Consider the following 72089-nt stretch of genomic DNA (forward strand, 5'->3'; position numbering starts at 1 on the left):
GGCTACTATGAATTCATTGAAAGTTACAAGGTGTAAAGTCCTGTGCCTGTGAGGTCTCACTTCTATTTCACAATGCCCCTTTAGCAAAGACATTCAAATTTTTTTCCAGATGAGGAAACTTGAGGCTCAAAGCTGAGTAGGCATTTTCCCAACTGTCTTCAGTAATGCTGCTGTGGGGACTCAGGTCTGCCCCACTGTAAAGATTATCCTGATTCATGAGCACTTCCCAGAGTGCGGCCCCCAGAGCCCTAGACCTGGAAGACAGGGATGTGCACTCCAATGCGGGGATGTGCACTCCAATGCGAACAAAGCCGAGACTCCAAACACGCTGGGGAGCTGCTGTCAGCCCCCTCCCTCCTGGACAGTCGTTTACAATGAGTAATAGCACAGAGAAGTATTTCAGGTAAAAAATGTGATTACTTTTTTTTCTTTTTGGTGGGACTAGAGTTTAAACTCAGGGCTGTGCACATGTAAAGCAGGTGCTCTACCATGCCACACCTCCAATCCATTTTCCTGCATTTATTTTGAAGATGGTGTTTCTCAACTATTTGCCTAGGCTAGCCTTGAACTGCAATTCTTCTGGTCTCAGACTCCCAGGTAGCTAAGATTACAGGCATTAGTCACCAGTGCTCTGCTGGAAATCTGATTACTTTCATAGTCTCTTCTCACCCTAGCCTCTTCATACACAGAAATCCTTTCCCTAGAACTTATTTCCCTTCCTCTGCCTCTTGTCCTTTTTCCTCTCTGCCACACACTCTTTACTATCTGTTCATGTTTGCACAACTTTTTGATAGCGAAGTCTTTAAAATGGCAACCTACTGAAGTGGAACAAGGCTTGAAACCCAATTCCACCTCTAGCTTGCTGTGTGACTTTGGGAAAAGTCTCAAACTCTCTGTGCTTCACTCCCTCCACTTATAAAATGGTCAGGACAGCAATATCCCCTGTAAAGGGCATGGATTAAACAAATCACTGTGTGTAAAGCACCTCACACCTTCTCCTCTAGGAAGCCCTGGATAAGAATGAGGACACAGGTTCAGTGTCAGATGATCCAGCATGGCAGTAGCAAGGACCTGGTGTCAGGGAAGTCCATGGTGGCACCTAGCCAAGGTGAGGAAAGAACAGGTTGCACTATATTGAATTTCTCCCATGGGATCAGAGGAATGTGGGGACAGGTTGGGTACTCTAGCTTTGACTTTTAGACCCAGATAAAGCATTGTTTTTGTCTCACCCTGGTACATGTGGAGTAACTCAGCTACTCCCCTCCCTAGATCAGGATCTTTGGTGGTGGCACATGGCTTGTTTAGCCTTTCAAGCAAGACATTGGTTTCCCATTGTAACAAAAGAGAAAGAAAGAGGCAGGTATACATAAAAATACATATCCACATATTGACCAATATGGCCCATCCCTTGCAAGATCAGGTAGCATGCAGGCTCAGAGTGATAATGGAGAGACCCTAGCCTGGTGGACTTCAATACCCTGGGCTCATCTCTGTGCTTCCAGATCTCAGAGGCTAGAGAAAGATCAGAGATACAAAAAAAAGATGGAGGAAGGAGGAAAAAGGGAGAAAAACACAGAAGGGAGGGAAGGAAAGAGAGAGAGAGAAACACAAATGGAGGGGGTCACAAGTGGCAGAAAACAGGCACCATACAGTGAGATACAGAATGAAAGAGAGAGAAGTTTCCAGCTTAGTAAGGAGTCCAAAGAGATGGACCTCTCATTGGCTACGTCCTGATGTCCCCATATCATAGTCTCACTGCCTCTCTCTTTCCACTTGTTCTATCTCTTGATTCACCAATTATGTTTTACTCCTTCTCTCTTTCTCTGCTTTTCTCATTTGTGTGTCTGTGGTTGGTATAGGAAATGAGAGGTGAAGGAGGAAAGACACTAACTACACAGACACACAGATGCAGACAGACAGACAGACACACACACAGAAGTACAAATGGCACAAGCACATGCAGACTCACACACAGGAGCACACAGTACAAACACTTGACATCTTATGACTCAAGTGAAGTTACAGTGACCAGAACTTCTTTCTCATAGAAACAACTACAAAACAAAATGCCCACAGCATCAAAACAATCTACAGATTCAATATAATTTCTATCAAAAGTCCAATGACATTACTCAGAGAAACAGAAAATATATTTCTAAAATTCATACAGAAGCACAAAAGAACTCGAGTAGCCAAAGAAATTCTGAGCAAAATACCAAGACTCTTCAAATTATATTACAAAACCACAATAACAAAAACAGCATGGTAGTGGCACAAAAATAGACATGTAGATCAATGGAATAAGGACAGAAGATACAGAAATAAAACCACACAGCTACAGCCATCTGATTCTGAACAAAGATGCTAAAAACATACATTGCAAAAAAGCTTCTTTAAAACATGGTGCTGGGCAAACTGTATATCTACATGTAGAAGATTGCATAAAAATTAAGTCAACATGGATCAAAGATCTTAATGTAAGATCCCCAAATTTGAAACCATTAGGGGAAAATACTTCAAGATCTAGGCATAAGCAAAGACTTTCTGAATAGGACTCCAATAGCTCAGGAAGAGCAAGAATTGACAAATGGATTGCATCAAACTAAAAAGCTTCTGCACAGCAAAGGAAACAATTACCAGAGACAGCCTACAGAATAGGAGAAAATCTTTGCCAGCTATTCATTGGATAAAGGATTAATATACAGACTATATAAAGAAATAAAAAATTTAAACAGCCAAAGAGCAAAAAATAATCCAACATTAATGGGCAAAAGAATCAATCAGTTAATTTCAAGTAAGTAGAAAAAAAACACCACTGGCCAAATAAATACATGAAAAAATGTTCAACATCTTTAGCCATCAGGGAAATGCAAATCATAACTATATTGAGGGCTTGGTGAGTGACTCAAGTAGCATCTGCCTAACAAGAACAAGGCCCTGAGTTCAAACCCAAGTATCACCTCCCCACCAAAAAGAAAAACTATTTTGAGATTTTACCTCATCCCAGTCAGAATGGCTATTATCAGGAAAACAAACAAAAAGTGTTGGTGATTATACAAGGAGGGAGAATGGGAGAAAGAAATCCTTATATGTTGTTGGAAGGAATGTAAATTAGAGCAGCTACTATGGAAGTCAGTATGGAGGTTCCTCAAAAAATTAAAAACAAGCTGGGCGCAGTTACTTGGGAGGCTGAGATGGGAAAGATCATGGTTTAAGGTCAGCCAGGGCAAATACTTTGCAAGACACCTTATCCAAACTAGCCAGAGCAAAATGAACCCGAGGTGTGACTTGCTTTGCAAACATGAAGCCCCGAATTTGAACCCCAACCCTCCCGAAGGGAAAAAAATTAAAAACAGAACTACCATGTCATCCTGTTATATCACTTCTGGGCTTATAGCCAAAAGAATCAAAGTCAACACACAGTAGAGGCACTTGCACACCCCTGTTTACTCAGGCACAATTCACAACAGCCAGGTTATGAAGCCAGCCTAGATGCCCATTCACTGACTAATAGACAAGGAAGAATGAAATCATGTCATTTGCAGGACACTGGCTGGCTGAAACTGGAGATCATCATGTCAGGTGAAATTAGCCAGACTCAGAATGACAAATATCACACATTTCTCTCCCATGTTGAATCTAAGGAGAGAAAAAAGTACATGAAAATAAAAGAGGGGCTATTAGGAATGTAGAAGGGGAAAAGGAGGATGAGAGGATAACGTGTGTGTGTGTGTCTGTTTGTGTGTGGGGGTGTGAACATGATCAAAGTACATTATATGCATGTATGGAGATGTCATAATGAAACCTTACCCTTCATATGATAAAAGAAGAATTAAAACATGAAACAACCACAAAATGCAGGACACATATACGAAATGGATTTTAATACACAAGACAGCTGACAATCAAGGAAGGTGATCCCTACCAGATGGGAACAAAAGAGTGGATCCCACAACTGCCTCCAATTATGGCTTTAAGAGGATTTCCAGGCTGCAGTACAGGAAGAAGGACCCAGATGGAGTCCAGTGGACTCCCTGACTTGAGAGGAAAACTGGAGAGTCTGAAGAGACAAGGGCAGCCAGCATTTACAGGACAGAGTTCAGGTTAGGGGCAACATGGAGAGGTAACTGGTGGGAGCTTCAAAGGGTTTCCTGAGAGTGTATAGCTGGACACTGCTCAGTGCATGCACATGAGGAAGTTAACGGAGGCCAGGGAAAGAACCACCTGAAGACATTAGAAGAAAGAGTGCTTGCTGTCCACACACAGCCAGGAATAATGCTTGTTCTCATCAGTCAGAAGGAAAAATGTTCAAATTCACTGGTAAGTTCTTGCCTACAGGTGGAGATAATTACTGCTGAAGTAAACCCTTCTCCAAACTCATTAACTCCACCTTGAAAACAAGACCTGAAAGGAAAAATGTTTCCCAAGTAACTTACCTGTGTACCAAAATAAAGCTCAAGAGTATTTGTATGAATACAGATATTCAGTACCTAATAAGACAAATTTCATGGTGTCTGTAATTCAGTGAAAATTATTAGGAATGTGAAAAGCAGAAAAACATGACCTAGAAAAGAGAAAGAAAAAAATTAACCAAAAAAGATACAAAAGTGAGAATTAACAAATATTAAAGCAGCCATGATAACTGTACTCTGTATGTTCAAAGAGTGAAATAGATACATGGAAGACCAAAGCAAACTTATCCAAAGATGAATTAGACATTGTGGAAGAAAAGTTAAGTGAAATTGAAATCATAGCAACAGAAAATATTTGAGATGAAACGGAAAAGAAAATTAAAAAAAAATGAACAGGGCACCAGTAACAACATCAAATGACCTCACATATATATAATTAGAATCCTGCAAAGAAAGGAAAAGGATGGCAGAGTGGCTCAAGTGGTTGAGTGTCTGCCTAGCAAGCTTAAAGCTGTATGTTTAAAGCCCAGTGCTGCCAAAAGATGAGAGAAGTTGGGAGAGAAAGATATTTACAGAAATGAAGACTGAAAATGTCCAAATTTGGTAAAAATTATTAACTGATGGATATAAGAATAACAAAGAACCCCCAAAACATCTTTACTGTACCCTGCATTTGCCTGCATTCTTCCAGATGCTGTTTGAATTTCTCTCTTTTGAATTCCTTTTTTTTTTTTGGTAGGACTAGAGTTTGAACTCAGGGCTTTCCACTTGCAAAGCAGGCGTTCTACAACTTGACCCACACCTCTAGTCCATTTTGCTCTGGTTATTTTGGAGATGAGGTCTTTGAACTATTTGTCTGGGCTGACCTTGAATCTCAATCCTCCTGATTTCGGTCTCCTGAGTAGCTGGGATTACAGGTGTGAGTCTCCCGCACCCGGCATCCCATTTCTTAGTGACCCATTCACTGCATTCTACAGTGAATGTATGTTTATATGCCAGTTGAATGAAGCAGGTTGTGCTTGCTAACTTCTCTTTTAGAAGAAACTTGTTCTCATTAGGCTCATCACTGTTTCTCTGCTCACCATGGATGAAATTTCAGATGTGGGGAGGGAGAAGTTAATCTATTAAATAAACAACAGTGTTCATTGCGGAAAAGAGTCATCCATGGTTGAAAGAGTTTTACTTCCTGTTTCTGATCTGGATTCCTTCTGATCCTATTTCTGGCTTGGCCAGTCTTGGCATTCTCATCAAACTCCCCAGCAGTGACAAAGTCAACAGGTAAGGCAACCTTCACACCACTCCCACCAGCTTTGGACATTAGGTCTTTGTTGGCTCCCTCTTCATCAGAGAACTGCCAGTTCCAGTGTTACTGAGCAGGTTAAGGGAGGCAGAAGCCATTCTAGCACCAATAACTGTCACATTGACCTTATATAACATTACTTGATCTGCTAGATCTTGTAGTTACTTTGATTCTGTCCAAGAGGACCAGGAAAGTTCACTGTGGATTCTCAAAGACCTTGGCAAAATGGTTTAGCTCCTTCTTTATCAAAAATCACTGCTTTTGATGGCAGAGTGGCTCCTCTCATGGGTTTCTGGGTGCAGTGAGCAGTAGCAAAAGCATTATTGGCATAGACAACCCCTCGCTTGGAAAGTGAAGCTCAGAAAACTATTTTGTAGGCTCTGCTTGAACTTTGTTCCCAGAAGTAACTTGTCCCTGCCCTTCTTCCTCTCCATGAAAGTGGTGGTCTCCAGTAGTATAACATAGCCAGCATCTGGGTTGGTACACCCTTCAAGAACAGAACGTCCTTGCTCAAGCAACTGGCTCGAAGGAGTGCTTGTCAGGCCAGACTAGGTGGCTCCTAAGGACAAATGACATGGCTGTATTGGCAAAGTTGAATTTCATGAGCAGTATGGCAGCCTTGATCCTCTGGTTACTATCTTTTTTTTAAGCAGTACTGTGGTTTGAACTCAGGATGTCAAGCTTGCAAAGCAGGTAATCTACTGCTTAAGCCACACCTCCAATTCATTTTGCTCTTGTTATTTTGGAGATGGGGTCTTGAAAACTGTTTTCCCAGGCTAGTCTACAATTGCAATCCTTCTTATCTCAGTCTCAAGGTATCTAGGATTTCAGATGTAAGTCAACATTGTCCACCTTATTTCATTGTTCTTCATAAGAATGCTGAAGTCTACTCTCATAATGACCTGCTTCCCCCTCATGTCCACCTTGTTCAGAATCAAATTGTTAGAAAGGGGCATTTTGTCAACACGGTGGGGATAAGAAACTACGGACTCAGACAGCAGTGGAAGGAGTAGTGGTTCTGCATTCAGAATATGTGGAAAATTGTGATTTCAAAGCACACTGTCTACATGATTTCTTATGTAGAAAATCTAATAGAACCAATAAGGGAATTCACTGAGGTTGCAGGACACAAAAGCAATATAAAAAGTTGAGTGATTTTCTACACATAGTAATGGGCAATCAGAAATGGAAATTTAAAAATAATATTTATTTTACCATTAAATATATCAAATCCTGAAGAATGAATTTGACAAAGAACGGGAAAAGCTTGTATGTTGAAAACTACAACACTCCTTAGGGAGAAATTAAGGCAGGCTGTCTTATCTCCCTCCCTCTTTCCCTCCTTTCCTTTCTCCCTTCCTAGAAGGGTTTTACTATGTATTCTAGGCTGGCCTAGAACTTTCAATACCCCTGCCTCAGTCTCAAAAGTGGTGGGATTACAGGTGTCTTCCACCATGCTTGTCCCTATAGTGGTTTCTATTGCTGCCATAACAAATCATCACTAGGGATGGTGGAGTGACTCAAGTGGTAGAGCACCTACCTAGAAAGCATGAGGCTCTAGTTCAAACCCCATTATGGCAAAACAAACAAACAACCCCCCTCAATCACCACTAATTTAATGACATGAAACAATGCAAATTTTGTTACACTTCTATTGGTCAGAAATCTTAAGGACTAGACAAAGGTGTTCTAGTTTGACACTAAAAGCACAATAAAAAAATTCAATTTCATCAAAAACATAATGAAACACCTTTAGCTTCTTAAAAGACACTATTAAAACCTGAAAGGTTGAGATCATGAGGATTTCAGTTCAAGGCCATCCTCAGTAAATAGTGTGTGAGATACCATCTCTAAAATAACCAGACCAAAATGAACCAGAGGAGTGCCTCAAGCACTTCTTTGCCTGTGCAAAGCCCTGAGTTCAAACCCCAGTCACACTTAAAAAAAGGGCACCTTTTTTTTCCTTGTGCATTTATTTAGGACAAGAGAGTTCTAATTTCTAACCAAAATATTAGAAATGATTTTATAAGATAAATGTTTTGTGATGGTGTGCTCTACAAACACAATACAGAAATGAACAGCAAAATCCAATTTTGTATTAGGATTTTTTTTCAGTAAGTAGTTTAAAACATTAGGACCTTCACAGCTAAGTCAAGCTCTCTGAGAAACTTCCAAAATGCACAGAATAATAAATTACTATTGTGTGAGGTTTCTTATAAATGATTACTAAATATCAAAACTGCACAACAACAATACACAAAGAATTTGGGTAAGGAATAATAAATGGGAACGGAAACATCATTTTTAGGGTTAGAGATCTCTCACCATCCTTGACATCTTTTTCTTTTCTGACATGATAAAAAGACAGCAGAAACCAGTATGTAACTAGATGAAATTATGGCGACAATGGCTGAAACACTAACAAATGTGTTAGTTGCTTGCCTTGCTTGAGTGTTAAAGCTGGTGTCAGTCCCTGTGAGTCTGGCTTTACTTAGCCATCAATGCTCTGCTTCCCCACAGCGTCCACGGCCACCTTCCGGAAGATGCCCAGCAGCCACAGGGGCTGCCGGGAGGTCGGCCTTATGACCTGAACCGGAAGGAATCTCCCTGGTTGCAGTGGCTGATGGGAAGCTCCAGCAGCCTATCTTGAGCTGACTTCGGAGCTCCAGCGAGAGAGGGCTTGGTGGCCTCCTGTTGAGAAAATCTGGAGCCGTCAATTGGGCCGGGATGTCTGAATAAGTTGTGCTGCCACAGCTTTTGACTGTAGTCCTGGGCATTCCTTCCGTTCCTGTAAAGACGACTTTTTCAATGCAGAATAGAGGTCACTTCCTTAGCTTCAAACAACCAGGTATGAGCTGGCCTTTGAATTGTTAACTTATGGCAGATGGAAGATGGTTGCTTGGTGTCTTAAAACAAAAGCAACCTGGCTTCTGTCCAGTAGCTTTGCATAGACTTCACTGTGGGTGGGGTTCCCTTGTGGCCCTCATACTCCTTGGCCCACAGGCTCTGAGCACGTGCTGCCCTCTTCTGCCTGCACCTGTCCCGGAAGTGGGTTCTTCAGTACTTACAGACTTTGCAGAAATTCGTGAAGTATTAACTAATATCCAGCTCTCTTGGCAGGGCACCAGTACCCCATATTTCCAAATTATAACTTGTCCTTAATAAAGAAGTACAGTAAGTATTTTCTACTTGAATTATAAGAGAATATACCACTTATTTTTGTAATCAGGATGTGTCACATAAAGCATGAAAGATTGACAAGGCAGTTTTATATAAAGACACTCATTGCTATTGACCTTGAAGTCCATTAGTGTAGAAATCCTGTATGTCTGTAATTTCATTTGATCAAAAGTGTTGGTGGAGAGAGTTGCTTTAATTAAAACACGAAGCTGTTACATACAGTTTTTGTTTGTTTTTGTCACAAGTAGACGCAGGGCAGTAGTGATATGGTAAGAACATTTTTTTAAACGTTAATTTAAAGAATTTGTGAAAGGAATGAAGATTTTTGGATTTAGCAAGTTTTTGGGGTTTTTTTTGTTTGCTTTTTTAAATAGGCACTTTTAAAATATAAAGACAAGTAGCATACCAGGACAAAATATTTATAGATCACATATCTGACAAAGGACTTGAATTTAGAATCTACAAAGAGCTCTTTAAACTTATTTGAGCAAACAAATAACTCCATTTAAAAATTGATGAAATAAAAGATTTAACCAGAGTTTCCCCTAAAGATGACATACATGTGGCAAACAAACATATGAAAAGACACTCAGCATCATTAGTCACTATGACATGCAAATTCAAATTGCTTATTATTTTTGGTGGTACTGGGGCTTGATCTCAGAGCCTCACACTTGCTAGGCAGGCACTCTATCACTTGAGCTACTCTTCTAGCCCTCCAATTCAAATCACGATGAGATGTCACTACATACCTCTCTTCTGGCTAAAAGGACAAAAGACCTTGTGCCTGCAAAGACATGGATCAACCGAAATGCTCTTATACTGCTGTTGGGAATGCAAAATTTTACAATTACTTTGGAAACCAGGTTGGCAGTTGCATATATAGTTTTCAGACTGATAATATAACCCAGCCATCTACAAGGAGGTATTTACTCAGGAGAAATGAGAGTTATGTGTGTACAAAGACATGTCTGCAAATGTTCATAAGCAGCTTTAACTATAAGAGTCCCAAATTGGAACTCACTTAAATGTCCGCCAACTAAGGAAGGAGTAATCCAACTGTGGAGTCTCCATACAATGTCAAAAGCTCAATAATAAAAGGACACGAGTGCTGTTATCTGCAAGAACACGAATGAACCTTACACTAGTTGTAATACATCACCATAAACTGAATGGCTAAAGTCAGTGTGGTTTATTCTTTTGTAATTCTGGAGCTTGGAAGTCCCAAATGAATCTCACTGTGTTCCAGTCAAGGTGTTTGCAGGTCTGCCTTCCTCCTGGAAGTCTCCTTGTCTTTTCCAGCCTTTCTGAGCTGCCCTGGGCTGGTGGCCCTTTCTCTGCATCACTGCAGCTTCCTGCTTCCCAGCATATATCTGTTACTACACACTTTGATCTCCCCTCCATCATATAAGGAGCCATGTGATTATAACCTAGGTTTACTTGGATCATCTTTGTGTTCCTGAGCTTTTTGCTCTTATATGCCATATGAGAAAATCCCCAGATTTGGGGGATTAGGATTTGCACATATTTGGGAAGTCATTATTCCACCTGCCACAGACCTCAGAATAGTATAAAAAGGGGGGGCATAGAAAAGAGAGTACATACTGTATGATTCCTTTTTTATAAAATTCTAGAAATGCAATGTAGTGACCAATAACAGATCAAACTATGAGTGAGAACTTGGACTGGGTGACACAGGAGTCACAGAGGGGCAGGAGGAAACTTTTGAAGTAGTGGATGTGTTTTTTATCATAACTGCAATGAAGGTTTTATGAGTGTACAATATGTCAAACTTACCAAAGTGTACAATTTGAAAGCATGCAGGGTATTGCATCCCATTTTTTACTCTATAAAGCTGTTAAAAGCTAAAACAATAATATAAGCACACTTTCAGATATGAAAACAAGCACTTTCATAGATGCTAGCCCCACTTGTCACTTTTTTGGTCCTTTATTGTTGTGCTGGGTTGGGGGTGCATTCTGGCATTACACAGGTTCTTAAAATGTATCAAATATATTATACATAAATTTACTTCCTCTACTGTTCTTCTTTATACCCCTCCCCGATTCCTGGAGTCGTTTCAAGAAGTATCATTTTTGCATTTGTAAATGAGTACACATTTTTTACATCCTACTACCCCCTTTCCCCATCACCAACCCTCCCACTGGTGCCAGATCTCTTCTCTGTGAAGGACTTGTTCTGCCCTCCTATTATCCAAGTTTGTAGAAGAGAAAAGAGAAAATGAAAAACATGACATTTTAGCTTGTTTGAGATAAAGGTAGCTACACAGGGAGTTTCCTTGTGATATTTCTATGTATATACATATTTAATAATCCCAATTGGTTTATCTTCTCTAATTTTTTCATTCTTCTGCTTTAGCCCACTTTTCACTTTTTAAAGCCTTTATCAACACAAGACTTGGGGGTGTGTTTGCTAGACAAAGCCCTATGGGTTCCTCAGTTCCAAGGTTTCCATGAGTCCCTCAGCTGCAGGACAAGGTGACAGTTTCAGCCTCTAGGCCCATCTGTCCCTGTGCCTTTTATCTCTACCTCCCTCTTTTGCTCTTCTTGTCTCTCTGTTACTTTTGGGCCATGTCTTTCTGTCTGTCTCTACATTTCATACCCTTGTATATCTCTGAATTCCTCTCTGTCTCTGGGTTTCTCCTGTTTCTGCCTCTCATCATATTTTTCCATACCATGTCTGAGATCTGGTGTGTATTTCTGAAATTCTAGTCTATCTTAACTGGGACCCTAAATTTTCTTCAAATATCTTTAATTTGTATTTAGCGTTCATGAACTGTACCATGGAACAAGATGATTTATGTATCTCTGTTTTTTGAAACAGACTTAGAAGGTTCCCAATAGCAGGGTTGAGTATTGATTTTAAAGTTAAAGTTAAATTTTATTGATCACATTATATTTCTAATGTTAAATGGCCATGTCTATCACATGGCTACTACATTGGATGACAGTGTGGGTTTAGGACCTTGGATAAGACCCTGAACCTCTCCGTGATTCATTCCCTCCACCTATAAAATGGAAAAGGCAACAGTATTTCCTCCAAAGTTCGAGAACTCAGTGAATTAGTGTGTATAAAACGCTTCATGCTTTCCCATCACAAGTTCTGAGGGTGGAATGATAACTCACTTCCAGTGCCAGTTCAACAAGCACAGCAGAAGTGAGGTCCTGGGTTCAGGGAAGTCTATAGTGGCACCTTGCCAAGGTCAGAAAAGGACAGATTCCACTCTAAAAAAACAGCATGTCTTCCTGCCCCTCCTCTTGGGTCAAAGGAGTACACACCATTATACTCAACTGCAAGAGTCAGGGTCCTGGGTCCAGTGAGGGCTTTGCTTGGGTTTGAACTCAGGGCCTCATGCTTGTTAGGCAGGTGCTCTACTGCTTGAGCCACTCCATCAGTCCTCTCTTTCCCTTTAAAAGAGAGGGAGGTCTCTTCAAATGAGAGAAGTTGATAGCGAGGCCTACACCAATACAGGTGGACAGAAAACCTTCATTCTCATACTTGGCCACTGTGGACTGATCCTGCTAGAATCTGTGTAGATGAGGACACACTGCAAGGGTAGAGAAGACTGGAACATCAATAACCCTGAACCCCAGCAAGGCACCAATGGCTTGCACCTGTAATCCTAGCTACTTGAAAGTCTGAGATTGGGAGACTACCATCTCCAAAATAACTAGACAAAATAGACTGAAGGTGTAGTTCAAGTGGTAGAGCACCTGCTTTGCAAGCATGAAACCCTGAGTTCAACCCCAGTCCCTCCCCCAAATAAACCTAAACTCCATTTTCTGCACTTTGAATATACCCTCCAAAGCTCATCTTGAAATTTAACTGCCTTAAGATACTGCAACTAACAACCTATATGCACTAGTTCTTCCTCATGCGTGGGAGAAATGTTCCAAAACCCCAGTGTGTATCTGAAACTTTAGTACTGAACCATATACATTCTATGTTTTTTTCATGTTATATATATATGTATCCATATGATAAAGTTTTAATTCATAAGTTAAGCACATGAGTTTAACAAAAAAAAAACAATAAATGGAAAAAAAAGAAAAATGTCATTTTTTTCCAAAAACAGAACAGGAAGGCAAAACAGGTCCTGTCAGGGGTGTTGGTACCTATGGGGGAGATACAAGGAAAGAGAGCAGGAGGGTGAATATGATGGAAATATTATGTATACATGTAGGTAAATGGAAAAGGGGGGCTTATTGAAACTATTCCAGGAATGGGGGAAGGGACAATAAAGGAGAATGATGGAAGAGGGTGAATTCTGCTCTGATATATTGTAAGAACTTTTGCACATGCCACAATGTACCTCAAGTACAACAATAACAAAAATATTTTTAAAGGCTCTCAACAGATACTACACCATGCTCTCAGATACTCAGAACCACCTCAAGAAATTCTGTTCATTCTCAATTACTCAGTCTCTGGTATTCTGTTACAGCAGAAAACAGACTAAGTCATGGTCTCTCCATTCCTGGAGCTCGGGGTCTAAAAGGAAAAACAAACTTTGAGCCAGAGAGAGAGAACAAGAGAAAGGCAGAGAATTTCTTGCACTGTGAAGACAGTCACCTGACTGCCTCTAATTCTGGGTTTCAGCAGTTCTGTATCTCTTTTTATTTCTTTCCTCACTCCCACCTTTGGCTGTCACAGAGCAGAGTGAAAGGAAGACACTGGAGACATGGACACTGAACAGCTACATACCTTACAAAGACAGGGGCTAGGAAATGCACAAACACAACCAGCACAAAGATTCACACACAGGAACACACATAACCACCACCTTCACTACTCAGTGCAAACACACCTTCCCATAGAAACCAAAGACATACACAGAAGCTTCCACACTTGCAAGGATATGCAAATAAGCACACCCAGTTTCATCCACAGAAGCACACACTGAATACTCACATTTGCAAATGACACATCCCTTCACATATAAAAAACACACCAGCTCACACACACCGTTGCAAGATGGCTTGGATAGATGAATGCACACCAGTATAAACAAACAGATGAAACTAAGTAGGCAAGCTCATGAGCACCCACAGCCACAAAATAGACATGTGCACCCATATGCACACACACACAAACTCATACACTCATTTGTACTTTAGTGTCTGTTTCTTAGATCTCTGCTAACATCTAGGGAGGAGGTAATGAGCTAGGGTATGAGCAGGTCACATGATGACCAAGCAAGAAGTATGGGATCCCAGCACCTCTCATCTGGGTTCGCACTCATAGACAATGTTCAGAGGGGAGGCGGGGAATAGATGAAGTTACATAACTGGGTGTGGAAACAGGCTCAGGCTAAAAGGTCCAGCTCCAGGCTTCAGCAAGGTGGACAGCAGTCAGACTGGGACCATGGAGTTCAGTGTCCTCCTCTTCTTTGCTTTCCTCACGGGCCTCCTGCTTCTTCTGGTCAGGGGCCACCCAAAGGATCGTGGCCGCCTCCCTCCAGGCCCTTATCCTCTGCCCTTTGTGGGGAACATTCTGCAGATGGACAGAAGAGGCCTCATCAAATCCTTCATGAAGGTGAGACACAGGTGGATGGGGCCTCAGGGTTGGCTGTTCCCTGCTTTGGTAGGACACTGGAGATATGGACACTGAACATCTACAGACCTTACAAAGACAGGGCTAGGAAATGCACAAACACAACCAGCACACAGACTCACACACGGAAGACCAAGGACTCCTTCCAGGGTCAGGGCTGGTGTGGTAAGGTTGGTGGATACAAGGTGATATGCTGGAGTGTGATGGATGGTGGGTCAGATTGCAAGGGTAGACCTTGCTTTAATTGGACAGTGTTGGGCACTGTCCTTAGAAGAAGCAAGTGGGCATGCAGAGGTGTCAGGGTACATAATGTAACTGTCCTTTGCCACCTTCTGCCATGTCCTTGGGTGCCTCCCTATTCCAGGAAAGAGAAAGGGCAGAGGCATCAGTACAATAGGTTTTGTATCTGTCAACAACACAGAGCAAACAGTGGCCTGAGCCATTGCTGAATCTAAGGGGAAGAAAAGGGAGTGTGGCAAAAAAGGTGGGTAGAGAGTGTTTATCAATTAATGGATGGAATTGGAGAACATCATTCTGAGTGAGGTTAGCCTGGCCCAAAAGACCAAAAATCGTACGTTCTCCCTCATATGTGGACATTAGATCAAGGGCAAACACAACAATGGGATTGGACTTTGAGCACATGATAAAAGCGAGAGCACACAAGGGAGGGGTGAGGATAGGTAAGACACCTAAAAAACTAGCTATCATTTGTTGCCCTTAACGCAGAGAAACTAAAGCAGATACCTTAAAAGCAACTGAGGCCAATAGGAAAAGGGGACCAGGAACTACAGAAAAGGTTAGATTAAAAAGAATTAACCTAGAAGGTAACACACAAGCACAGAAAATTAATGTGAGTCAACTCCCTGTATAGCTATCCTTATCTCAACCAGCAAAAACCCTTGTTCCTTCTTATTATTGCTTATACTCTCTCTACAACAAAATTAGAGATAAAGGCAAAATAGTTTCTGCTGGGTATTGAGGGGGTGGGGGGGAGAGGGAGGGGGCGGAGTGGGTGGTAAGGGAGGGGGTGGGGGCAGGAGGGAGAAATGACCCAAGCCTTGTATGCACATATGAATAATAAAACAATAAAAAAAGCGTATGATGATTAAAAAATAATAATAATAATAATAAATCCAACGTCCCATAACAGCAAATGGCACCCATGCAGTGTTGAGGGGTTTCCTTATCACTGCTTTGCACACAGGATTTTGTGTTTCATTATCACATAGTTTTAAAATGTTAACCTATGTCCTTGACCCCAGACTCAATGGGAGAACTGGAACCCTGACTGTAGACATGACTTTTTTTGACCCCTCCCTCTGACTGTAGAGACCACACTTCTGAATCTTGGGTTTGTTATTCCTTGGCTTTTGATAGACTCTTTTTCCTGCCTGATCAATAGCCCATTGATTTATTTTATATTTTGGGGGATGGGATTTTGCTAAATTACCCAGGCTGGCCTTGAACTGGTGATCCTCTAGCCTCAGCCTCCCAAGTGCTGAAATTACAGGTGTACAGCACCATGCCTGGTCTCAATGGTTTATTTATTGATACTTATTTCTTTTCTTCCTTCCTTCTTTCCTTCCTTTCTTTTTCCTTCTTTCTTTCTTCTCCCTCCCTCCCTTGCTATCTGTGTGTCTCTCTGTCTCTGTCTCTTTCTTTCTCTCCCTCTCTCTTTCCCTTCCTTCCTTTCTTTTTTGGTGCTAGAGATTGAACCCAGGGCTTTGCCAATGCTAGGCAAATTCTCTACCACTAGCTATATCCCCAGTCCTTTTAAGTCCTTACACCATTGTTTTTTAACAAAGAAAATATTTCAGAGTACAAGGAGTATATGCCAATGCTGCTTTGAACTTAAAAATTATTTTCAGTTCAAATATATAAGTTCAAATGATTAGTGATTATAGAATATATTTATTATATACAGTCAAGTCAAGGCATGTGGTATTTGGTTACTTTTTATACATTGTCTACTTCAAGGTGAGTGGTCACAGACTCTCACATTATGGACCCCTTGGACTCTTCAGAGGAATTACAGAGAAGGGAGTAAAGATTACATGTTACATGATTACATAAGATGTTGTTAGAGTTGTGTCATGCCAAGATGGTGCTCACACCCATCTGCATGGGACTTGTGACAAGATTTAGGAAAGTGGAAATAAGCTAAGGGGTAAATTCTGGACAAAAATGTCATCTCCTATTCAATTCACTGAAACCTTTCTTTTTTTACAGTATTGGAGAGTGAACCCATGCATGCCATGCAAGCAGTCTACCATTTAAGCTGTGCCTCCCCACACTGAGCCCCTCTTTAAGGAAGTTTTTTTTCAAGTCCTGCACAGAGTAACTGGGCCCCAACTGTGCTTCCTCTCACACACTTTGATGCCCCCCTCCAACTCTTGCTGTCTCACTGTCTCCTTTCTCCCCTTTTATTCATTGTCTGTTTTTTTGGTTGAGACTGGGGTTTAAACTAAGGACTTTGCCCTTGCAAACCATGTGCTTTATACTTGAGCGTAAATGCTTGAAAAAATGTGCCAAGTATAGACTTTTTTCTTAGCATTCTCTAAACAATGACTATTTGCTTAGAATTTGTATTTTATTGGATATCTAAGTAATCTAGAGGTTTTAAATATACAGGAGGCTAAACATAGTTTACAGACAAACACTACACCACTTTATATAAGGGATTTGAGTATTGGAGGACTTTGTATCAAAAGGGGTCCTGGGATCTGTTCTCCAAGGACACCAAAGACTGACAGTTGTCCAGCAGTTTCTCAAATAACTATACTGATGATCTTTCATATTTCAGGATTGTGCTAAGGGACCATTATTTCCACTTCACGTCTACCCAGTGAGTGGGCCAGGGTCATTTTCTTTGAAAGTTGTCAGGAGACAGAAAGCAGGTGGAAGTTAGAACACAGAATAGAGGATTCGTTGGTTGAGATGTAAGGACTATCTGGACAGATTGAAGGGTACGGTCAAGGAAAATGCTACAAATATTTAACCATCAGTACTTCTTGGGCCCCAACCAATCACAGCAGATACTGTTTGGGTCATGGATGAACACTTCAGTTGTTGGATCCTTGGAGTAGTAGCCTAGGGTGGAGGGTCCTGGGGGAAAACACCTAATTACCAATCTGTATCTGAGTGTTTTTAATAGTTTACCAACAAACTGTGTAATGAATAATAGCAACCTTTGTTTCTTTATGCTTCACAGCTTCGAGAAAAATATGGAGATGTGTTCACAGTGTACCTGGGACGTAGGCCTGTGGTGATGCTGTTTGGTACAGACACCATACGGGAGGCCCTGGTGGACCAAGCCGAGGCGTTCTCTGGCCGAGGGACAATTGCCACTATTGAGCAAGTCTTCCAGGGATATGGTGAGGGTTGCAAAGGCACCAAGAGGGGGTGGAATGGAGGGTGGGATCCAGAGAAGTTAAGTATGAGAAAGAAGGACAAGGGATAGGGAGGAATCCAGTATCCTTTGAACTTCCTCTGTAACCCATGCCTACTTTGCCTCCAGGTGTGGTCTTTGCCAATGGGGAACGCTGGAAGGCCCTTCGGCGCTTCTCTCTGGCTACCATGAGGGATTTCGGGATGGGAAAGCGGAGTGTGGAGGAGCGGATTCAGGAGGAGGCTCAGTGCCTGGTGGAGGAGCTGCGGAAATCCAAGGGTAAGTCTCAGGGGATGGGAAGGAAAGAAAACAAAGATAGTGAAAAAGAGAGTGATGGGTACACAACCGTAGAAAGACAGAGGTGTACATGGACAGAGATATGAAGATAGAGATAGAGGTTCAGGAGAGAGAGACAGAGACAGAGAGAGAGAGATTGAGAGAGGAAGTTTATATTGTGCAAGAATAATTCAAGAAATGTTGAGTTAGTGTGTTGCTTAATTATGCTCAGAGAAACCAATTCATGGATTAATTTTGTGTGCCAAAGGTAAAACAGAGCTTCTGTAAAAGAAAGCAAAGAGAAAAGGAGGAATGACAGGCATTTAGAAATAAGAAAAGTATAATTTTCTTACCTTGGGGAAGTGCTGGTGAGTGGGCAAAGAACGAAGAGACAGGTGGGGGTGCTCTGCTTTTGGGCAGCCAGAGGAACATACTTTGTAACTTGTGGGTTCTCTGTAAGGGGGGCATATTGGTGACATGCCCCCCTTTTAGTGCCTCTTTCTCTCATTTTTCTTTTTAAACTAGCTTTGGAGGTACTGGGACTTGAACTTAGGCTCTTGTGCTTGTTAGGTAGGCACTCTACCACCCTGATGTAGCTCTGATGGAGCTACTCCATCAGCCCTTTTTGTGTTGGGTATTTTCAAGACAGATCCCCTCAAAAACTATTTGTCCGGGCTAGCTTTGTACCCCAATTCTTCTCATTTCTACCTCCCAGGTAGCTGGGTTTATAGGTATGAGTCACGGCACCCGGCCTCTCATTTTCTTTTTTTATGGATTATATATATGTATATACATTTATAAATAATATATATAATATGTATATGTATATATATGTTTATATTATATATATGTATATTATGTACTTGGATCATATTCACTTCCCATTAACTTCTATTCTCTCTCTTCATGCCAGTCCTCTTTCTCTTTCCAAACAGTTCCCCCTCTACTTCCATGTCATTTTAAACAGCATGGATTCTGCATATGAGAAAAACATGCAATATTTGTCTTTCTCAGTCTGACTTATTTGTTTCACATGATGATCTCTAGTTCCATACATTTTCCTGCAAACTACATATTCTTCATACCTGAATAATATTCCATTGTTTATATATGCCACATTTTCTTTGTCCATTCATCCATTGATGGGTGCCTGGGATGATTCCATACTTTGGCTGTTGTGATAGTGCTGATATAAACATGGGTGTGCAGTATCTTGATTGCATTCTGATTTAAATTCCAGTGCATGTATGTCCAGGAGTGGTATAGCAGGATAATATGGTAGTTCTATTTTTAGTTTTTGAGGAAACTCCATACTGATTTCCATACTGGCTGCACTGATTTGCATTCCCAACAACAGTGAATAAGAATTCCTTTCTCCCCTCATCTTTACCCCATGTTGTTTATTTTCTTGATTGTAGTCATTCTGACAGGTGTCCACCACCTTTTCTCACTAGCATTTCTCAGAAGACTCTGAGGTGTCAGTATAGAAGCTGGAAGGGAGCAATAGTGATAGACAGACTGAGAAGGAAGGAGGAAGCACTGTGACACAGAGAAACAAGGAAGGAGAGACAGACAGGAAGAGGTCAAAAGGAAAAGAAAGACATACAAGGACAGAGAGAGAGAGAGTAGAAGAGAGTCAGAAAGGCAGAGGGAAACTGAGACAGAGAATAAAGAAAGACAGACAAGATTCAGGGGAAGATCTGCAGAAGAGTGAGAGAAGACAAACAGGTGAGACCCAGAGAGAATCAGCCACACAAACCTAATGTTCTTAGGCTCTAGCTCCCCTCTCCCATCCACAACAGTAAGGACTGAGCCTGTCATACATGGGCATCACGTCACAATTGAAGAATGATTCCTGGAAGACCTGAGAGCCCTAGAAGTAGAAAGAGGAGAGAAAGGAAGAGTGATAGATAGGGATGGAGGTGTCAGGGCCTTTAAATTTGCACAAGCACTTGATTGAACACGACCCTGCCCACTCCAGACCCTGTCTCTGTCTCTCAGCTTCTGTGTCTGAATCCTGACCCCAGTAATGAGTAGCTGTGTTACTTTGGTCAAATCACTTAACCTCTGTGTTTATCCATTTACAGTGTGGGGAGTAATAATAGAATTGCATTGTTCTTATGATGTTGTGATGAGAATTAAAAATAAAACAATGTGTAAAGTGCTTAGATTCGGGAATGGCGCATAATACATGCTTGTGAGTGTTAGTTATTATTGATATTCTTATCTTTTATTACTGAACAATGGAGAGCAGTCACACAGAGATGGGGCAGCAGCCAAATGTTTTTCAGACTCTTGATTCTGTATCTCATGTCCTGACCCCTCCTTCTCCTAGGAGCTCTCCTGAACCCCACCTTCCTCTTCCAGTGTATCACCTCCAACATCATCTGCTCCATTGTCTTTGGAGAACGATTTGACTATAAGGACCATCAATTCCTGCGGCTGATGGATTTGTTCTATCAGACGTTTATGCTCATGAGTTCCTTCTATGGCCAGGTCAGGAGGAGGGAGTGGATGGGTGGGACTGAGGGGAACATCCAGGGCAGGGGGGAAAGTTTCCATTTGGGGACTCAAAAGTGGAAGTGTACTGGAAGAGGGGCAGGGATGACAGAGAGAAACAGAGAGGATGAGATCTAGAGGGAGGGGGAGATGGTGAACAGAGATGGAGAGATAGAAAGAAAGAGGAAAACAGAAATAGAGTCAGAGAGACATCAAGAAAATGAAGACTCAGGAGAGAAAGGAAAATTGAGAAGTGAGAGAGAGGGAGAAGTACAGAGAGAGTTTTCCCATGTGGTATGGGTGCCTAGGAGTGCTCCCTTTTTTGGTGGTACTGGGGATTGAATTTAGGGCTTCATGCTTGCTAAGCAGGTGCTCTGCTACTTGAGCCACTCTGGCAGCCTGAGTGCTGTCTATTCCCTGAGACATATAGCCATCCTCAGGTGTATCTCACAGCCCCTTCTTTCTTGCAGATGTTTGAACTCTTCTCTGACTTCCTAAAGTACTTTCCTGGCACACACAGGCAAATCCACAAAAATCTGCAGGAAATCATAACTTTCACTGGCCACAGTGTGGAGAAGCACCGTGCAACCCTGGACCCCAGCTCCCCAAGAGACTTCATTGACTCCTACCTGCTGCGCATGGAGAAAGTAGGATCTGCATGGAAGAGAGGAGAGCTGAGAAGGAGGAAGGGGAAGGGGTAGGAAAGGAGAATAGGGGGAGGCAAAGAGCAGAGAATGGGAGGAAAGAATAGGTAGAAGGAAGGGAGGAGATACAGAAGGGATGGAGTGAAAGAGAGGAGGAAGTAGAACGGGGAGGGAAAGAGAGAGAGAAGGTGGACTACTTGAGTAAGAATTACAAGGCAAGGTACAAAAAGTAGGAGAAAAGACCCACAAGGTAAAAAGAGACTGGGAGACAGAAAGTGAGAAACATACCAAGGGTTGGAGAAAGTGATATAGAAGTCAGAGTAGAGAGGCTGGAGAAACAGAGATAAAGATGAATGGTTGGATGCATTCAGGATAGAGAAACACAAAGTAGACCAGATAGTGTGAGACCCAGAAACAGAGGGAGGGTGTCCAAAGAGAGTGTACACCTTCCTGCAATGAGGCTCCAGTGTCCCCTGACCCTCCCTCTCCCTCTTGCCCCTCTGGAACCAGGAGAAGTCCAACGTGAACACTGAGTTCCACCACCAGAACCTCATACTTACCTTGCTCTCGCTCTTCTTTGCTGGCACCGAGACCAGCAGCACCACTCTCCGCTATGGCTTCCTGCTCATGCTCAAGTACCCTCATGTTGCAGGTAAGCCATGGACAGCCATTTGGGAAGTTCTGCTTCTCCCCTTTGGCTGCAGAGGTGGGTCTAGGGCTGAGAGAGGCAATATTGGTCTCTTATCTAGGAGCTCTGCAGGCTTTAGACTAGAGCAAACTGAGCCAGTCCTGTTAATGGATGGGTGATTGAAGAATCTTTCTGCTTGTTCTTACATTGTTTTCTACTATTACTTAAAGATTGGTCCATTGTATGCATGCATCTATCCATCCCTTCATTTATCCATGGGCTTCTTTCTCTTGGCAGCACTTGAATTTGAACTAAGGTCCTCACACTAGCTAGGCGTCCATTTATCCATACATCCATCTCTCCATGCATCTATCTATCCATTATCTATCCCTCTATCCACTCACCATTATCCCATACATCATCCATCTATTAATTGACTAATTCACCTGTATAATTGCTGATTGTTTCATCTACAGTGCATCCCAGGACATATACTTTCATTCACTGATTTTTATTCTTCAGTTCATGAATTGATCCCTGGAATAGTGATGAATGAACTATTTGTCATTGGTTATTTGGCTAACTCATTTATTTATGCTGTGCCCTAGGTTTCATTCCTTACTCCTCCCAACAACCTGTCTTTCAATTCATCATTCATTCATCCACCCATTCCTCTATTTATCCATTTAATAGCTATTTTATTTCATAACTTATCATTCAGTTCACCCACTCATTTATTCCTTTGTTTACTCCTTTACTTATTCCCTTATTTATCTTCACTAATTGATTCATTAAAAAGTTCCTTCAAAAATTTACCATTCATGTGATTATTTCTTAGTTGGGTTCATTGATTTGTCCACAAGCCATTTATTAATTGATCCATTAATTGAATCATCTATTGATTGATGAGTTGAATATATACATCCATTTATTGGTTTGTTGATTTCATTCATTCAGTGATCTTTCCATACTTAATTGATTTGTCCATTGATTGATTGACTGATATACTTACTAACTGTACCATTGTTCATGGACTAATCTATTGATTTGTTCCACTGTTATATTCCTGAACACCTAGTTGAGTACCTAACCTGTAACGCACATGTAATAAATATTAGTTAGTTTTCCATTTATCTTAGAAGGGGAGTTAGGATAGACTGGTAGCCTGGAGTTCTTAGTATAAAATTCCATGCAAAATTTTGTGTGTGTGTGTGTGTGTGTGTGTGTGTGTGTGTGTGTGTGTGTGTAGTTTTGCATGTGGGGAGATAATGCACAACACTCATTAGATTTCAAAGGGTGAATTCTTGTTTTCTCCCTCCTGCTCTCACCACACACTGACTAATCTGAGCTTCATCAATGATCTAATGTTTTTCTTAAGGTTTCTCATGAGTTATTGATCCATAGAAATCCACAGTATCATTGCTGTAATGCCTCTATGCAGGTGGGGTTCATTGTCCCCCTTTTCTGTGCAGAAAGAGTCCAAAAGGAGATCAAAGAAGTGATTGGCTCACATCGCCCACCAGCTCTCGATGACCGCAACAAAATGCCATACACTGATGCAGTTATCCATGAGATTCAGAGATTTTCAGATCTCCTCCCTTTCGGTGTGCCCCACATGGTCACCAAAGACACTGCATTCCGAGGGTACATCATCCCCAAGGTGAGACCAGCTAGCTCCCACTTCTCTGTGTGGGAATCCTCACCTCAGTTTTCCTTTCTTTTTTGGGGGGGCAATACTGGGATTTGAACTCAGGGCTTTGCACTTGCTAGACTAGAGCACTACTGTTTGAGTCACACCTCCAGCCCTCTTTACTCTGGTTATTTTTGAGATAAGATCTTGTTTTTCACCTGTGCTGGCATGGACCATGATCTTCCTATTCTATTTTTCTTGCCACAGCTGAGATGTTCACTCATGGTTGAGGTGGGTTATTGTGATTGTGAACTTTTTGATGTGGCCAGCCTGTAACTGTGACCCTCCTAATTTCAGCCACACATATAGTGAGGATAAAAGGCCTGAGTCATCATTCCTGGCTCTCAGTTTTCCCTTCTCTCTGTCTTCTTTCTTTTAGTTTCAACAGGTCTCAATTTTCCATTTTCATATATGGGTCTCAGTTTTCTTAAAATTCAACATCACCCCGCTGTTGGAAACTCAGTAAATCCCTTGCCTTTGTTTCATTTTATCTGTCATTTTTTGCACATGGAGGCCAGAAAATAGCAATATCTTTTGATCTTATGACTTTTCCCCAGAACACTGAAGTTTACTCCATCCTGACTTCTGCTCTCCACGACCCACAGTACTTTGAAAAACCAGATGACTTCAACCCTGAACACTTTCTGGATGCTAATGGTGCATTTAAGAAGAATGATGCTTTTATTCCTTTTTCCATAGGTAAGCTGGACCCTCGATCACTTTCCCAGACACCAGATGGCAGGTCCCCTCCTCTCCTTGAGACAGACAATAATAGGTCCTTGTTTATTGGGTACTTAATATATTCCAGTTGCTTTACCTGAGGTATCCCAACCTTCTTCACTAAAACTTTATGGGGCCTTGAGGCCTTGAGAAGTGAGATTACGTCTTGAAGACACATTTTGGTAAGAAGGACCTTGGGCAAATATTAAAAATCTCTAAACCTGAGGAAATTCATTTTCTTAAAAAATAACAAGTGAAACACACCTGGGTTTCAGCCTTTTTTCTTAGCCCCCCAGAAATATTCATAGAATTGTGAATAAGACCCATGCAGATGCAGATGGGGTCTGTGGTTCCCACCAGATTCTCAGAGGTATAAGGAACCCCTGCTAGTGTATAAACCACAAGAAGCCCATCTGTATTGGAGGCTAATGATAATGCATCAAACAAATCACACACACAAATCAGAGACACTGTTTCTGCCCTAGGAAACTCATAGTCCAGGAGTATAGGTGACATTCACAAAATTGTCACACAACAATAATCTAATTAAATGATTTAATGCATGCCCAGTGCTTAGGACTACCTGGCACAAAGCAATATGCTCTAGGAAGCCAAGTATCAGTGGCTCATACCTGTAATCCTAGATACTCAAGACACAGAGATCTGAAGGATAGAAGTTCAAAGCAAGCCCTAGGCAAATAGATCTTGGGACCCCATCTCAAAAAAATCCAATACAAAAAGGCTGGTAGTGTGGCTCAAGTGGTAGGGTGCCTGCCTTGCAAGTATAAAACTTTGAGTTCAAAACCAAAACTACCCAAAAAAAATCCTCAGGGGGCAATTATTTTTTTAATTGTGTAATAAAATATGAGGTAAACACTGACTAATTTTGACCAGTAAGAGAGAAAGAGTTAACATGGGAAACTGATTTCTCAGGTGAGGTCAAATTGGCAAGCATTGATCAGTCACTAGACAATGTTTTCCAGGCAGAGGAAACAGCCAGGGCAAAGCCCCGGAAGCTGTAGGATGCTCTGGGGTGAAGATAAGGTCAGGGGATGTGGTTGAATAGCTTAGCTGGGCAGGGCCTTGAAGGCTGAGGGAGGAGTTTGTATCCATCCTTGAACACTGGTGAGCTGAGGCGTGTCTTGACAGGCTTGTCCCTGTTTCCACTTGCCACTCTTTGACGTTTTAAAAGAAAAATAAAACTATACAAATTAAATTTCATAGAGGATTTTTCAGCAAAAGTTCCTGAATTGGACAATATCCTGAACCAGTAAAGATTCAGAGAGCTCCACCAGCAAAGTGCGCAGGTAGTGCTTATAGACAGAAGGAAGTGGGCACACAGAAACAGCAGGATTAGTTACAGTTCCCCTTTTGCCTTATTTGGATGGGTCTGAACGTCTGCAGGCTATGGTTGGCTAATGCTGACTATTATGATTAGCTGAGACTTGGTAACTTGTTAGAATCAGTTTGTTTACATATTAGCTTATAATTGCTATGTACAGAGGCACCATTATGCCTAATTTAACTTAAATAAAATCTTCAGTGCTAAATGAAATGAATTTTACCCATGTAAAAGCCCTATGTCCAGGTTTCTTTGTTTTGGGAAGAACAAAGGCCCAAGAATCAAGTTCCTATGCTTGAATTTCACCCAGTGACTTCAGTGAGTCAGGGCTCTGACCCTGCTCCTTCCTCTGTCTAGAGCAATGGGCCCCTCCCTCATTTCCTCTTCCCTGAGAGTAGGGAACTTATGGGTGGTGTGATGTGGGTCATTTCTACATTGAGTTGCCCTAACCTAAGTTTAAGTAGAGGCAGAGATGTAGATAAATAAAAAAAGAGACAGATAAGTTAGCAATGGAGAGATGATGAGAATGCAACAGAGAGGTGGATAAAGGGAGACAGAGACAGGAATATCATGACAGAAAGAGAAACTTATAGTAGATAGACACTGAACTTGAAGCAATAGAAGCAGAGAGAAAGGAATAAGGAGAGACAGGAGGAGGAAGAGCAAGAAGAGAGGAGGAGACAGAGTAGAAGGAGGAAGGAAAAGGAGGAGGAGGAAGAAGAGGGAGAGAGGAGAGACATAAATTGGGCATGAAGAGGAAGAATGAAAAAATGGAGAGGTATTTTTAGCAGAAAAGAAAATGGACAAAAAACAGTGCTTGACAGGTATAGACTAAGCAGAGGCAGACTGCCCAGGGCAGAAAGAAAGATAGACTGAACCAAAAGCCTGTTAGTGCCAAAGAGATATCAAAGGACATCTAAGCAGACATGACAAGAAGGAAAGGGTATGTTGAGAGAGAAACAGCAGGCATCAAGCTCTTGTGGGAAAATCTGATCACACAACCAGTTTCTTAAAAAACCCTCCTGTCTCCTGAATTCTGGAGATGCCAAAAGGATGTTTACCCTTCCCCATGGAGGCACAATTTTCCAACAACCTGTAAAGTATAGGGCTGCCTGGAAACCTACCTGGAAATCTTGACCTGGCTTTCCCAGGTTGCCAGTTAGCAGATTAAGAAGCATCAAAACTTTCAGACTCCCTTTGTTCTCATTCTACTCCAAGTCCATGGTTTATAAACTAGCACAGGTTCATTACAGCTCTGAGAATCTGGTGGGGTCATAGAACCCTTCTACATGTCCTTCAGTTATATTCATAATTGTATGAACATTTTGGGGGGGAGTTTTTTTGGTGCTGTACTGGGGATTGAACTCAGGGTCTCAGGCTTGCTAGGCTAATGCTGTGACACTTGAGCCCTGCCCCAATTTTTGCTTTTTTTAAGTTTATATTTTAGATAGGGTCTTGTGCATTGACTGGGGACACCTTGTATTTTGATCCTCCTACTTCCACCTCATAAGTAGGCTTGCACCATCATGCCTGGGGTGGGGGTGTGCAGGAGAAGGGGGAATTCTTGAAGCTCACAGATCTCAAGCTATGGCCAGAAGACAATCCAGAGAGCATCACATATGCAGTTCCAGAAATACCACCTCCATACACTCCCAGAAACAAGCACAAGCTACACGAATAAGATTTCTTTTAAGAAAGGCACTTGCTATGCAACCCAGGCTGGCCTCAAACTTTTAGTCTTCCTGCCTCAGTCTCCCTAGTGCTTAGATTACAGGTGTGAACCACTATACCTGGGTGCATATAGGGTTAATATAAGAGTTTCTACAAAGGTAAAGTTTACCACCACAACAGCCCCATGGGATGGGTGCCATGTCCCCCATATGAGAAATGAAGGACATTAAGTCAGAAATGTGTGCATACTTATGTACACACCCTACATCCAACCATGAGTGGGTCCTGATCTCCTGTGAGGCCAATGAACCCTTGGAAAATATAACAAAAGCCAAAAACTTTGTCTCAGAACAATGAGCATGGGTCACCCATTTAAAGTTCTGCACCCAGTTTCAGAGGGTTTGGGAACCCCCTAAAATACTACCATAGATTACAGGTTAAAGGCCAAGTACATGCACATTTTTTGCAAGTGGACACAGGTGTCTGGGCTTAGGAATGAAACTGGGCAGAACATTGCACTTTCTAAGTGCCCACATGGCTGATCCTTTGTTTCCACAGGGAAGCGCATTTGTCTTGGTGAAGGCGTCGCCCGCAATGAATTGTTCCTCTTCTTTACCACCATCCTCCAGAACTTCTCCTTGGCCAGCCCCGTGGCTCCAAAGGACATTGATCTCACACCCCGGGAGAGTGGTTTGGGCAGAGTTCCTCCAACTTACCAGATCCGCTTCCTACCACTTTAAATGGCGTGAAGGAAGCGGGCAAAAGGATTTCATAGTCATTAAGTGTCCCCACCTCTGTAGGAAATGGCTCCTGGCTCCCTTCACCTAAGAGAGACCTACTGTAAAACCAGCAGCTTCTCATCCTTAGTTGCTCACTATGGCAAACTTTTTAGAGTCTTCTGTCATGCTGCAGCTCTTTGAAGCCCTAAGTGGTCTTCCTGTAGTTGTGCCTTTCAGACCATAGCTCATGCTGAGTGGCTTCTCCCTTGCTTAGAACAACCACAGTCCCCATTTATCAACCTCATGTGCTCTGTGATATGTGCTAAAGGGCTGTGCACATGATTTCTCTTGAATCCTCCCCTCAGTAGCCCCACAGAGTGGGTGCAATGATTCTGCCCCTTTACAGATGAGTAATGGAGGTCAGACAACGGCATCAGTTGCCTGAGGTCACAGTGCCAGTTTGTGAAGGAGCAACATCACATTCTGACTTTTAACCCAAACTCTTCACTGTAGTGCCTCCTCCTGTATGTATTTAAATTAAAGTATGTTTCACACAACATGAAATTGACCATTTCAAAGTGTACAAGTCAGAGTCGTTTAGGTCATTCACAGTGTTGAATAACTGCCTACCATCTAATTCTAACACTCTTGTCACCCGCCCAAAGAAACTCTGTACCTATGGAGAAGCCACTCCCCATTCCCATTCCCCCACCCAGACCATGAAAGCACCAATCTGGTTTCTGTGTCTATAGACTTGCCTCTTCTGGATTTTTCATATAAATGGAGCCTTACAATATGTGATCTTTTGTGTCTGGTGTCTTTTACTTCACACAGTTTTTTAGAGGTTCCTGTGTCTCAGACTGTGGTTGCATACTGTCTCATTCACACTCAGCATCCCTCCCTGCTTCTTTTCACTATGCAAAGGTCTCCTCAGTCAATGACCCCTGATCTGTGCAGTTTCTATACTGGCATCTTAGATCCTTGGATTACCTGATTCTCCCTTCTTTTTTGGCAGTACTGAGTTTTGAACTCAGGGCCTTCCAAGTGCTCCACCACTTGAGCCATGCCCCAAGGCCTTTTTGCTTTAGTTATTTTTCAAATAAGGTCTTGCATTTATGTCCTGGGAGGCCTAGACTTCCATCCTCCTATTTATACTTCCCATATAGCTGGGATGACAAGTGTGTGCCACCATGCCCAGCTTTTTATGGATTGAGGTGTAGTCTCTCCCACTTTTTTGCTCAAGCTGACCTTGAGCCTCAATCCTTCCAATCTCTTCCTCTGTAGTAGCTAGTATTACAAGTGTGAGTCACCTTGCCTGAAGTTAAATGTTTTGAGAATCAACTAAACATCAAACCTGACTTCCCTGGGTCAGAAGATGATATCTGATACTTTGCATTCAACCTATTGCTTGTCAGTTCCCTAAGAATCTTTTCAGAAGGACTTTTTGACTTTGGTGGTACTGGAGTTTGAACTCAGGGCTCCACACCTGCAAAACAGGCACTCTACCACTTAAGCCATAACTCCATTCCATTTTTCTCTGGTTAATTTGGAGATGGGGTCTCAGGAATTATTTTTTAGTCTGACCTCAAACCTTGGTTCTCCCGATCTCAGCCTTCCATGAAAGTAGGATTATAGGTATGAGCCACTGCTGCCCGGCTAGGACTTTTGATGGGGATTTCTCCTTTACTTCAATGATAGTTCTGTCAAGGGTCAATATGTTGTCTTGCTTGCTGTCAGCACCTGTAGCACGGTGCACTGTATGGCAGGTGTTCAAAATATTTGTTCTGAAATAAACCAGTAAACAAATGATGGGATACCGCTTCAGTCAACCTAAAGTGGAGATTGACTTCTTCCATCAGACCATATGCCTTCTCCATCTCCATATCTCACTTTCTTCTAAAACCCAAAATAAAATCCCATTCCAAAAGGGCACAGGGTGGCCCTAATTCTCCCTGTCAACATATCTTAATCTTGTGCTATAATATCTCCTGTGACAAATCTTGCTGAGAACCACTCTCACAGTGGAACCACTTGAAACTCGGCCTCCACACATCTCATTCTTTGGCTCACTTGAAGGAATGCTTGTCTTTGGTGAGTGCTTTACATACAAGGACCCCAAATTCCTATGGCTGCCAAATATACTGAAGGATACCTTCACTATCTTCAGCAGTTTCTACAGCCAGATGAGCTCAAAGATTTCACAATGGCTCAGGAACTGGGGTGGGTGGATCTGGGAAGGCACTGGTGGTTTTTCATAGTGACTTTGCAGAGGAACATAGAAAATGATGCTCCTTCCTCAGGAAAAATTCTGTTTACTGGATCACTATTGAAGAGACTTGGGGACTTCTCCAAGTCCTGGTTTCAGGCACAGGTGCACACATCCCTTTACCTACTCTCTCTCACACACATGTCCTTACAGTCTGAGGTACACATGTCGCCAAAAATGAAACTTCACCCCTACACTGTCCAGGTGAGATGCTAAGTGAGGAATATGGTATCCAAAAAAAGGAGGTGGTGAGAAATGCAGCTTCTCTAATAGAAGGGATATTGTGGCTGTACATGTAGCACACTGTGTGTGTGTGTGTGTGTGTGTGTGTGACATTCTAACCTGGAAGGTATATTCTTCAAGTCTACAAGTTACCCTTGAGACAATGCTGTTTTGTGCAGTGCATAAGCTCAAGATCCCCAGAAGCAGCCTCGTGCCTCCAGGACCATCCCAGAGAGGGCAGGACAGGTTGTGTGGTCTCTGCCTCTCCATAGCTTTTTGAACTCTTCCTGTGCATTCTGAAGCACTTTCCTGACCCTCACACTCACATGTACAGGAACATTCAAAAACTGAAAGATTTTATCCTTGAGTCCTGAAGAAGCACCAGCAAACGTTGGACCCCCATATCCCACTGGACTCCATCAATTCCTTCTTGATCCACGTGGACAAGGCAAGGGCCAGACTGGATTGGGAGTGGGTGAAAAAGAGCTGACATTAAGATAGCATGTTAGGGTACAGATGTGTGTGTTGTTTCAGTTCGAATACCTCCTGACAAATTGTTAAGAATGCTAGTGACCCCCTCTCTGTCCCCTGCCCCGTTCTTTTCTCAGTCTAACTAGTATTGTCAGCTAAGAGGTGACAACTAGAGAGTTAACAGCCCTGAGACCCTTCACCTGCTTCCTCTCCTTCCTCATGACCTTGTACTTGTTAGGCATGTGATCTATGATTGAGCTATGCCCCAGTCTTTTTTTTTTTTGCCTTTAGTTAAGGTCTCATGTTTTGTGCTCAGAGCAGGCCTCATGTGACAATCCTCTTACCTAAAGACTCTCATGGATCATAGGTAGAGCTAGTATGCTCAGCCCCTTCCTCTGATTCTGATTGGCCAGAGACCCACCTCTGTTCTCATTGTTCCCAGCTCAGCTCTGTTGTAACTGGCCTGGAAAATGTCTACGTAGTTGTGAAATATTTCCATTATCTTCCCTAAATAAATAAGTGGAAGAACCAGTCAGGAAAGGAAAAACATCTGAGGAAAGAGAAGCTAAGAACAATAATAAAAATTAATCACTTACATTTATATAATACTTACATTCATAACATTGGAGAACCCCAGATGATGAACTAAGGCACAGAACGGTTATGTTCCTTGCCCAAAGGTACACAGGTAAAAAATAGTGGGGATTGACTTAGAAACCAAGATGTGCATCTTCAGAGCCCACTGTATTGCTACTCTGTTGACTATGAGTAGAAGAAGAAAGAAATAAGGAAAAGGAACAAGTGGTACAGAATAACATGGTTGTGGTGGGTGAGTAGATAAGTAGATCCAAAGACTGGAAATCTTAAAGAGAAGGAGAGCCTTTAAGGATCACACATCATCACCCACAGGAACACATTATTCCTGAGAGTGAGTTTCACTATAAGAATTTTATCCACACAGTGCTCTTGCTGTTCTTTTTTGGCACTGAGACCTCCAGCATCACCCTCAACTTCACACTCTTGATCCTCCTTAAGCATTTGGTTGTCTTAGGTGAGCATGGCTTATGGTACATGGTGGTGGGGGCGTGGTGGCAGTTAACCATGATGATGCAACCCACGCTGTAAGATGAAAACAGAACTTTTGTCCTGATCAATCAGGAAAAACAAAAACTCCACACCCGGGGAAATTTATAATTGGTTATTAATTTAACAACTGGCCAACTCTTTGACATTGACTAGGCACTTTGCAGTTTTCAAAATAGTTTCTCTAAAATGTTTAGAGGGTCCACTTACACTCTGACATATTTTGCAACTTCAAAACAGGTTTACAGATCATGTTCTAGTCACAAAGCATTACCTTGTCAAAGTCTCTTGTGGTCTACAAAAGGCACACAACTGTTGAAAGAACGCTGAGATTGAGAAACAACTTGACATTTTTGAGGATATTATGAAAATTGGAGTTGCCAAAAACTTCATGACAAAAAAATTTGGCAATATTTGGGGATGAATTCAGAGCCTCATGCTTACTAGACAGACACTTTACCATTTGATATCTCTGCCAGCATTTTTGGGATTAATCTTGAGGTAAGATCTTGCTTTATGCTCAGTCCATCCTGGACCGTGATCATCATATTCATGGTTCCCCATGCAGCTGGAGATGACTGGTGTGGGTCACTGCATCCAGTCATTGATTGAGATGGGGTCTCATGATCTTTTTGTCCAGACTGTCCTCAAACTGTGACCCTCCCAATCTCTACCACCTGAGTAGTTAGGATTAGAAACTTGAGCTACCTTGCCAAGCTGATTTGTGACAAAGTTAAAAGCTTCTTGACTGATTTTTGTGCTCATGGTCTGTAGACCAAAATTGGGGAAGCCATGTAATAAAAACCCCTTATTTCTAGTTAATGATTCTAAGATGTTGAAAGGGGAAGTGAGTTATCTAAGATAGCATTGCAGATTAATGAGAGAAAAAGATAGGACAGCAATTCCACACAGACTTTCAGTTAGAAAGCTAGGAATGGTGGCACAATCCTTTAAATCACAGCCACTCATAAGGGGAAGATGGGGAGGATCACCATTGTTGGCCAACCTGGGCAAAGTGTTAGCGAGAACCAGTGTCAGCCAATAAGGTTAGCATGGTGGCGTGAGCCTGTGATCCCAGTACACAGAAGGCCATAAATAGGAGGATCATGGTGTGAGATCATCCCTGAGCAAAACCATGAGCAACTACCTGAAAAATGACTAAAGCTAATAAGGGTGGGGAGTGGCTCAAGTGATAGACAGCTTGCCTAGAAACTTTTGAGTCCTTGAGTTCAAACCCTGGTGCCACCAAAAAAGGGTTGCTTTAAATGTTGAATATATTTTTACCTGCCTATCTTCATTGAAATAAACTTCTCTCATATTTAGAATGGAAAAATAATGGAAAACTTTTCCATAAAGAATGTGTAGAGCACTATCTATTCTACACATTCTACTCTATTCTATACTGAGTACTAGCCACATCTAATGATACCTTTTAATTCTGTACAAGAAGCCCCAGTGTACTTACTACTCAAGTATAAGCCTGGGACTCAAGTATTGCTTAAGGAAGGATGTTTGCCCTTACAATTGTTAAAGGTCTAAAAAAAAAAAAAACGAATGTATACAACCTCCTTCCTGATGTTTCATTGAGAAAGAGCAATCAATCCACACCTTACTAAAGAACTATGACTACTTCTTTCAGCCTGAAGTTTACTTTTTGTTTAGTTTTTCGAGACAGGGTCTCACTGTGGAGCCCAGGCTGGCCTCAAACTCACAAGCTTCCCACCTCTGCCTCTGGAGTGCTGGGATTACAGATGTGTACCACTAACCAGCCTGCAGGTCACTTTTCAGATGACTTTGTTGAGTCTGCTGTAATGGGTGTACGGCTGACGTGCCTTCTTCCACATCCTCACCATCTCAGAGAAAGTCCAGGCAGAGAGTGAAAGAGTGATTGGCCAAAACTGTCTTCCAGCCTTAAAAGATCAGGTAAAAATGCTTTATACAGGTGCTGTCATCCATGAGACTCAGAGTTACAGTGACATTGCTCCAATTGGGATTCCTCACTGTGTCATCCAGGACACCCACTTCCAGGAATATTTTATCTCTAAAGTGAGCCCTGCAGGATCCCAAAGTCTTAGATGGAGGATGACAGCTGTAGTTTTATGGAAGCTTGTGTCTCTGTCACTGGGCTACAAAGAATTTAGTATTTCCAGATCTTTATGGGGGAGGGAGATTTTGGAAATATGCAACAGTTCTCCCTCCCTCTTCTGTTATTTTTTTAATTTATTAGATGTTAGATTTTCGTTTGCTAAAAAAAGACCATATACTTACAGAAACTCATTAGATGATGGAACCCTGCCCACAGCAGTTTTCCTTATTTTACTTTTAAAATAGTTTTGTTATATTTTTAATTAAGGGGTTTCATTGTGGAAATTCCACACATGTGTGCAATGTAGTTTGAACAATTCACCCCTTCCATTATGTGCCATCCATTTTCAGTGTTAGGTTGGTTTCTTTTTTTGGATTTTTTAAATAAATTTTTATTAAGGTATATTCAATATCCTGCAATAAACATGGATATGCCAGTTTCCCTCCGAATGTAAATATCCAAGATTTACATTTCTGGGATATATGTCCAAAAGTGGTATGGTGCTGTCATAAGGTAAGTCTATTTTAACATTTTTTAGGAACCTCAATACTGGTTTCCATAGTGGTTGCACCAGTTTACGACCCTATGAAGAGTGTATAGGGTTCCTTTCCCCTGACATCCTCACCAGTATTTTTCATAGTTTGTTTTCTTAATGATTGCCAATCTGACTGGAGTGAGATGAAATCTTGGTGTCCCTCCCATTTATTACTAATTGGATTATTTATTCTTTGCTGTTAAGTTTTTTGAGCTCTTTGTATATTCTGGATGTTAACCCTTTATCTGTTGAATAGCTGTGAAAGATTTCATCCATTCTGTGGGTTATCTCTTGATTCTGGTAACTGGTTTTTTTATATGAAGAAAAGTTTTCATTTTATGCAGTTCCATTTGTCAATTCTTACTCTTAATTCCTGGGTAATTGGAGTCCTATCAAGAAAATAATTCTCTGTGTCTATATCTTCCAGAGTTTCCCCTATTTTTTCCTGTAGTAGCTTCAAAGTTTCAGGTCTTATATTAAGATCTTTGCTCCATTTCAAATTGGTTTTTGTACAGGAGAAGAAATTGGGGTCTAATTTCAGTGTCCTAAATGTAGATAAACCAGTTTGCCCAGCACAATTTGTTGAAAAGAATGTCTTTTCTCCAGTGTATGTTTTTGACTTCTTGTCAAATATCAGGTGACTGTAGTTGTATGCTTACATTTCTGGGTCTTCCATTCTGCTCCATTGATCTTTGTGTCTATTTTTTGTGGTTTGCTGTTTTGATACTATGGTTCTGTAGTTTAATTTCAAGTTCAGTATTGTGATATCTTGGGTGTTGCTCTTTTTGGTCAGAATTACATTTGCTATTCAGGGTCTTTCATTCTTCCATATGAATTGTAGAATTGATTTAAGTATTTCTGTGGAGCACAATATTGGAATTTTAATGAGCATTACATTGAATCTGTAGAATGTTTTTGGTAGTTTAGCCATTTTCACAATATTCATAAAGATGGGAGGTCTTTCAATTCTTGTGTTTTTTTCAGTTTCTTAAAGGTTTTATAGTTTTCATTTTAAAGGTCTTTCTTCTATTTTGTTAGGTTTATACATAGGTACTTTTTTGAGGCTATTGTGACTGGAATTGTTTTCCTGATTTCTTTCTCAACCTGTTCATTGTTGCTACACAGAAAAGATGCTGATTTTTGTATTGATTTTGTATCCTGCTGCATTTCTCAAAGTGTCAAGTCTAGTTTTTTGTTTCATCTCTAGGTTCTTTTAAATATAGAATCGTATCTTCAGCAAATCTGAATAATTTGACTTCTTCCTTCCCCATTTGAACCTCTTTTATTTCTTCCTGTTGCCTTGTTGTTCTGTCTATGAGTACCAGTACTATCTTGAATAGGAGTGGAGAGATTGGAAACCCATGTCTCATTCCTGTCTTGACAGGAAATTATTTTGGTTTTTTCCATTTAGTATAATGTTGAATGTTGCCTTTATTATGTTGAAGTATGTTCCTTCTATTCCTAGTTTCTTTAGAGCTTTTATCATGAAAGGATGTTGAATTTTGTCAAAAGGCTTTTCTTGCAGCAATTGAGATGACTTTTGTTCTTAATTCTGTTTATATGTTGTATGACATTTAATGACTTATGTGTGTTGAACTATCCTTGCATACTGTGAATGAAACCAACCTGTTCATGGTGCATGATTGTTTTGATGTGTTCTTGAATTTGGTTTGCAAGAATTTTATTGAGAAGTTTTGTATCTATGTTCAGGATTTAGATTAATTAGTCAAACACAAAAGACACCAGAAATATAACAAAATCCATGTTAATGCTACGCAATATTTTTAGTAATTTTGTGGTTTTTCAGTTCTCAACTCACTGATCTAATTCTTCTACTTTATTTTCAATATTTGATCTCTCTTTCATCCTGCTCCACTCTGTTAGTAAGACTTTTAATTGAGGTTTTTAGTTGGGATATTGAGCCTTTCATTTCCAAGATTTCATTTTGATTTTTGGGGATTTCTATAACTTTACTGAATTCATCTTTCATATCCTGCATTATTTCTTATATTTCATTCAGATATTTGAATTCTCTTTGAATCTTATTGCTTGTTATAGATCTATTTAAGTGACTTATATCCTCTTGGTTCAGTTTTTATCCATTTCTTCTAGATTTTCCAGTTTATTTTCAAAGTACATATTATTTTCATTTTTTCTGGCTTATTTCAGTTTCTGACTCATTGATCTAATTCCTCTACTTCATCTTCAGTCTTTGATACTGTCTTTTCAATCTGCTCCACTCTGTTAGTAAGACATTTGATTGAGGTGTTTTGGGGTATTGAGCTTTTCATTTCCCAGATTTCAATTTGATCTTTTCAGGATTGCTATTGAATTCATCTTTCATATCCTGCACTATGTCCTATATTTCATTCAGAAGTTTGAATTTTCTTTGAATTCAGTTAGCGATTTGTATCCCATTTAAATTCACTTGGTTGCTTATACATTTCCTCTTCAATTTCATTGATCATTCTTGTCATTTTTTGCGCTCATTGATTGTATTTGTATTCATTGATTTCTTCCTCTTCACTATTATTTATGTCCTTTATTATGAAGCTGTTGGTTTTTGAGGAAGATTTGTTACCTCATTATCTCATTGTTTCTACATTGGGATTTATATATCCAGGGTCATTTTTTTAATAGATTTCAATCTCTTGTGTGCTTTTAGTTGGGGATTTCTCAAAGAATGTTTAAGACTATGTACTGGCTGTTTCATGGCATATTTTCTTGTCTCTAGACTGGACTCTGAGGCTCAGTAGTCAAACATTTAGCTTCAGTTCTCAAGATGCCACCCCTTACTCCACATAGAGAGAGGAAGTTTAGCTGCTAAAGTTATCACTGTTGATATACTGCAGCCCTGAAGTTACAATAATCCCCAAAGAACATCAATCACTTTAATTGCTCCAGTATCTTTAGTGGTATATTGGAGCAAAGATGAATCTTCCTAATCTTCCTGACTCATGGTAAGAAGGGTGATAATGGCAGGGAGATGAGATGGGGGATAACTCTAATGAATAATACAAGGTATATAGTTTTACAGTACAGAAAGAGATAGCAGCTAAGCCTAATAGGATGGTTAATGAGAAAGTAAAGTTGACATAGGTAGAAGAGATTTAGTTAGTATTATGTGAAGGGAGAGAGCAGGAAGAGAAATGCATAAAATTGAGCAGACAAACAAAAAAAAACAAGCTGGAAATCTTTTTACCAACTAAAAGCCTAGGTAATAAAGGATGACTACAGGTGTGTTAACAGGCATAGGAGAAAATAAGAGGGCTGATGGAGCGGCTCAAGTGGTAGAGCAAGTATGAGGCCCTGAGTTCAAATCCCAGTGGCACAAAAAAGAGAGAAAATATGAGCTAGAGTGCAGTTCTAGTGTCAACGGAAGGAAAGTATCAATGGGGAAGGGTAATAGAAAAGGGAAGGAGAAGATATGGCTTTAACTGAATTCTGAAAGGCAGGTTTTTGTGGTGACTGCAGGTAAAAGGAAGGGAGAAAGAGTAGAACTGAGGAGAAAATGCTTGAGAGTATAAAATTATCCAGCTCAGATGTACAGAAAAAATACAACAAATGAATAATAAATCTAAATATCCAAAACTTAACAACAAAAACAAATTAGAAAACTAGAGAATTTTCTAATTTTCTTCTGAGCAGTTTTTTTTTAACTCCTTCATCAGGGTCCAAGTGTTTTAGTTCAATAGGTGTCAGTCTAGTCTAAAACCTGACTCTGGAATTGTGTCTGTTTATAACCTAGTGCTTTCTTTACAGTTGTGGGTCAGTTGAGAGGGGGAGAATTTGGAGATCTGAATATAGTCTCTGGTGAAGGCTTCTGGGGTTGAGGCCCTCAACTTGCCAGCTTTACACTGTCCCCCTGTAAGCTGTTTACTGGCAGGACATGGGTGACCTGAGCCATAAAAGATGAGGGGACTACTGAGTCTTGCTTAATAGCCACTTAAATGAAGCATGCTACTGCTTTTATAAACGCCTTTTACACAGAGAGCATTGGGTCAGAAAAAGCATGCCAAGTATTACATGTCAAGGTTACATTACTTCAAGGAAGCACAGTTAAAATTAACTCTTTGTCTCTTTTAAAACGGGAACAGAGAAGCAAGAAAAGCACATAGTCAGCATAACTTTCTTATTTACATCTGAAGGACATGAAGCCATCTGGGAACCTTGAATACTGTTTTTCTGGATGTTTGGCTTTCTCACAAGGCCAGATACCAGATCACACAGGCACAGTCTGGTCCTGAGACTTTTGTCTCAGTTCCTTGGAGCTTTCTCACAAGGCCAGATACCAATTCACAGAAGCAAGGTCCCACTGCTGGCTCCAACATCCCCCCTTAAACTTTTAGCTTCCCTTTTTTCCCAACCCCCCACTATTTGCAGCTGTTGTAATCTGGATGCAGTCCTTTGTCACATGTCTGCTGTGATGGTGTGTCTCTGCAGTGGGACAGGAAGTTCATAAGGCAACACAGGACAAAGATGCACATCAGTGTGATTTCTTGGATGAAGCTGTGTCTGGCAGCAATGCCCTGCCATTGCTAAGGACATTATCCTTAGTTAAGTGGGGTTTCTATTCAGATGGGTCCACTGCTTGTGTTCCTTCCACTGGTTTCTCTGCTGCGTTTCATGATGTAAAAACTATGCACTACACCCTCCTCAGCAGATTCTGTGCTCTGGGACATGAGCCAAATGGTTTCTTTGACCCAGGTCTCATTCCATCATGTCCCTACTTTTATCTCCTGCAGCCTGGTCCATGTGGATCCTTGGTTTTGGTGGGTTTTGGCAAGCTTGTGAGATGTTGACTGTTTAAAAGGATTTTTGTCTCCAGTACCACCTTTCTCATCAGATCTTCATGGAATCAGGTTTAATAAAAGATGTTCAATATAATGTGTCCATGAAAGAGAATGCTGGTGATATCCCCTGCCACCATCTTGCCCTGAAAGCTACAAGGGAGCACTGGTCAGCTTCCTGGCTCATGCAAGGATTAACAACCTGCTCTTAACTTTCAATGCAGCTGTTTTGTTCACAGGGTGGTTCACACGTGTGGATCTTGCTGGAAGCAAATCAAACCAGAATAAAAAAATCAAAAAACAACAAAATAAACAAACCTGGGCTGGGAAGGGTGCAGAATGGAGGAGATTCATGCTCGTGATGGACCTGTGCTTTTAGAGATCATGCTATAGTTCAGGATTTCTTGATTTCTGTAACTACTTTCTGTCCTCATGCTGGTTCCATCTTTTACATTACCATCTTGTCCATCTCTCCTTGTATCCACATAACAGAGTTTCTATTTCTGGTGCATGTCAGCTATCTGCCATCTTGTTAAAAACCCTAATTTGTTATTTTTTTTGAGATAGGGTCACCCTTTATGCCTGGTCTGGCCTGTACTGTGATTCTCCTATTTACACTTCCTTCCTATGTAGTTAGAATGTACTACTATGGTACTGGGTGTGCTCTACCATGCCCAATTTTCTATTGGTTCAGGTGGGTATCTTATGAACTTTTTGCCCAGGCTGACCTCCAACTGGGATTCTCTCAATCTCCACTTTCTAAGTAGTTTGGATAATAGTTTTGAGCCACCATCCCTGGATGTCTTTTCTTTTTTTTTTTTTTCTTAAAAAGCTGTTTTCTCATCTTCCCTAACTTCCTCTTCCATAAGAAGGTGTTTGCAGTATGACCATTACTTTCCTTTGAGTTCACATGATCAAATGCCTCATAATATACACATACACGAATATCAGTTCATTGTATACATACCACTTTGCAACTTGTGTATTCCATGTGTTATATCTTCTTCCATGTATGTCTTTATGCTCATACCAACACATTTTACAACTTGTTTCTTATTTTATGCATCTTTGTGGTTGCCCATTTATAATTTGCATTCATTTTTTTCTTACTGTACTGGGGTTTGAACTCACAGCCCTGAGCTTGCTAGGCACATGCTTTACACTTGAGCCCCTCCCTCATCCTTCTTTTTATTACTCAGCAGTTGCATATTTTTAGGTTAATGCCTATGCTTCTAATTCATTGCATGCTATGGTGGCATATGTTCCTGAAATGTGTGTATCTTGGGATGATATTCACATTGTCAAATCACCCAATGGACACCAGATTATTAGATTATATAGTGGCCCTAGTGCATGAATTGGGCCCTTGGAGGTTCCTGTTGAGGCTGATGTGGACCCATGGTTGAAGGATAATAAAGACTCCATAGAGTCTTACAGAAAGAGGGACCAGGGTGATCAGTAGAGATCCCCAGAGGGCTTAGGACAGGGCTTAGGACAGGGCAGAACTGTTTTTATATTTTAGACACAAACTGCAGATCCATATAGTGGGTAAATTTCATTATCAGGTGTGAGTGTAACAAATGGAATCAGTCACACCTTGTTAATGGCCTCTTAGTTTTGATGGCCTCTTAAGACACCACCGTGTACCCTGTCATAAGCTCTCTCCTCCATGATCCACATCTCTTTGAGAAGCCAGGCATCTACCCTGGACACTTCCTGGATACAGAGGACAACTTCAGGAAGCAGGAAGCCTTTATCCCATTCTCCACTGGTAAGTGATGTCCTTCTTCCCTATGAGACTCTTCTGTGTGACTAATCTCTTTGTCCACATCAAACACTGGGTGTATAAGATGAGGATCTGGAGGAAAGATGAACAAGACATCTATGAAGTCAAAAATAATGTGAGGTGGAAGGAAAGAGTGAAGAAATGAAGAAAGAAAATGAAGACTGAGATGGTGATGGAGATAAAGTGAAACATACACACACAGAGAACAAACAAATAAATGATCTGTTAATGAGCACCTGCTTTGTCTCAAGAGATTGATTAGTCATTTCCATTTTTTTCTATTAAAGTAGAAACAACTATTATTTTTTCCTAATTTTTCAACAAACAAGAAAGTAGTAACAGATGGCTGGTTAGTGGCATAGCACCTACCTAGCAATCATGAGATCCTGAGTCCAAGCCCCAGTACTACCAAAAAAAGAAGAAAAAGAACAGAATAAAGTTGAAAGTTAAATACCCTGTAATTCACAAACAAAAAGCAGACTTGTTAACTTTAAAGGATCTCCTTTCAAATTTTTATTGTGATGGTAGGGTTTGAACTCAGTTTGGGGCTTACTTGGTAGTGTTCTACCACTTGAACCATGCCCCTAGCCCTTTTGCCTCTCATTATTTTGGAGTAGAGTCTTGATTTTTTCCCAGGTTGGCCTGGACTGTGATCCTCCTATTTTATGGTTCCCACCAATGGTGGGATGTCAGACATGTGCCACCATCATACCTTTTTTCTATTCGGATGGGGGCCTCATGAATTTTTTGTCTGTGTTGCCCTGGAATGGTGATCTTCCAGATGGTATCTTCTCTTATAGCTGGGCTGACAGGCCTTCCAATTTTTTAATTAAACACATGCACACATACAAATGGCTAGATAGATGTATAATAGGTTGGTAGTTGTAAGGATTATCAAAGGAAGAAAGAGAAAGAAGGAAGGAAGGAAGGAAAGGAAGGAAGGAAAGAATAAATAAAATGGGAAGTAAGGAAAGATAAAATAACAATGAAATCATTGTTACAAAAAAAACATTTTTGTTGGCCGGTTGTTTAAAATATTTTCTAGGAACAGACTGAGACCCATTAGGAACATAGGGCACAAAATTTAAGGAGTGCTTAGGTTCAGATTCATGTTAATGCCTTTCTTTAGTTACTTATCAAACAATTCAACACTTAACTATTAATTTGAAATTTATCATATAGTGAGAATGTAGATCCCTTTGGGTCTGTTTCTGGTTTATTTTTACTGTTGTGTATCTATATTGGTTCACTGACTATTCTCTCTTTTCTAACTAAACTATACCATTTGAATTAATCATGTCTTATAATATTTCAATTTAAATAGTGGTTTGTTTCCCTCCATCACTCTTACTTTTCTGATAGATTTAGGGTTCTTCCAACATAATATTTTTTTCTGTCCACTGCACACAAGAATCACCTGGTCAAAGTCCCACATATTCCATTGTGATTTTTTAGGGATTAACTTAAATTTGTAGATGGATTTGGATAGCTTTGACAAGTTTACATATTTCAAGTATGCCAGACAAAAAAGACAGTGTGTTTCTCCATTGATCCAAGTCTTACATCACTTGGTGGTGCCTTGTACTTTCTTAAAACTAAGTTTTGCATATTTCTTCTACATTTATTCCTGAGAAACACAGGAATAGCTTATTGCTATTTTCTCACAAAACCTACTCTAACATGGTATTTTTTTGCTGTTTTAATTAACATATTAATTATCCAATGATTTTTGTATATTTCTGATATAAGCAGAGAGTTTCCTGCTGTTACTTTTATCACTAATAGTTTCTCATAGATTCTCTTGGGTTTTCCAGATAATTGATCTTAGCATAAGCAACTGACATTTTGATGTAATCCTTTCTTATATTAATTCCATATGCCAACGTTTTCCCAAATATCTTGGGAATTTTGTTAAGCACTTCCAGAATTTTGTTAAGTAATCCTAACTTTATGATTATTATTATTATTATTAGCATTTGAGGATATTTTATGTTTTCTCCATCAAGCTTAATGCTGGATATGTTATTTTAGGTGTTTTATGGCTATTCTGCCACCTTATTTTCCCCAATGTCAAATCAAATTGAGGAAAGACTGCCTATCCTCAAATTTTACAAGCTTCTTATTTTAAAAATCTCAATCATGATTTGGTATTGAGGGTTCTTAAGTGTCTTTTCAGCTCCTGTCAAGGGGTTCAAACAGTCTTTGTCTTTTGACCTGTGAAAAGTAATAGTTGTCTTAGTGTTGAACATACATTTCTTTGTAAAGCTGGAATAGGGAGGGCCAGGGAAAGTAAAGGACCTCCCCAAGGTCATATAGGAAGTCATAACTATGTTATCTAGGGCAAACCATTCTGTTACACTTAAGATTCTGAGCATCTTGGCAGCTCTAGTATGAAATGTATCACTCTTATGCAATGATAATCTCATTATTGAGCAGGGACCTGGGCTAGTTACTGTCCAGTGGAGACTAAGTTAACGAAGAGTCTATTCTGACATGTGCAGAAATGAACAAAAAATCACAACACACATCAATTTACCCCATACTTTATTGGCCACAGCAAGACTCATCCAAATCCTATGTGGTAGACATGTTTAATGTACCTGAGATATGCCATGAATACTTGTAAAGAACTATAAAGTATACAAGGCTTTGATGGGCAGCTCTCTAGGGTCCCTCCTTCTCCACTGAGGCTGCAGTCCACAGGATGCAGTCCAAACTGTGGCCCAATCTCAGATACATTTCCTGTACACTCTTGGCTACACCACATGGACAGAAGCTGGTGCTGAAGGCAATGCTGGATATTAAAGGATTCATTAAGAGGAATACTTTTTGCAGTAGTTAATCACATACTATTTTTGTCAGGAGTGGGTTTTGAATTCAGGGCTTTGTGCTTGCTGGGAAGGAACTCTACCTCTTGAGTCATGCCCCCAGCCCTTTTTGCTTTAGTTATTTTTCTAAAAGAATCTCTTGTTTGGTATTAAATCTGGATCCTCCTACTTTCTCCCTCCTGTTTAGCTGGGATTATAAGCACATACTACTACACCTGACAGCTAACCCCATCTTGCTGGATGACATGCACAGGTGGTACAAAAGGTAAAGGTGAGGGTTGACAGGGTGCTATGCAAAATTTTAACAAACCCAACAAGGGTTATTGACCCATAATGATGGCCACTGTCCACAGTGCTGAAAGAGGATCTGGTGGTGGTTTTCTGGGTTAGCTCCTGATGTCAGGGCTTGAGGACACTGGATGAGGGGCCATGGTGGGCAAGACCAGTGGAGTGCCCAGAAAGTTAGAGCAGCAGCATTACATCAACTTCTTTTCTCCCCATCACCTAATAGTCAGGTTCCCAATACATGAGCCTGAGAAGGCCACTTTATATTTAACCGTAAAAATGTTCTATAAAACAACAGAAATTAGACTCCATTCAGCTGTTCTTATTGCTATCTTTTATGGGGTCTTTTTCGTTTTTATAATTTATATTTTTAACCTACAAAATCAGCAGCTTTTGTATACACCACAGTGAACTTGCTGAAAAAAGGTCAGAAATACAAATCCATTCACAATAGCTTCACAAAAAGAAAAAACTTAGACTTAAACAAATATTTTTATAAAAATATTTTATTAGTATATGTTCTTTATGCAGGGGTGTTCATAATGGCAAATCTCATTAGGCTTATATTATACATTGGTTAGATTACCCCCATCCTTTCTCCCTCTCTATCCTGTTCCTTCTCCACTTAAGCAGTTGCAAGAGGTTTCCTTGTTCTGTCTCATATAAGTATATGAAGTCCATCAGCCATATACCCTGATCTTAATCTCCTTCACTCACCCTCCCTACTCCTACTAGTATCCCCACACACACACTGTACCTATTTTACAGTTCTGTATTTCATTATTAGTGTTTAAGTTGATCTTCAAAGGGGTTTCTCTATGTATTCCTGCTGTGGGTATACTTTCTTGTGGTCCATTCAACCCCTTCTATTACTCTCCCTCACCCTTTTACCCCCTACCACCCTTTTTCAACAGCTTTCAATACACATTCTTATATCGTTTACCTTCACAAATGCTATTTTATGATATTACTGATATTCTATCATTCTCTTTTCATTTTCCTCTTTCCCCTAATTTCATAGAGCTGTTCCACTAATACTAATATATTCTACAGATGAGTTTATATATGCTTGTTTTGTATATATATTTACCTTTTGGATCTATGTTTCCAGTATGAGAGAAAACAGGTAGCCTTTGTCTTTCTGAGCCTGGCTTACTTCACCCAACATTGTGTCCTCCAATTGCATCCATTTACCTCCAAGTCATATGTCATTATTCCTTATGGCTGAGTAAAACTCCATGGTGTATGTGTACCACAAATTCTTGATCCATTCATCAGTTGTAGGGCATCTGGGTTGTTTCCATATCTTGGGTATTGTGAATAGAGTTGCTGTGAATATTGGTGTACAGTTGTCTTTATTGTATCCTTACTTATGTTCCTTTGGGTACATACATGGAAGCATTAAACAAAGATTTTAAAGAATTCTACAATGAAAACTGTAAACCAATGAAAATAGAAGTTGTTGAACAAACTTAAAGATGGAAAGACATCCCATATTCATAGATTGACACAACACAATAAATATTGTCAAAATGGTCATACTAAAAAAAGCAATACACAAATTCAGTGAAATCCTCATCAAAAATTCTAATGATATGATTCACAGAAATATAAAAAAAAATCCTAACATGCACATGAAAACACAAATGACCCCTAAATAGCCAATGCAATACTGGGCAAAAGCAGCAATGCTGGTTGTATTGTGATACCTGATTTTCAAACTATACTACAGAGCACATCAACTTCTTTAGAAGTACGTCAGTATTCTAATGGCTAATGCAGATAAAGGTAAAATCAAGGGATTGAGAAAGACAGAGGTGATGGCTCAGAACAAGTTGAGATGACTTGAGACCAAGAGGGATACACACACATACACACACAGACACACACACACACGTTTGTATAGAGAAAAACAGAAGAATCTCACATGTAAATCCATGTAAAGAAGAGTGCAAATGTCCTGGGAAAATGGAGTAGGGCTACAGTGTGTTCCCCAAGTGCTCACAACAATGACACACCATTGCTTGTGCCTCTGTCTGGGTGAGTCTGGCATGCTCCAAGTTCTTCCTCCTATTAACCATGATACTGTGGACTTTCTCCTTGGGCTGTCCCAAAACTCCAGAAGACATCAACCTTAAGCCCAGGGGAATGGGATTGGAAGGTAGAATCCTGTGTTCCAGCTCTGCTTCTTGTTCTGCTGTTGAGGGAAAGATAGTATGGATGTTTCCTAAGGATCCTTCCTTTTCACTCCTGATCCCACAAAGAGTGCATCTGTGGGGGCGTCCCCTGACTAATGTAGAAAGCTCTTCCTGAAGTCCCTTGTCCATCCAATCTGCTCTACTCTTCATTATCCTCAGATGCGTCCAGATTTCATCCCTGTCCCCTGACTAATGTAGAAAGCTCTTCCTGAAGTCCCTTGTCCATCCAATCTGCTCTACTCTTCATTATCCTCAGATGGACTGCACTTTTGGTGAGGGTAAATATCAGGGTTGAGAAATACACTGAAAAACTTAGTGTTAGCACCTCCCCTAACAATTAGAGAAACTGAGGCCAATATGAGGGAAACCTTTACAATCAAACCTATGTGGAGCAGTAGTAGAATCAGGTTCTCCCTTCATTTGTCCCCTCATACCCCACAACTCCCCTTTCCTTCCTTGAGATAAAAGGCCAGTTCAGCCTTAACCTTTGCAACACATGACTCCAAAACATTTTTGTTGCATCTCTAATCTTAGACCTCCAAACAGTGGTATAAAAATAATGTTCTGGCCATATTGCTATCTGTTCTACCTTGCTTTCTTTTTTGGAGACAAAATTCACATAACATAAAGTCAACCATTAACATTTTTAAGTGTACAAAGGCAAGACAGCATAGATGGCCATCCACAACGTTGTATACTCATAACCTCCAAGGCATTTTCACCACTCCAAGAAGAAACTGTATAACATTAATAAATCAGTTCATATTGTCTCCTGCCCCTGTCTCTTGGCCACATTAGTGTACTTCAGTCTCTGTGTATTTACCTATTCTGGAAGTTTGAAATAAGTAGAATATAAATGGAATCATCTGACCTTTGTATCTGGGCTTCTTTCATTAGCACAGTGTTCTCAAGGTTTATCTATACTATCACATGTTTAAGTGCTGCATTCCCATTTATGGCTGAACAACATGGACCTCCCATATTATGTTGATCCATTTATGTGTTGGTGGGCACTTGGATTGTTTCCACCTTTTGAATGCTTTGAATAATGCTGCAATGAACATGCATGTACAAAGCCATCCTGCATTTACTCATCACTGGGGTAATGGAAAGTAGATGTTCTTCAGTGTCCACCCTCAGACCTGAGGCTGTGGAAGAATGGGACCATTTTCCCCCTCTCAGATGCCATTCACATGTGGTTATGAAGGTTATGTGAGATGATAATGATAAAGACACTTGAACAGTGGTTATTTAAGTGACTGGCAATTCAATCAATCAGACATCTTGCAGTTTTTGCTCAGAGAAGTCAGCCAATAGCCGAAGGTCAGATTTGGAAGTTCTTGGTTGAGAGTGAGGGTATGTCTGCTATAGCTAGTGACAAGAATGGGGAGGACTGGGGACACTCTTGTATATCAATTATGACCTGTTATTTTTGTTTTACTATCGCAATACATCTGAGGCTATGTTCTTTTAAAGAAAGAGGTTTCATTAGCTCACAGATTTATAGGCTGAAAGTCTAAGATTAGGCAGCACTATAGGTGTGGCCTCTGGTGAGGGCTCCCTTGACTGTGTCACAACATGGTGGAGAAGTGGAAAACAAAGCACTGCTGCTGAAGTGTCCAAGTGTGAGGAGTGGGTTTGCTTTGTAATAACTCATTCTCTGGAGAAATAACTGGGGTCCTATAAGAACTACATTAATTTCTTCCTAGTTCCTAGTATGATGCCCCTAGTGCCTTTATTATCTCCCACTGGACCCCCAACATTAACACCACTGCACTAGGTCCCAAATTTCTATGACACGAGACTTTGGTCCACATCTTAACTATAGCACCACTTTGGGCCATGGAAAAACAAGAGGGAGCTCAAGCTGGGAAGAGTTAAAGGGAACAAATTCCAAAAGGAGAATCTATACCTGGTGAACCAGTGTGAACATCTCAGGGTTAACTTGAGTATAAGGGAGAGATAGAAATAATGAGCCAGAAACAGAGACAAAAGTATGGAAACAGAAAGATAATGAGATGAGAAATGTAGACAGTGAAAAAAAGGCAGAAACAAAACAGTAAGACCTTGGTGGAATAATAATGACCCTGTCAGTAATATGGAAAGGCAAAGAGATGGAGAAATGCATGGTCAGACCCCTTCAAGCAAAAACTGATAGAAGATAGAGAGAGGAAAGAGAGAGAGAGAAATAGTTACAAAATGTGGAGATAGAAAGATACCATCTTATCACACCTCCACAAAGAAAAAAGCAAGGTCTTTGACCATTCTGTCTTTGGCAGGCAGAATTCTAAGGTGTCCCCACACCCTGATTTCCTGAAGACTCTGAATATGGGCAGACATCACACCAAGAATGGTGTTATGTTTTACAGCAAAAGGGATTCTCTAGATGTAGCTATGGCACCAATACCTTATATTAATTTAATCAGCAAAAATAGAAGGTCTTCTCTGGTTAATCACAGAAGGGAAATTTCTCAAGATTCTAGATAGCAGAAGCATTTGATAGGTTGTTGATAGTTTGATGATGGAGGGAGTCACGTGTCAGTACTGGAGAGCACCCAGAAAGCTAACTGAAAGCAAGGAAACAGGGCTTTCAGTTCTGTAAGTGGAAATAAATAATTCCACTAACAACCTGGCTGAGTTTGGAAGCAAATTCTTCTTCAGTGTCCAGACAGAAACCAAGGCCCAGCTGACAGCCTGATATTGGTCTTTAAGGAACTTCTAAAACCTGGAAAGGAAGAAAATAAATTGTGTTGTATTAGACCACTCACTTTGTGTCAATGATATTCTTATGCATCAATGGAATATGGACCCAACTGTTTAACTGCATAAGCCTCATGCTGAGGTCTGGTTTCACTCTGCTCTGATCAATGTTCTTCCATTGCTGCCTTGGGATTCTATCCATGCCAATTTTAAAGAGGTGTCTTCATTTGAAGAAATGCCGGGAAAATCATGGTACAACTTATTTTGCTTACAGCCCCAAAATCCTTTAAAGAGGGAAAAGAGTTACAAAAGGTCAACCTTGACACTAGTCAAATGATTAGACCAAGAATCATGGAATTTAATACTTTAATCAGTAAGGAGGTGCTGTGTTTGCTGCTGTAACAACTCTAAACTTAGAAAAGTTTAACAATAAAGATATAGTTCTTTCTCATACTACATTTCCAGTGTGGGTCATCTGGATGCTACAGTCACCATTACCATTCAGTGCCCTAAGCTGATGTGGGATTCATCCCCACAAACTCCATGATCTTCACAGAACAGAAACAGAAGGTATGATATTCAGTATCGCCCCTTGAAGCTCCTGCCAGGATGGAATATGTGTTACTTTCATTCCATTTTATGGGTCAAAGTTTGTCACGTGACCTTGGCTAATTTCAAAAGTGCTGGAGAAATACAATCTTGTCCCATGCCTCGAAAGAGGGAAGGCTGAAAACATTTGGTGACTAAAGTAAGTAACTGTATTTCTTTCTTGTCAACCTCATGTTCCTTCTGTCTTAGGACCTTTTTGGTTTCACAGGATGCTTACTCCTGGGGTCCTAGTCTTTGGCATTTCTGGGAAATCCCTAAAGGACTCCACTAAAGGCATTTCTTTCTTAGAATTACTGAGGAATTGTGCTTAGGAGAATAGATCCATTAGCATGTTTTTAAGGGGGGTAGAGAGTTTCATTAGTTCATTTATTATAGTATGCTGCACACTAGAGCAGACCCTCAATAAATTAATAGTCATTCAATGAGTACATGTGGAATGATGCCAAACTTCCTAAGTTCATTTACTTACTGTACCACTTACTTTCTACACTGTTTACTAGCTGTGAAACATTGGGCAGATTCTTTCATGAGCTCCCATAGCTCTTTCATGCTCGTTGCATTCTCTCTTCCCTTCCTTTCCCTTCTCCTCCCTGTCTCACTCATATCTCTGTTTTCCTACTAGTGCTTCCAGGGATCACCTCCTACTAAACAAATTTATGTTCAACACCCCCTGCTTCAGGTCTGCTTCCAACCTAAGGTAGCAAGTTGATTCTCAGAAGAGATGAGGAAAGTGAAGTAATGTCTAGGTCCCAGAGGGTATTAGATATTGTATTATTTTCCATTGCTGTATAGCAAGATTCTTCAAACCTAGTGGTTTAAAAAAAGAAAAATTATTATTCATTGTCTCTCATGATTTCCATGGATCAGAACAGTCTGTATCTACTTCATATTATCTGGGGACTCAGCCTGAAGACCCAATGGTTATGAGGCTGTAATTATCTGATGCCTCAGTTGCCATAAGCTGAGCAAAGCAGGGCTGTTGTCTGGAACATCCAACATGGTCATTTCATGTGGCTTGGGCTTCCTCACAATATGGTGGCTAGATTCCAAAGAAAGTGTCCTGAAAATGAGCCAGGGGGAACTACTTCTTTTTATGACCTTGCCTTAGAATTCATGTATCATCATCTCCAGGACATCCTTTTTGTCAAGTTGTATTGCCAAAGGTATGTTTAGAAAATACCTGTGACAGATATGCTAGGGTGGGGCAGCTAACAAGAATATCTGACTCCCAGAGTCTGTCTGGAAAAAATGCCTAATGGAACATGTAGTCAAGCACTTAGGGTCTCAGGATTAATCACAATATTTTGCCCCTACCCCACCTAATGACTGGTGTGGAAGAAGCAAGACAAGTGTTCAGTATGTGACAGAACTTGGAGCTCTGGAAGGCAGAGAAGTTGCTGAAAATAATAGAGCTTGTGACCATGTAGCTGTGATAGGCTCTTTGAAATACCACTGCTCCTTACAAGGCCTCTCCCTACAGATAGATTATATTTCCCTGTTGACTTTCCATAAACATGAATATAATTGAGAAATATACCATTGCTATTGTAAGCAGTAGAGAGTCTGTAATGGCTTGTTACTGAAGCATAACTTGCATAAGCTGACTGATACAACCTTGGTCAAATGATAAAGTGAAAGAAGAAAGTGTCACGAAGTCTCTCATCTTCTGGGGATGAGATTCATTTGTTATCTACTTTTGTGTTTTCGATTCTCTCTATATATTTTTGTCTGTATTTTTATTCCTCCATTTTTCTTTCTCTTAATGTCTATATTTGTGGCTCTATCTTGAGTCTCTAAGGCCAAAATTGCCTATCTTAGTTTTTTCTTTCTGCAATAATAATAAGAGTAACAACAACAGTAATCTTTTTATCACTATAATGTGGGTAATGATCACATCAGTTGACCAAAGCAAGACAGGGTACATTATCTATATATTACTACAATTCAAAACATCTGACTTATCAGGATAAAAGATTTATTTAGCTCTACATTTTGGAGGTTCAAAATCATGATGCCTATATTTAATCCATTCTAGTGATGGTGACAGATAGTAATGAATCATGGTTTGAGTGCATGAAGGAATAAAATGGTCATGTGTTAAGCCAGAAATCAGAAAGAGACACAGGACAGGTGGAGTTCCATAATCCTTTTTTGTATATGCTCCCTATAACCTAAGGTTTTCCATAAGGCCCTACCTCCTAAAGCTTCTACCATTCCCAATGGTTCTACCCAGGAGACCATGCCTTTAACACATGGACTTTTGAGGAACACCTAAGCCAATTCCAAACCATAGCTCATGGCTGTGTATAAGTTCTTATTGAGAGAGGAAGTACAATTTTGACAAGGGTCTAGAAAGTACAGGATGGGAATATCGGTGAATAGCCTACATGATTAGAACAGGCCCTGCACTATCTCTAGGAAAAGTTCATCTCATAAAGCAGGAATAACATCAGAACCACTTTTCCCATTCTCTCTGTGGGTATAGAGCAACAGCATTTCTCTCTCTTCTTTATCATCTCTCTTTCACAGATGGGTAGCACTGTTAAGAATCAGGTGTTGTCTGTGACCAAGGAGGCTGTTTCCAGACTCTTCTGGGAAAGGAAGTTAGTGCTAGTCTAATTAGACACAAAAATATTGGGCCTCCTGCAGTGACTGGCATATTTGAAAATAATTTGCTACTCACAAAATTACTGTTCAGTTTTCAAATTCTTTGGTTCACAAACAACCTTAGATGTTACAATATAAATAAAATCAGAGCTGTGGATGTACCAGTCATTCAAAGAAGACATGCCAATTTGAATTCTTCATACATTAACCCAGAAAATTCAAGAAGAAGGAGTTCTTTCAAACAAATTATACAAGGCCAGTGCCCTGGGACCAAAACCAGACAAGAGCAGAGCAAACACAAAGCAAAAACAAAAAAAGCTACAGGCCAACATTCTTGATGAACATGGATGTAACATTCCTTACAAAATACTTGCAAATGGAGCCCAACAAGACAATAGAATGACTGATAATTAAAGTGGGATTCATCCCAGAAATGCAAGGATGGTTGAGAATATGCACATCAATAAATATAATATACCACATAAGCAGAATGATGGAAAAAATATGATCATCTCATAAATTCTCATAAAGGCACTTGGTAAAACTCAACATTCTTTCATGATAAAAACCTTGAAAAAATGAGGCATAGAAATTCAATGTATTAAAGGCCATATATTAAAAAACAAAGTTAACATTATTCTTTAAAAAAATTTTTATTGGGATATATTCATTATACAGGGGGGTTTATTGTGACAATTCAAAATAGGTTTATATCATATATTGATTATTGATTAGATCACCCACACTGTCTTTCCCTCTCAACCCCCCTCCCGCCCTCTTAAAGTAATTGTAAAAGGTTTCTTTGTTTTATTTCAGACAATCATATGAAGTCCATCAACCACATTCCCTCACTTTAATCTCCATCATTCACCCGCCCTCCTCTCACAAGTATCCCCTGTATTTTACAGTACTCCTTTGTTATTGTTATTTAAGTCAGTTTTCAATGGATTTTTCAATGTGAGTATACTTTATACCCCATTGTGAGTATACTTTAGTCCATTTAACACCTTCCATTGCTCTCCCTTACCCCTTTACCTCCCACTCCCCCCTTTTCAACAGTTTTTAATACATATCCTTGTATCCTCTACTTCCATATATATGTTTTATGATATTGTTGATGCTCTATCGTTCACTTTTCCTTTCCCAATTCCCTGAGTTCCATAAAGTAGTTCAACTATTAGAAACATGTTCTACATATCAGTTTGTATATGACCTGTTTGTTTTTGTGTACATGTTTACCTTTTGAGTCTGTCTTTGACATATGAGAGAAAACATGCAGCCTTTGTCTTTCTGATTCTGGCTTACTTCACTTATCATGATGTCCTCTTATCACATCCATTTATCCTCAAACCACATGTTGGTATTATTCCTTATAGCTGAGTAAACCTCCAGTTGTGCATATGTATCACATGTTCTTGGTCCGTTCATCAGTTTTAGGGCATCTGGGATGTTTCCATAGCTTATCTATTGTGAATAGTTCTGCAAAGAACATCAGTGTACAAGTGTCTCTATTATATCCTGTCTTAAGTTCCATTGTGTAGATTCCCAGTAGCAGTACCACTGGATCATATGACAGGTCTGCCTTTAGCTTTTTGAGGAATCCACATATTGCTGTCCATAATGATAGCATTAATTGGTATTCCCATCAACATTTTATGAGACGAGATTGGACACGTTCAGGGTGGTAGATTCCCATCAACATTTTATAAGGGTTCTTGTTTCTCTGCATCCTCATCAACATTTGTTGTTGTGATTACCCTTGATTATGGCCATTCTAACTGGGGTCAGATGAAATCTAAGAGTTGTTTTGATTTGCATCTCTTTTATATCCAGGGAAGGTAAACACTTTTTCAGGTATTTACTGTCCATTTGTATCTCTTCCTTTGAGAATTCCTTGTTTAATTCATATGCTTATTTCTCCATTGGGGTGTTGGTTCTTTGGGGTTTGAGTTTTTTCACCCAGATTTCTTTTGCATGTATTTTTGATTGGGGCACTCTGGCCATTGACATTTAGTGTTAGTATTGAGAGGTGTGTGGTGTTTCCAGTCATTTTTATTCCCCTGTTGTTTACTTTTTACTTATTACTTGTTTACTTGTCTGCTTGTTCAAAATGGTTTATTCTTTCTCACACATTCCTGTTTCACTCTAATTTTTCTTCTGTGTGTAAGAGTTCTTTAACTATTTTCCAAAGTACTGGTTTGGTACTTGTGAATTCCTTTAGTTTTTGCTTGTTGTGGAAGTTTTTAATTTCTCCTTCAACTAGGAAGGATAGTTTTGCTGGATAGACGAGTCTAATCTGACGTTTGTTTACTTTCGGGGCCTGAAATATGCCTTCCTATAACCTTCTTGCATTTAGAGTTTGTGTTGAGGAATCTGCCATTATTCAAATAGGTTTGCTTTTGTATGTGACTTTGTCTTTTCTCTTTTATAGCTTTCAGTATTCTTAATTTGTTCTGTAGGTGAAGTGTTTTCATTATGATATGTCTGGGAGTGTTTCTTTTTTGGCCTGATGGTTTAGTATGTTCTGTAAGTTTCCTTCACCTGGCTCACTCTCTCTTTGTCAAGGTTGGGGATGTTTTCAGCTACTATTTTATTGAATAGCTTATCTAGGGCTTTAGTTTGTATCTCTTCACCTTTTTCCATACCTGTGATTCATAGGCTTGGTCTTGTCATTCATGTTTTTTTTTTCCCTGCTCTTTTACTCTTTGATTTAATTACTCTACTTTGTCTTCTATTCCTAAAACTATATTTTCAACTTTTCTCCACTCTGAACATCAAGCTGTCACTTAAGATTGTTATTCAGGATATTGAGCTCTTCCTTTCAGATTGATTAACTTTTAAGGTTTCTATATCTTTATTGATTTCCTCTTTTGTATCCTGCATAGTCTCCTTAATTTCATTCCTCTGTTTGTTTGTATTCACTTGAGCTCATTTACTTGTTTATTAATACCCTTTTTGAGATCTGACACAAGCTTTTGTGTCTCTTCTTTGAGCTCATTAAACATTCTCACTATTTTTTAATTCAATATTTGATATTTCTTCTTTTTTGCTATTGTATAGATCCTTATTGGTGAAGTTCGCTTTTGAGAAGGCAATGTTGCCTTGCTGCTTCATGTTTCTACATTATTATTTAAACATCTGGTGTTGTTTTTGGTTTGAGGTTCCAATCTTTTGAGTCTCCATAGTTGAAGCTTTTTGAAGCATTGTCCAAGAGTGAATGGTGGTTGAGCTCTAGTGTTTTTCCATGTCTCTAGATGGTGAAGTAGAAGCTCACTGGTCTTCTTTCTGCTTCTTATCCTCAGGGACCCTTTTGTCAATCCTTTCTCTTAGTCATTGAGCCATTTGAGTTCTATTGAGTAAGTCATTGCGTATGGCTATGGCTTCCAGTGTATTCACTGCTCTTTCCTGCACTAGCTTCAAAGTTTCATTCAGGTCTTATATTAAGGTCCTTAGTCCATTTGGAGTTGATACTTGTACCAGGTGAAAGACATGGATCTAGTTTCAGTTCTCTGTAGGCAGATATCCAGTTTTCCTATGAACATTTCTTGAATTGGCTGTCACTCCATCATATGTTTTTGGAGATTTTGTCAAAAATTAGGTGGGCATCACGACATGGATTCATATCTGGATCTTCTATTCTGTTCCACTGGTCTTCATATGTGTTTTTATGCAGGTATAATGCTATTTTATTGCTATGCCTCTGTATTATAATTCTAGGTCAGGTATTTTGATACATCCACATTGCTCTTTTGCTCAGTATTGGCTTGGCTATTCGCAGTCTTTTGTGCTTCCAAATGAACTTTAGGGTTGATTTTTCAATTTCTGTGATGAATATCATTGTCATTTTCATGGAAACTGTATTGAACCTGAGGACTGCTTCTGGTAATATAGCTATTTTCACTTTGCTGTTCTACCAATCCATAAGTATGATTGATCTTTATATCTTCTGTAGTCTTCTTTGAATTCTATCTTCAGTACTTTATCATTTTCCTTATACCATCCTTTTAAGTTTATTCCTAGGTATTTAAATTTTTGAGACTACTGTAAATGGAATTATTTTTCTATATTCCTATATTCTTTCTCAATCTATCTGTTCATTGTGGGTGTCCAGAAAAGCTACTGATTTTTATAAATTGATTTTGTGTACTGCTATTTTGCTGAAGCTGTTTATGGTGCCTAGGAGTGTTTTGGTGGAGTGTTTCGGGCCTCTTAGGTATAAGACCATGTCATTTACAAATAGGGATAGTTTGACTTCTTCCTTTCCTATTTGTATTCCTCTTATTTCTTCTTGCTATGTTATTGCTCTGACTAGGAATTGCAAGACTATGTTGAATATGAGTGGAGGGAGTGGACATCCTTGTGTCTGTCCTGACATTAGAGAGAATGTTTTCAGTTTTCCCCATTTAGTATGATGTTGTCTATTGGCTTGTCATATATAGCCTTTATTAAGTTGAGGTACATTCTTTCTCTTCCTAGTTTTATCAGAGTTTTTATCATGAAAGGATGTTGAACTTCATCAAAGGATATTTTTTGCATCTATTGATATGATCATGTGTTTTTTGTCTTTGCTTCTGTTAATATGCTGTGTTTGCTGTATTACATTGAATGATTTGCATATGTTGAACCATTCCTGCATCTCTTGGATGAAATCAATCTGATCGTGTGTTTTTGATATGTTTGCCAATATTTTATTGAGTATTTTTGCATCTATGCTCATTAAAGATACTGGCTTGTAATTCTCTTATGTGTGTGTCTTTGTCCAGTTTTTGGAAGAATGTAATACTGGTTTCATAGAATGAGTTTGGCAGTTTCTTCCCTTTCTATTTCATGGAAATGTTTTAGGAGTGTTGGCATTAGTTCTCTTTTAAAGGTCTGGTAGAAATCAGCAAAGAATTCATCAGGTCCTGGGCTTTTTCTTTTTGGGAGACTCTTTATTGTGGCTTCAATTTCATTGCATGTTATATATCTGTTTAAGTGATTAACATCCTCTTGGCTCAATTTTCCCTGAAACCAAAGGGCAGGTACCTCCTTGAGACAGACAATAATTGGTCCTTGTTAATTGAGCACTTAGCCCAGCTGTTTTACTTGGGCTACCCATCCAATTCCACTACAACTCTATGGGGTGACTTGAGAAGTGAGATTATGTGGTAAAGACACATCTTGGTAAGCAGGACCTTGGGCAAACATTAAAAATCTTTAAACCTGAGACAATTCATTTTCTTAAAAAGCAACAACCAAAACACACCTGTCAGCATTTTTTCTCAGTTCCCCCCAAAATGTTCATAAATGTGTGAATAGGAACATCCACATGCAGAGGGGATCTATGGCTCCCACCAAATCTCAGAGGTTAAGGAATCCCCTCTAGTTTATAAACCACAGGAAGCCGATCTCTATTGGGGGCTACTGATAATGCATCAAACAAATCACAAAATAGTCTCAAAAATAATGTAATTAAATGATTTATTACCTGCCCAGTGCTTAGGACTACATGGCATAAAACAAATATCCTCAAGGGAACCATGTGCCAGTGGCTCATGCCTGTAATGCTAGTTACTCAGGAGGCAGAGATCTGAAGGACCCAGGTTCAAAGCCAGCCATAGCCAAATAATCTCAAAACAGGGCTGGCTAAGTGGCTCAAGCAGTACAGTGAATGCCTTTTAAGTGTGAAGCCCTAAGTTCTAACCCTAGTACCATGAGCAAAATCCTGAAGGGGCAATTATCATTCTAATTTGTGTAACAAAATAGGAAACAAACACTGACTAATTTTGTCCAGTAGGTGAGGAAAAAATAAAGTGGAAAACTGGTTTCTAAGCTGAGGTCATATGGGTGGGTATTGATCTCCATTGGACAGTGTTTTCCAGGGAGAGGAAACAGCCTGGATAAAGTATGAAAGTGGGGAAGACAGGACACATTTTAGAAACTGTAGAAAGCTCTGGGGATAAAGATAAAGCCAAGGGATGTGGGTGAAGAGCTTAGCTGGGCAAGAAGGAGTTTGAAGGCTGAGAAAGGAGTTTGTATTTACCCTTGAGCACTGGTGAGCTGAGGTACTTCTTGACAGGCTTGTCCCTGTTCCCACTCACCACTCTATGGCATGATAAAAGAAAAATATAACTAGACAAATTAAATTTCATAGAGGGTTTCTGAACAAAATTTTCCGAGTTGGACAATATCTGAGCCAGTAAAGATTCAGAGAGCTCCACCATCAAAGTGGACAGGGAGTGTTTATAGACAGAAGAAGGAAATGGACACACAGAAATAGCATGATTAGTTACAGTAAGGTGTTTGCCTTATAGGGATATGTCTAAGCAGTTTGCAGCCTTGAACTGGATAAAGTTGGCTGTTATGCTTGGATGAGATTTGGTTGCTTGTAAAAAGATATAATCTCAAGTCAGTTTTCATTTTGATTACATATTAGCTTATAGTTGCTATGTACAGAGAAATCTTTAGGCCAAACTTAACTTAAATTTACATAAAAACTTCAATTGCAAATGAAACAGGCTTTATCTATATACAATTTCAATGTCTAGATACCTTTCTTTTGTGAGGAAGGCCAGCCCTAGAAACAAGTACTTATGCATGAGTTTCAACCCAGTGACTTCAGCCACTCAGGGCTCTGGCCCTGCCCCTTCCTCTTTCAGTGCAGTGGCCTCGTCCCTTATTTCTTCTTCATTGAGAGTAGAGAAACTGAGGGCAGCAGGATGTAGGACAATTTCTCCATCAGTTGTTCTGTCCTAAATTTCGCTAGAGGCAGAGATGTAAAAATATAAGAACAGACACAGACAAGTTAGAAATAAATATAGAATGAGACAGAGATATTGATAAAGAGAGACCCAGGGAGATAGAGACAAGGAGATCAGGGCAGGAAGAGATATTTTGTAGGAGACAGACATGAACTTGAAGCAATAAAAGAAGGAGAGAAAACAGAGTAAAGAGAAGTAGGAGGATGTTAGAATAGCCATCATCAGCAACACCACCAACAACAGGTGTTGGCGAGGATGTGGGGAAAAAGGAACCCTCTTACACTGTTGGTGGGAATGTAGACTAGTACAACCTCTCTGGAAAAAAATTTGGAGGCTACTTAAAAAGCTGGACATCGATCTACCATTTGATCCAGCAATACCACTCTTGGGGATATACCCAAAAGACTGTGACACAGGTTACTCCAGAGGCACCTGCACATCCATGTTTATTGTGGCACTATTCACAATAGCCAAGTTATGGAAACAGCCAAGATGCCCCACCACTGACGAATGGATTAAGAAAATGTGGTGTCTATACACAATGGAATTCTATGCAGCCATGAAGAAGAACAAAATGTTATCATTCGCTGGTAAATGGATGGAATTGGAGAACATCATTCTGAGTGAGGTTAGCCTGGCCCAAAAGACCAAAAATCGTATGTTCTCCCTCATATGTGGACATTAGATCAAGGGCAAACACAACAAGGGGATTGGACTATGAGCACATGATAAAAGCGAGAGCACACAAGGAAGGGGTGAGGATAGGTAAGACACCTAAAAAACTAGCTAGCATTTGTTGCCCTTAACGCAGAGAAACTAAAGCAGATACCTTAAAGCAACTGAGGCCAATAGGAAAAGGGGACCAGGAACTAGAGAAAAGGTTAGATAAAAAAGAATTAACCTAGAAGGTAACACCCACACACAGGAAATCAATGTGAGTCAATGCCCTGTATAGCTATCCTTATCTCAACCAGCAAAAACCCTTGTTCCTTCCTATTATTGCTTATACTCTCTCTACAACAAAATTAGAAATAAGGGCAAAATAGTTTCTGCTGGGTATTGAGGGGAAGGGGTGGAGTGGGTGGTAAGGGAGGGGGTGGGGGCAGGTGGGAGAAATGAACCAAGCCTTGTATGCACATACATATGAATAATAAAAGAAAAATGAAAAAAAAAAAAGAAAAATGTTGAAAACAAAAAAAAAGAGAAGTAGGAGGAGGAAGAGTAAGAAGAGAGGAGAGACAGAGGAAATGAAAGAGGGAGAAAAACATAAAGTGGACATAAAGAGGAAGAATGAAAAAATGAAAGGTATCTTTATCAGAAAAGAAGATGAAAAATGGACAAAAAACAGTGCTTGACAGGTATGAAGAAAACAAAGGCAGACTGCCCAAGGCAGAAAGAAAGACAGACTAAGTCACAAAACTGCTAGTGCCAAGGAGATATCAAAGGACATCTAAGCAGACATCCAGGATAGGAAGGGTGTGTTGAGAGAGAATTAACAGACATCAGGCTATTCTGGAAAAATCGGGGTCACAGATCCATTTCTAGTAGCACCCTACTAATCTCCTATCTCCTGCTTTCTAGATATGCCAAAAGGATGTTTGCCTTTTCCCATGGTGGCACAATTTTCTAGCAACCTGAAAGGTGCAGGGGTGCCTGGAAACTCATCTGGGCCTTGCCTGTCCAGGTTGCCAGTTGGCAGAAAAAAGCACTGAACCTTTCAGCCTCCCTTTGTTCTAGTTTTGCTCCTAGTCTGTGGTTTATAAACTAGCAGAGGTTTCTTACTCATCTGAGAATCTGGTGGAAGTCATAATTTTATGAACATTTTTGGGCAGATTTTTTTGGTGCTATGCTGGGGATTAAATTCAGGGTCTTATGCCTGCTAGGCAAGTGCTCTGCCAATTGAGATGTGCCTGATTTTTAAGCTTTTTTTAGTTTACATTTTAGATAAGGTCTTTTGCATTGGCTGGGAACTCCCTGGACTTTGATCCTCTTACTTCCACCTCCTGAGTAGGCCTGCACCATCATGCCTAGGGTGTATCTATTATCCCCCACACTCTGAATGCTTATAGATAATATCACCAAGGCATTCTCTATATATTATGTAAATAACTGGTGGTCTGGCATTGATCTGTGAATTTGTTATTGCTAATTTACACCTCCAGATCAGGTACAGAAATCGCATATCAACCTAGAGAAGGAGTACACCAGTCACATCACATCATGAGTAATTAGGTCAAGAGAGAGATAACAGGTGATTAAAACTCCTGTCTAGACAATCAATAACATAGGAGCACAGCATAAAATAGAAGCATGGGAAGAAGAAGGCACAGAAATTCCACCCCTCAAAAGACCAGCAATTCAACAGAGGATTTAGTGGAAAATGAAGAAAATGAATACTCAGTTCCTGATCCCCCAAAAAATGAGGATAAATATGTCCAGTGAGCTCAATGATGTCCATAAAGGGTTGCTCAAAGAGGAAATCAAGAATGAGCTTTTTGAGGCACTCATGGAGAAGCTTCAAGAGAAATTTAAAGAGAACATACAAAATCAACTCAAATAATATCAAAACAACACAAATAAAAACCTTGAGAAGACACAGACACAATTAAATGAACTCAGAGAGGACTTCAACAAACTTCAAAATGAAACAAAGCAGATTTTAAAAAGAGATATATGAAATAAAGAAGATAGCACAAGATATGACAGAGGAGTTTAACAAAGATAAGGAAAACCTCAGAAGAAAGAATCAAACAGAAATCCTGGAAATAAAAAGTTCCTTAAATCAAATAGAAAAACAGTTGAAAGCCACTCCAGCAGACTAGAACAAGTGGAAGACAAAAATCTCAGGGCTCAAAGACAGATATTACAGAGAAAAACAGAAGAATTCTCAGACAAAATACTTAAGAGCTGTGAAAGGAATATACAAGGATTCAGCAATTCCATCAAGAGAACAAACCTGTGAATCATGGGCATCAAAGAAGGAGAAGAGGTGCAAGCCAAATATATAAGTAACATATTCAACTAAATAATAGTAGAAAATTTCCCAAATCTCAGGAAAGAGATGCCCACTCAGTTACAGGAAGCCTCCAGGACACCAAACAGATTAAACCAAAACAGAACCTCTCTACAGTATATTATCACTAAAACAACTCGCACAGAGACAAAGAAAGTATATTGAAGACTGTAAGAGAGAAAAAAACAAATAACATATAAATGTAAACTCATCAAAATAACAGGATATTTCTCAACAAAACCTTAAAGGCAAGAAAGGGATGGAGTGAGATATTTCGAGCACTGAAAGAAAATATTTTTAGTCCTAGGATACTCTACACAGCAAAACTAAAATTCAAAATTGACAGAACAATAAAAGTCTTCCATGATAAACAGAAACTAAAACAATATACGGCCACCAAACCCCCGCTACAGAAGATTCAGAAAGGAATCCTACACATTGAAGATGAAAACAAACAAACATAATCACAAAAGGATGGAAAATATTTAACCTCATGAGAACAAACAAGTATTAAAAGAGCAGCACTGAATTGGCTGCACACACTCAAATCCTTGAACAACAAAAACATCTAAATGGCAGGAATCACCACATACCTCTGAACACTTAATGTTACATCAAATACCTAATAATAAATTTAACAAAGGATGTGAATGTTCTCTGCAAGGAAAACTACAAATCACTGAAGAAAGAAATTGAAGAAGACTCTAGAAGGTGGAAAGATCTCCCACATTCATGGATTCCAAAAAAAGAATTTCAGATGGGTAAAGAACACATAAAAAAATGCTGATCATCCCTGGCCATAAAGGAAATGCAAATCAAAACCACATTAATATTTCTGTTAGAATAGTAAAATCACTATGGAAAGCAGTATGGAGGCTCCTTAAAAAACTAAAAATAGACCTGCCATATGATTCAGCAATACCACTCATAGGGATATGCCCCAAGGAATTTGAGTCAGCTTACAACAAAGGCACCTGCACACCCATGTTTATTGCAGCACTATTCACAATAGATAAGCTATGGAAACAGCCAAGATGCCTCACTAACAATGAATGGATTAAGAAAATACGGTATTTATATATAATAAAGAAGAATTAAATTTTGTTATTTACAGGTAAATGGACCTGAAGAACATCATCTTAAGTGAAGTTAGCCAGATTCAGAAGGCCAAAAGCTGCATGTTCTCTCTCATATGTGGAATACAGACCTAATAAAAATGCAGCAATATTATGGAACACTGGCCACACTAAGAGGAGATCACACACAGGAGGGATAGGGAAGCTAAGAACTGGAATAGAGTTGATATACTCTCTATCAAAGAATGACTATAGAAATCATAAACCAACTGAAACTACCACAAGAAAGGGACTAAGGTAGAATGAAGAAAATTACAGGAGATAAGTCAACTGGAGTTATAACACATATATACATGGAAATATCACAAGTAAATTCCATATATAGCTACCTTTATTGGAAACAAGCTGAAATGTCATTTTTCATTTTATCTTTCTCTTTTTCCTTCTACAAAATAGGAGCACAGGAAGACAAAACTAGCACTGCCCAAGGGGTGGGTTGGCAACAGTGGGAGAGGGGAGATTGTGAAAAAGGGGATAGGAGAGTGAATATGGTGCCAAAAATGTGTATGTGTGTGTGTAAATGTGAAAATGATACCTGCTGAAACCACTCCATGAATCAGGGATGGGGGATGAAGGAGAGCAGTGAAGGAGGTGAATTCATGTAGGATATATTTGATACATTGTAAGAACCTGTGTAAATGCCACAATGTACTCCCACCCAGCACAATAATAAAGTACTGCACCAAGTTTCAGATGGTTTGTGAACCTCCTAAACACTACCCTGGATTGGAGATTAAAGGCCAAGACCACACACATCTATTGCAAATGGACACAGGTGTCTGGGCTTAGGGATGAGACTGTGCAGACTTTGCATTCTCCCAGTGCCCACATGTTGATCCATGTTCCCCCAAGGAAGTGCATTTATCTTAGTGAAAGCAGGGGCCACAACAAATTGTTCTTCACCACCATCCTCCAGAACTTCTCCTTGGCAAGCCCCCTGACTCCTAAGGACATTGATCTCACACCCTGGAAGAGTGTTGTGGGCAGAGTACCTCCAACTTACTAGATCTGCTTTCTACCCCCTCTGAATGGAGCGAGAGAAGAGGGCCAAAGGATTTCATAGTCATTAAGTGTCCTCACCTCTGTAGGGAATGGCCCCTGACTCCCTTCACCTCTGCGAGATGTATGATAAAACCAGCCTCCTTCTCATCCTTGGTTTCTCACCATGGCAGTGTCCTTTTTTAGAGTCTCTTCTTGCTTCCATCATGCTGCAGCCCTGGAAAGCTCTAAGATGTGTTCCTTCCCCTGTTAATAGAACTGCCAAAGATAGAAGCAATCTCAGCCATAATGAAGCCCTTTTCCTGGTGTCTATAGAGAAAGTAGGGACTAAAAGGGGAAACTTGTCTCAAGGTCCTTTGCTGTTGTGCCTCCAAGGCCACAGCTCATGCTGAGTGGCTTCTCCCTTGCTCAGAACAACCACAGACCCCATTTATCGGTTCCTTGTGCCCTGTGACATGTGCTAAAGAGCTCTGAACATGATTTCTCTTAAATCTTCCCCTCCATAGCACTATGCAGTGGGTACAGTGATCCTGCCCCTTTTACAGATGAATAATGGAGGCCAGAAAATGGCACCAGTTGCCTGTGGTCACAGTGCCAGTGAGTGGAGGAGCAATGTCACATTCTGACTTTAGAGCCCATACTCTTCACTGCATGCCTCCTCCTATATGTATTTAAATTAAGGTGAGATTCACACAATATAAAATTGACCATTTCAAAGTGTCAATGTCAGAGACATTGCAGTCATCCACACTGTTGTATAACTACCTACCATCTAGCTGTAGATACTTTTGTCATCCCTGCAAAAGAATGCCTGTACCTATGAAGCAGTCTCTCCCTGTGCATGTTGTTCCCTCCTCCCAGGCCATGGAAACACCCATGTGGTTACAGTGTCTCTAGACTTGCCTCTTCTGGGTATGTCTATCATATACAGGATGTCTTACAATATGAGATCTTTTGTGTCTGGTATCTTTTACTTCACACAGTTTTTAGAGGTTCCTCTATGTCTCAAAGCATTTTTGCACACTGTCTCATTCACATTCTTAGCATTCCTCTCTGCTTCTTTTCTCTATGCAAAGGTCTCCTCAGCCTAGGTCCCATGATCTGTGTGATTCTACACAAATCTGGCAACTGATTCCCCCCTTCCTTTTTTTTAGCAGAGTTTTGAACTCAGGACCTTCTACCTACTCTACTGCCATAGTCATGCCCTTAGTCCTTTTTGCTTTAGTTACTTTTCAAACAAGGTCTTAGTTTTATGTCCACAAAGCTTGAACTTCTATCCTCCTATTTACATGTCTTATGTTGTAGGGTTAAGAGGTGTACAACACCATGCTCAACTTTTTATGGATTGAGGTGTGGTCTCTCCCCCTTCTTTACCCAAGCTCAACCCTTCCAATCTCTGTGTCTGGAGTAGTTAGTGTCAGTCATAGTGCCTGGCCTTAAATATGTGGAAAATCAAGTAAACATCAAAGTCTTCCGTGGGTCAGGAGTTGATATCTTTCACTTTGTGTGCAAATGTTTGCTTGTCAGATCTCTGGGGATCTTTTCAGGACTTTTTTGGTTTTGTTTTTTGGTTAGATTAGGATTTGAACACAGATCTTTGCAACTGCAAAACAGACACTCTAAAACTTGAGGCACATCTCCAATCCATTTTTCTCCGCTTATTTTGGAGTTGGGGGCCTTCTGAACTATTTGCCCAGGCTAGCCTCAAACCTCATTGCTCCCTCCAAAGTAGCTAGGATTACAGGAGTGAGCCAATTAACCCAGCCAAAAGGACTTTTTATGGGGACTTCTCCCTTACCTCATTTCCAGCTTTGTGAAGGGCCAACATGTTGTCTTGATCAATGCTGTGCTGTCAGCACCTGAAGAACTGTGTGAGTTATAACAGGTGTTCAAAATATTTGTTAAGGAATAAACCAATAAACAAATGAATATGTAAATCAGACACCTCTGCAGTCTACCCCAAATGGAGCCAGACTTTTTCTAACAGACCATCTCTCCTTTTCCTGCCTGCCAATGTATCTTAATCTTACACTCTAATGTCTCCTCTGACAAAGCTGGCTGACAGCCACTCTCACATTGGAACCGTTTGAAACACAGCCTCCACACATCCTATTCTTTGATGCACTTGAAGGAAAGCTTGCTCATTCAGGATAATTACCTAAGAAATTATCTCCAGTCAGCCAGAGGCCAACAGGAAACTGGACTCAACCCTGAGGTGCTAAGCATCTGATCTCTGCACTGTCTGCCATGTTGGGTTCATTAGTGTCTAAAGAGTTACTAGGAACTCTGCCAAGGAAGATTTTTGGTACATCCTCCTTCACAGAAATAGAACAACAAACAGCAGCCTGTCTTAAAGAGAGACAGAAGAACAGACAGCAGGTAGAGAAAGGACTATGATGCTGTTTGGCTTCTCACTGCTCACCATTCCCATTCTTATTGGTCTTGCTTCTCTGGATCTGGGGCCACCCCATGCCCAAGAGACACCTCCCTCCTGGATCCTGGCTTCTGCCTTTCCTGGGGAACATTTTGCAAATAAGCCCCAAAGGCTTTCTCAAGTCGTTTGAGGTGGTGAGTTTGGGAGGGGAAAAGGTGAGGAGACAGGAGGTAGAAGGGAAGGAAGCAGAGCTCACAGGCAGCAAGGCAGCAATGGGTCTACCATGGTTCAGACTTTCCAGACAGCTTGGGAATTCTCTTCTTCCAGTCATGGTCTGGCCATTGTGCTTACTAGAGAAGCTTCTGGAATTCCTATAAGAATGGATGGAGGAAGGTAGACTGCAGGGAAAATTGTGATAGACTTGAGACTTTGAGTTTTGGTCCTGGGGTGGGGAGAAGAGAGGTTCTGGAAATTGTGTGAAGCGTCTGCATTTCATATAATCAAAGCTAAGAAGGCTCTTGGATAAGTCGAGAGGTAACAACACTTGGAGAAGGATTTAGTGCTGAAACTTAGATGATTCCACAGAGTTCAAGTTCTGGCTCTTTTATCATGGGCCTGGAGTCACTGGGGATCAGGTCACACTGGAACATGTGACTGTGGTGGGGGAGTAAAGACCTTTGTCTTGGGTCAGATGGTAAGATCTATACCTTCCTTCCACAGCTGCAGGAGAAATATGGAGACATCATCACAGTTTATTTGGGGCCCTGGCCTGCCATCATCCTGTGTGGATACAAGGCAATGTGGGGCCCTGGTGGATCATGCTGAGGCTTTCTCTGGCTGAGGGCTCATTGCCATCACCAACCCTATCATCCAGGACACAGGTAAGTGGAGCCTGGTGGGGTACAGTTGGGGAATAGGGGAAGATCACTAGACTCATCCCAAAATGCTCTTCATGTTGCACCAATCAGGTGTGGCCTTCAGCAATAGAAAGCCTTGGAAAGTCCTCCAGCTGCTCTGTCTGGCCACCCTGAAGGATTTAGGAATGGGGAAACAGAACATAGAGAAGCAAATCAAGGAGGAAGTTCAGTGTTTGATGGAGGAGCTGCGGAAATACCAGGGTGAGCTCTGGGGTCTGCTCATGGATTTAACAGAATGGGGCTGTAGAGAGAGCATTACTAAAAGAGATGAAGAGGCAGAGTCAGAGAGATGCAGAGTTAATTTCAGGGAGAGAACAAAGGGAGATGGAGATTGAAAAAGAGAAAGAGAATGAGGAACACGCAGAGCAGAGAGAGAGGAGAGGGAAGCAGAAAGCAAGAAAGGGAAAACCTCAGTATACAAAGATCTAGAAATGGAAGCTCCTGAAAGATCTAGGAATAGAAATGATTAAGCTTGAATCAGGGATGATAAAAAGAGGGACAAGATAGATGGGGGATGAAGAGAGAAGGGACAGAGTCTCAAAGAAAGAGTTGGAAAAAAGACCAGAGAGAGAGAGAGAGAGAGCAATACATGAAAACAGTCGTACCAAGAGAGAAATTTAAGGACAGGCACACCATGAGGGAGATATGCATAAGGACCAGCTTAGACTCAAAGACACAGTGAGAGATGGTCAGGCCACATAACAGAGAAACCATCCACACAGTGAAAAGCGCACTAGTTGGGTGAGAGTCACCCAGAAAAGCAAGGCAGGAGACACCCAGATCTCCACAATGGACTTCTTGTCCCCAGGGACCTATCTGGACCCAACCATCCTCTTTCAGTCCATCACGGCCAACATCATTTGCTCCATCATCTTTGGTGAGCACTTTAGCTACCAGGACCCAAAATTCCTGTGGCTGCTAAATATACTGAAGGATTCCTTCACTATCTTCAGCAATTTCTACAGCCAGGTAAGCTCAAAGATTCCACAATTTCCCAGGAATCAGGGTAGGTGGATGTGGGGACTGGTGACTTTGCACAGTGACTTTGCAAAGGGGAATAGAAAATGATGCTCCTTCCTCAGGAAAAATTCTGTTTACAACTGCTCACTGTTGCAGAACCCTGGGGATCTCTCCAAGTCCTGGTGTCACGCACATTGCACACCTGCCTTTACCTATTCTCTCTCACACACATGTCCCTGAACTCTGAGGTACATGTGTCACCATTGGGCACCTTTACCCCTACACACTCCAAGTGAAATGCCAAGTGAGGAATGTATCTAAAAATAGAGGTTGCTGAGAAAGTAAGGTTCTCCACTGGAAAGGTGATTGTGGCTTTGCATGTAGTACTATATGTGTGTGTACATATGTGTGTACATGTGTGTGTTTGGCATTCTCTCCTGGGAGGTATATTCTTCTTCTAGTGTACAAGGTACCCTTGAGAAGTTGCTGTTTTGTGCAGTGTACAAGCTCAAGATCCCCAGAAGCCCTGTGCCTCCAGGACCATCCCAGAGAGGGTAGGACAGGTTGTGAGGTCTTTCCTGCCTCTCCATAGGTGTTTGAACTCTTCTCAGCCATCCTGAGTTCTTTCCTGGCCTCACTCTCGCAAGTACAGGAACAATCAAGAACTGAGAGATTTTATCCTTGAGTCCATTGAGAAACACTGGCAAACCCTGGACCCCAACACCCCACGGGACTTCATTGATTCCTTCTTGATCTGCATGGACAAGGCAAGGGTCAGATTGGATTGGGAGTCTGCAGAATGTTGTGCTAACATTGAGATATCATGTTAGGGTACATATGTGTGTGTTGTTTCAGTATGAATACCTCATTATAGATTGGTAATAGAGCCAGTGACTCCACTTCTGTCCCCTGCCCTGTTCCTTTCTCAGTCCACCCAATATTGTCAGCTAAGAGGTAGCAATTAGAGTTAACAGTCCTGAGGCCCTTCTACTTCTTCTGCTTCCTCACAGCCTTGCACTTGTTAGGCATATGCTCTATGATTGAGCTATGCCCCAGTCTTTTTTTTTTTTTGGCTTTAATTAGGGTCTCATGTTTTTGCTCAGAGCTGCCCTCAGACCATAATCCTCTTACCTAAAGATTAAGGATTACAGGCAGAGCTAGTGTGCTCAGCCCCTTCCTCTGATTTTGATTGGGCAGAGACCCACCTCTATTTTCATTGGTCCCAGCTCAAATCTATTGTGACTGTTCTAGCAAGTGCCTTTGTAGTTGTGAAATATTTCTGTTATCTTCCCTGAAAAAACAAATGGAAGATCCAGTCAGGACAGAACAACACCTGAAGACAGAGAAGCTAAGAACAACAACAAAAATTAACCACCTATGTTTATTTAATTCTTACCTTCATAACAGTGGAAAACCCCAGATGGTTAACTAAGGATGGAGTGGTTAAGTTCCTTGCCCAAAGGTACACTGGTCAGAAGTGGTAGGACTGCCTTAGAACCCAGAAAGTGTGTCTCCAGAACCCACTGCATTGCTACTCTGTTGACACTGAGTAGAAGAAGGAGGAAATAAGAAAAAGGAACAACTGGTACTGAGTAACATGGGGATAGAGGGATAGAAAAGTAGACTCAGAGACTGGAAATCTTAAAGGGAAAAAGAGCCTTTAAGTATCATGCATTGTCACCCACAGGAGTACTTCATTCCTGAGAGTGAGTTTCACCATAAGAATTTCATCCACACAGTGCTCTCACTGTTCTTTGCTGGCAACGAGACCTCCGGCACCACCCTCAGCTTCGCACTCTTGATTCTCCTTAAGCACCTGATGTCTTAGGTGAGCATGGCTTATGCCATGCGGGGGTTAGGTGGAGCAGTTATCCAGGGTGATGGAGCCCATGCTGGAAGTTGAAAACTGAATTTGTGTCTTTATCAATCAGACAAAAAAAAAACTCCACCACCCAGAGTTTTATAACTGATTATAAGTCTTAGCCACAGATAAAACAATTTGACATTGACTGGGAACTTTACACTTCACAAAATATTTTCTCCTAATTGTTTCCTTAAAGTTATTTTTGCACTGTAATGTGCTATGCATTTTCAAAACAGGTTAACATTCTCCAGCCCACAAAGCATTACCTTGGCAAATCATTTTAGAATCTACAAAAAGCACATGGATCATAAAGAATACTTTGAGATTGAGAAATAACTTGACAATTTGGAGTATAGTATGAAAACTGGAGCTGATTTATGGCAAAAAAACTTTAGGCAGTACTGAGGGATGTACTCAGGGCCCCATGCTTACTAGACAGGCACTTTACTGCTTGAGATCTCTGCCAGCCGTTTTTTTGGTTTAGATTACATTTGAGATAGGGTCTTGCTTTATGCTCAGGACAGTCTGGACCTTGATCCTCCCATTTATGATTCCCCATGTAGCTGGAGATGATGGGTGTGCATAACAATACCCAGCCATTGATTGACATGGGGTCTCATGATCTTTTTTCCCAGGCTTGCCTCAAATTGTGATCCTTCCAATCTCCACCTCCTGGGTCGTTAGGGTTAGAACCTTGAGCTACCATGCCAAGTTGATTTATGACAAATTAAAAAGTTCTTTGATTGATTTTTGTTCTCATGGTCTGCCAAGCAGAACTGGGGAACCTATGTATTAAAAAGTCCTTATTTCTAGTTTATGAATTTAAGATGCTGACAGGGGAAGTGAGTTCTCTAACATACCATTAAAGGTCAGTGAGAGAAAAGGATAGGACACCAATTTCACTCCACAACTTCTCAATACATGGTAGGAGGTAGGCCAGGAGTGGTGGCTTATGCTTTTAAATCACAGATACTCGAGAGGGGTAGATAGGACAGATCAGGGTTCTAGGCCAGCCTTGGCAAAATGTTAGCAAGATCCAATCTCATCCAATAATCTGGGCATGATGGCATGATCCCATTGACATAGGAGGCTGTAAGTAGTAGGATCATGGTCTGAGATCAGACCCCAGCAAAATCATTAGCTTCTACCTGAAAAATAACTAAAGCAAAAAAGCGATGGAGGGGTAGCTCAAGTGGTAGCAAGTTTGCCTAGCAAGATTGAGGCCTTTAGTTCAAACCCCAGTACCACCAAAAGGAGGCTGCTTTAAATGTTGAAATAATTTTGACATGCCCATCTTCACTGAAATACACTTCTCTCATAATTAGAATGGAAAAATCAGACAAAACTTTTCCATAAAGAATGATAGAACCTCCTTCCTGATGCTTCATTGAGAAAGAGAAACAAATCCACACATTACTAAAGAATTATGAATACTTCCTCTAACCTGAAGTTTATCTTTTGATTAGTTTTTGGAGACAGGGTCTCACTGTGTAGCACAGGCTGGCCTCAAACTCAGGAACTTCCTGCTTCTGCTTCTGGATTACAGATGTGAACCACTATCTGGCCTGCCAGGTCAC

At 40.4% G+C, this 72089-nt stretch overlaps 1 protein-coding gene and 1 pseudogene across 2 annotated transcripts; one reads left to right on the top strand and one right to left on the bottom strand.

The window, feature by feature from the left end:
* Nucleotides 1–5490: 5490 nt before the first annotated feature.
* Nucleotides 5491–6668, bottom strand: LOC109703254 (phosphoglycerate kinase 1-like; annotated as a pseudogene).
* Nucleotides 6669–14233: 7565 nt separating this feature from the next.
* Nucleotides 14234–28844, top strand: LOC109703253 (cytochrome P450 2B4-like). 2 transcript variants are annotated; one of them, XM_074057002.1, is made up of 9 exons: nucleotides 14234–14448; nucleotides 17678–17840; nucleotides 17984–18133; nucleotides 20466–20626; nucleotides 21100–21276; nucleotides 21784–21925; nucleotides 23374–23561; nucleotides 24197–24290; nucleotides 27883–28844. In XM_074057002.1, exons 1-9 carry the CDS (start codon nucleotides 14278–14280, stop codon nucleotides 28062–28064), a joined length of 1428 nt encoding a protein of 475 aa, XP_073913103.1. In that variant the 5' UTR covers nucleotides 14234–14277; the 3' UTR covers nucleotides 28065–28844. The 2 variants fall into 2 exon arrangements, with proteins under 2 accessions (XP_073913103.1, XP_020043984.2); XM_020188395.2 differs by having other exon boundaries at nucleotides 14235–14448; nucleotides 24149–24290; nucleotides 27883–28665.
* Nucleotides 28845–72089: the final 43245 nt, after the last annotated feature.

This window comes from Castor canadensis, chromosome 16 (assembly GCF_047511655.1).
Source record: "Castor canadensis chromosome 16, mCasCan1.hap1v2, whole genome shotgun sequence".
NCBI classification, from domain to species: Eukaryota; Metazoa; Chordata; class Mammalia; order Rodentia; family Castoridae; genus Castor; species Castor canadensis.

What these genes read in the sequence shown, in the direction of transcription:
- LOC109703253 (XM_020188395.2), top strand. Translation starts at nt 14,278, where the DNA reads ATGGAGTTCAGTGTCCTCCTCTTCTTTGCTTTCCTCACGGGCCTCCTG. An exon ending in GCAAGTCTTCCAGGGATATG is followed by an intron (nt 17,841 to 17,983) that starts GTGAGGGTTGCA and finishes CTTTGCCTCCAG; the next exon opens with GTGTGGTCTTTGCCAATGGG. An exon ending in GGAGCTGCGGAAATCCAAGG is followed by an intron (nt 18,134 to 20,465) that starts GTAAGTCTCAGG and finishes TCCTTCTCCTAG; the next exon opens with GAGCTCTCCTGAACCCCACC.